The 72,089-nt window shown below is 31.5% G+C and overlaps 8 protein-coding genes across 8 annotated transcripts; 2 read left to right on the top strand and 6 right to left on the bottom strand.

Annotated features, from left to right (window-relative positions):
• Positions 1–23,458: 23,458 nt before the first annotated feature.
• On the bottom strand, positions 23,459–25,093 carry K444DRAFT_659044 (uncharacterized protein; the record flags this gene model as incomplete). The annotated part of the gene is made up of 1 exon (XM_024886326.1): positions 23,459–25,093. One exon carries the CDS (start codon positions 25,091–25,093, stop codon positions 23,459–23,461), a length of 1,635 nt encoding a protein of 544 aa, XP_024743736.1.
• Positions 25,094–26,851: 1,758 nt separating this feature from the next.
• Positions 26,852–28,815, bottom strand: K444DRAFT_649777 (putative aldehyde dehydrogenase). The gene is made up of 5 exons (XM_024885602.1): positions 28,326–28,815; positions 27,765–28,271; positions 27,681–27,713; positions 27,324–27,627; positions 26,852–27,266 (listed from the first exon to the last, which is right to left on the bottom strand). The coding sequence occupies exons 1-5, from the start codon at positions 28,695–28,697 to the stop codon at positions 26,974–26,976; spliced, it is 1,509 nt and encodes a 502-aa protein (XP_024743735.1). The 5' UTR covers positions 28,698–28,815; the 3' UTR covers positions 26,852–26,973.
• Positions 28,816–31,139: 2,324 nt separating this feature from the next.
• On the bottom strand, positions 31,140–31,749 carry K444DRAFT_607118 (uncharacterized protein). Its single transcript, XM_024879114.1, has 2 exons — positions 31,493–31,749; positions 31,140–31,459 (listed from the first exon to the last, which is right to left on the bottom strand). The coding sequence occupies exons 1-2, from the start codon at positions 31,620–31,622 to the stop codon at positions 31,329–31,331; spliced, it is 261 nt and encodes an 86-aa protein (XP_024743734.1). The 5' UTR covers positions 31,623–31,749; the 3' UTR covers positions 31,140–31,328.
• Positions 31,750–32,489: 740 nt separating this feature from the next.
• Positions 32,490–34,392, top strand: K444DRAFT_624300 (uncharacterized protein; the record flags this gene model as incomplete). Its single annotated transcript, XM_024882386.1, has 4 exons — positions 32,490–32,492; positions 32,543–33,200; positions 33,392–33,735; positions 33,787–34,392. 4 exons carry the CDS (start codon positions 32,490–32,492, stop codon positions 34,390–34,392), a joined length of 1,611 nt encoding a protein of 536 aa, XP_024743733.1.
• A 567-nt stretch (positions 34,393–34,959) lies between these two features.
• Positions 34,960–36,825, bottom strand: K444DRAFT_624299 (uncharacterized protein; the record flags this gene model as incomplete). Its single annotated transcript, XM_024882385.1, has 3 exons — positions 34,960–35,202; positions 35,416–35,689; positions 35,741–36,825. 3 exons carry the CDS (start codon positions 36,823–36,825, stop codon positions 34,960–34,962), a joined length of 1,602 nt encoding a protein of 533 aa, XP_024743732.1.
• A 2,960-nt stretch (positions 36,826–39,785) lies between these two features.
• Positions 39,786–43,193, bottom strand: K444DRAFT_580189 (uncharacterized protein). Its single transcript, XM_024877694.1, has 9 exons — positions 43,184–43,193; positions 43,042–43,126; positions 42,908–42,990; positions 42,298–42,833; positions 41,949–42,230; positions 41,626–41,898; positions 41,127–41,572; positions 40,291–41,056; positions 39,786–40,231 (listed from the first exon to the last, which is right to left on the bottom strand). Exons 4-9 carry the CDS (start codon positions 42,793–42,795, stop codon positions 39,818–39,820), a joined length of 2,679 nt encoding a protein of 892 aa, XP_024743731.1. The 5' UTR covers positions 42,796–42,833; positions 42,908–42,990; positions 43,042–43,126; positions 43,184–43,193; the 3' UTR covers positions 39,786–39,817.
• A 611-nt stretch (positions 43,194–43,804) lies between these two features.
• K444DRAFT_649775 (uncharacterized protein) lies at positions 43,805–45,577 on the top strand. Its single transcript, XM_024885601.1, has 6 exons — positions 43,805–43,925; positions 43,994–44,069; positions 44,182–44,327; positions 44,394–44,722; positions 44,785–45,084; positions 45,134–45,577. Exons 1-6 carry the CDS (start codon positions 43,814–43,816, stop codon positions 45,479–45,481), a joined length of 1,311 nt encoding a protein of 436 aa, XP_024743730.1. The 5' UTR covers positions 43,805–43,813; the 3' UTR covers positions 45,482–45,577.
• A 5,604-nt stretch (positions 45,578–51,181) lies between these two features.
• On the bottom strand, positions 51,182–51,400 carry K444DRAFT_473493 (uncharacterized protein; the record flags this gene model as incomplete). Its single annotated transcript, XM_024872908.1, has 2 exons — positions 51,182–51,290; positions 51,318–51,400. Coding segments are annotated over 2 exons (192 nt in total), but the record flags the coding sequence as incomplete, so codon positions are not given.
• Between the last annotated feature and the right edge of the window lie 20,689 nt (positions 51,401–72,089).

The raw sequence follows: 72,089 nt of genomic DNA, 5'->3' as shown, positions 1-72,089 counted from the left end.
AAGTATTTTAGGAGAGATTCTTTTAAGAAATAGGGAAAAGAAATAGCCAAATCTTAAATATTAATAATTTTAGCTATAATAAAAAAGATATATTATTTTATATAACTATTTAAATAAGATTAATATAGCCAGAAATAGGTGTATTAGAAATATATAGTAAATTTAATAATACCGGATTAGATTATAACTTCCTTAATAATAATTAGGCTTAAAGCCGGAATTTTATTATTTTAGCTAAATATAACTAAAAATTTGTAACCTTTTATAAAAATAGATTTAAGGTCTATTAAACCTATAATTTTGAGATATTTATTATAAATAATTATAGCAAAATATATTTTTTTAAATACTAGTTTTATAAATATAAGAATATTAGCTCTTATAACTTTATCTTTAATATAAAATTTTATAGAATAATTCTTATATAATTTATAAACTATATTAAGAAATAATAGATATATATATTTATATAGCCTAAAAATATTAAAATCCTAATACTAAAAGAGCTTAGTAAAAAGCTTAACTAGTATCCTAAACTAGTATTTCAAGTTTTATTCTTAACTAAAAGCAAATATAATTATTCTAAATAATAGGCTTTATATATTTATAATAATTACTAGATCTTTACTTTATTATATAATTCTAATAATATTAAATAGGAGTTTTTAATATAGTAAATTAATATTTTCCGGAAAGGAACTTTAGAAATACTTATATATTTCCGGAATAATAAATACGAAAATTTTTTAAAGATTTTTAATTCTAATAAAACTTTAGAATTTTCTAATCTTAGTAATATTAAATACTTTATTAATATAAATAATACGGTTTTATATAAACTTTTATATAATTTATTAGAGATTTAATTAGAAATATTATATTTAGACTTATAAAATATATTTTATAAATATTAAATAAGATCTAGTAAAAGCCCTATAAAAGTACTTATTTTTTTTATATCTAAAAAGAATAAAAAGTTATATTTTTATATTAATTATTATAGATTTAATTAAGTTATAATTAAGAATTAATATTTACTTTCTCTTATTAATAAAACCCTTAATTAGCTTTAAAGAGCCAAGATTTTTATAAAGTTAGATTTTAAGAATATATATTATTAAATAAAAATTCGTAGAAAATATAAATAGAAAACGGCTTTTAAAACCCGCTATAGCTGTTTTAAATATTTTATAATATTTTTGGGCTAGCTAATATATTAGCCATATTTTAAATATATATTAATATTATATTTATAAGGTTTTTAATTTAATTTATAATTATTTATTTAAATAATATCTTTATTTATTCCCGAAATAAAAATAAAAATAATAATTATATTTACTAGATATTTACTAGGCTATATAAAAATAACCTATTTTATAAACTTAGTAAATACGAGTTTAATATTAAGAAAATCGAATTCTTGGGCTTTTTTATTAAAATAAAAAGTATTTATATAGATCCTAAACAGGTTTATAATATTATTAAATAGTTAAAACCAGAATTATTCTATAATATTCAAGTATTTCTTAGATTTACTAATTTTTATTATAGGTTTATTTACTATTATTTACAGGTAATTATAGGCTTAATAGATTTTTTTAAAAAAAAATAGAAAAGGGCCGGAAATCCGATTCCTTTATATAAATAAATAAAATAACTAAAAGTTTTAAGATTTTAAAAAAAGCTTTTACTATAATATCTATAACTAGTTTATTTTGATTTTTTTAAAAAGATTTATATTAAAACTAATATATTAAAATTTATAATTACTAGTACTATTTTATAATAAGTTAATTTTAGTAATAGCCCAAATAAATACTAGTATTTAGTAGTATTCTAATTCCGGAAACTTTTCGGAGCTAAATATAATTATAATATCTATAATAAAAAATTACTTGTAATTATTAAAGCCTTTAAATATTAGTACTATTATCTTAAAAAATCCAGGTTTATAATTAAGGTTATTATAAACTATAATAATTTCTAATTTTTTATAGAAATAAAGTATTTAAATAGCTATTAAATATATTAGATAATATATCTTATAATATATAATTTTAATATTATTTACTATAAAGATATCTTAAATCTAGTAAATGAACCTAATAGAAAACCTAATTATAAAAAAGATTCTATTAATATAATTTAGTATTTGACTTTTTAAAATAAATTAAAGAAAGCTTTTATAATTATAATTTAGAGGTTTTTATAAATATTTAAAGAGTTCTCTTTTTAAAATAAATATTATTTAATACTTACTATATTTATAATAGCTAAAAATAAATATTTATTATAAAATAAATAAATAAATTATCTTATAAATTTCTTAATTATAAAATTAATTAAAAAAATAAGGTATAGGGAAATGCTTTAAAGGCTCTATTATTATAGCTAAGGTAATAGAAATATCTATAATTATATTATTTAATAGAATTAAAAACTGTTTAGTTTTTAAATTTTTGAATTAGATAATTATAAATATCTAATTTCCTATATATAGATATATATAGCTATTAAAAGAGCTATAATATTGGCTTTTTTATCTAAATTCCTTCTAGATATTATCTAAATAGCTTAAAAAACGATTTTTAATATTAAAATATCTTAAAATAAAGGCTTAGTAAAAGAGGTATTAATAAAAAAAAAATCTAAAGAAATAATTTGGGCTTAATTAAATACGATTTAAGAATTATTATATCTAATAATATTGCTTTATATTAAGAAGTTATAAAGCTTTATTATAATAATCTAATAGCCGAATATTATAAAATAAAATAAACTCTCGAGCTCTTTAGAAAGTTCTAGTATTAAAAGAATATAAAAGAAAATATTTGCAAATATTATTAAAAATATAATATTTACTAAAGAATTAAAGCTAAAAGGTATTTATTATATAGTTTATTTAGTAATTTACTATAATTTTAAAAAAATTAAAATAAGATCTCTATAAATTTTATTATAGGTTTATTATTATATAAGAACCTAATAAAAAGTTCCGATTTTAATATAATTCTTATAGTTATTAACTAGTATTCTAAAATAATAAAATATATTATATATTATAAAATAGTTAACTTTTCGGAACTTACTAATATTATATAGAAATATATTTTCTTGATTTTTAATTCCTTTAATAGAATTATTTCTAATTAAGAAATAGTATTTACTAGCTAGTTCTGATTTGCTTTTTGTTTTTATTTAATATATAAATAGTATTTAAATATAATTTATTATTTTTAGATAAATAATTAGATAAAAAAATAAAACTAGATTCTAGAATACTATCTAAGATATTATTATAATATCTAAAAAAAATAACTAGTTTAATAAATTGTTTTTTATAAAATTTATATATAATAACTCAAAATATTAGGTTTTATAAAATATATCTTTTTATATATATTATAAATATTATTCTTAACTTTTATAGAATCCTGAAAATAGAATTATAAAAAAGATACTAGCTATATATAAGAGGCTAAAAACCCTTAAAGCAAAATAAAAAAAGCTTAAAAATTTGTAGTATTATATATAAAATAACCGGGAAATTTATTATAATAGATACCAATTAGCTAAATATTATTTTAAAGAAGTTTAGATAATATTATTAATAAAAAATATTAAACTTAAAATAAAAAAGCTTAAGCCAAAATTTATAAGTTTATTTAAAATTCTTAAATATATTAGTAATTCGATATATAAGTTAGAATTATTAAATATATATAATTATTTATATCTAATTTTCTATATTTCTTTTTTTAAGAAATATATAATAAAAAAGAATTAGAAGCTATATTTATATTTTTTTAGAGAATTTCCGGAATTAGTAAATAATAATAAAGAATAAGAATAGGAAATAGAAGCTATTATTAATTACTAATAAAATAATAAAAACAAGAAATAATAGTATTTAATTAAATAAAAAGCCTGGCTCAAAAATTATAATATCTAATTACTTGCTTTTCTTAATCTTAAAAATTTTAAGAAACTTCTAAAATTATATAACTAAAACTATAGCTTAAAATCCGAAATTACCTTTTAATAATCTTTTAAAATTAAAAAGAATTTTAGATTACTAAAAAAAAAAGGCTATTTAAAAGAAAGAGAGAATTTAAATAGCTAAAAAAGAGCCCGAAATAGTAATAAAAATACTTTTTCCCTAAATTTTTTTATTTATAAAGGTTTTATAGCATTTTATTAGAGCTTATAAGAATTATATTTAAATTATTAGGGAAAAAAGTTAGAATTAAAAAAGGTTTATTATAAATAAACTAGCTATAGGTATTTTAAATAAATAAAATTCTAATTCCTATAAATTTCTAATTCCTAAAGCAAAAATCCCAAATATTGGCCCTATTTAAGATTTAGTAAAAAATCGAGTAATATTTTCCGGAATTTGCTTATTCTTTAATAAAATATAATTATACTATAATAATATTAATATTAAAGATATTAAAAAAAGCAAATAAGAAACCTATAACTATTATATATATTTTATAAAAGGCCCGAACTTCTAAAATTAAATCCCGAATAGCTATAAATATTATATTATTAGTATTTAAAATACTAATAATAGATTATATAGAAATCTCAGTAATAATTTCAGTAATAAGCTTAATGCCTTAAAGATAAACTTTATAATATTTCTTTAGGGAATTAATAAATATCTAAATATATTAGAAAAAACTCATTTTTGAGATACTAATTCAAGTAGTATTCTTTTTAGCCTTATTAAAACGAGAAATAGAATTTTGAAGCTTAATAAACTTTTTATAGTTTTTAAAAACCCAATTAATAAACTTATTATTAATAATATAATACTATTTAGAATATATTTTAAGAAATTTCTTAAAGGTTATAATAGTATTTTTCTAGAACTAGTAAGCCTCTAATAAATAGCAAGAAATCTGGAATTATATTAGCTTTAATAAATATTAAAGCTAAAGAACTTACTAAAATATAAGATTTAAAACCCTTATTATAATAATTATAATTCTTCTTATTAGATACTATAATATATAAAATAAAAGAATTAATAAGTAAATACTTAAAACATTTTAAGTATTTACTAATAATAAGAAAAAAGGCTATAAGATTACTTTTATATTTGAGATTATATTAGTAAATAGTAAAGCCAAAAAATATTACAGAATTAATTAAAAATAGTTAAAGAAAACTTGAAAAAGAATTGGAAAAGAAACTAGAAAATAATAATAAAAGAAGTTATTATATATATAGTTATTATAAAAAAAGAAAATATATAGTAATATAAAAAGATTCTTTTATAAAAATAAAAAACTACCTGAATTAATTACTAGTTTTTATACTAGTTCTAATTAAAAATCCGTATAACTAATTAATATATATTCCTAAAAGCCTATAAATAATCTCTAAAATCTCAGAAATATTTATATAGGTTTCTTATATAAATATTTTATTAAATTCTTTCTATAAAGCTATTTAGATTATTCTAATATAAGATCTAATAAATAATATTATTTTTATAAGATAATATCTTAGTATTTTAAATTAAGCTAATTAGAATATTTAGTTCCTAAATAAAATTGCAATTACCGGCTAGCCTCTATACCTGAAATATAATTACTATTCTTTTTTGCTTATTTAGCCCTAATCTAATTAGACGATTTTTATATTTATTATTTAAATTATATTAGTAAAACTATTTCCTAAAATATTAGAAGTTTACCTTAATTAAATAATTAATTAATTATTTTACTAGAATAAATTAATAAATCTTATAAATAAGATTTTTAGAAAGAAATATAATTATAATATATATAGGATTATATATAACTATATTATATATAATAAATCTCGGATATTGTGGTGGGGATTTTACTCCTATTAGTTACGTGGTTCTGTCATGTGACCTCCGGATATCCGTATAGTCCGCAGTCCGCTTATATTACCCCTCTCTCCTTCTTAGTTCTTAGAAATCAATCAACCTTCACTCTCTAATTTCACTCCTCACTCGTATACTGTAATCCCACGCTATGGAAGCCCATTCTACTATCTATATTACTCCGTGTTTTATATCCCCATTACATTGGCGACCCAGGGAAGATCACGTTCTGGAGCTCTATCCTCATATATCTCCCTCGCAGTCGTGGGATTACAAAGCTTCAATTACATCAATTCGCTTTAATTGCGTTATTCGTACGACGACGACAACCTCTCCTGTTTAGTTCAAGACTCTCTCTTATTCCTACTTTTACGACTACCTCCCAGTCTATTGCATTTTCTACTAATTCCACGGACGACGCAATCTCGTCTTCTCATCCTCTATTTCTCTATTCTCTCTTGCCAAGCATTACGATTCAGACTTCAATTACATCATTCCTACAATGCCAATGACGTCCTTGTTTGGTTCAAGACTTTCCCTTATTAGTCCTTTTATGACTACCTTCAAGCGTACCAAGCTTTAGCTAATTCTACGGACGCCGCAATCTCGTCTTCTCTGCTTCTCTGTTCTCTGCCAAGCTTTTAGCTTTAGGATTTAGCCCCAATTACATCAATTCCGTACGATTTCGATATCCTTTATTAGTTCAAGACTCTCCTCTTACGACTGAATTATGACTACTTTACAGCTCACTGCAATCTCTTCGCTCTGCTTCTCCGTTCTCCTTGCCAAGCTTTAAGCATTACGATTCAGGCTTTAATTACGTCGTTCGTACGATAGCAACGACGTCTCTATTTGGTTCAAGACTCTCTCTTTTACTTACTTTTAATTGCCTTACAACTGCTTCGCATTCGCTTCGATTTCCAATGATTCTACCGGCTATGCAGTCTTCTCTCTGCTTCCCTATTCTCTCCTGCCAAGCTTTACGATTCAGCCCCAATTACATCAATTTCGTATGATAATAACGTCCTTTATTAGTTCAAGATCCTCCTCTTACGGCTACTTTACAACTGCTTTGCACTCGCTCCGATTTCCGCTAATTCCACCGATTACGCAATAGCTACTTCTGTCGACTTCGGCTCTCCTCCTTTATTTATGAAGCTAGATACTTTACAAGTCTCTTATACTTACTTTTAGTATATTGACGAGCTCGTATAATACAGAGATCCTTCCGATACTAATGTTCAAAGCCTCCTCTCTTACTATAAAGAACTACTTTGGCAAGAGCTTAATTATATATGCCTTGGGATCGTGTCTTTTACGATTCTCTCCCCTCCTTCATATCTTTCTCCCAATTAGCCGCATAATATTAAGACCCCTTCGCCTTCGCCTTTAGCTTCTCCTGCTACGCAATTGCGAGAGTATAAGTCTCCATTCCAGGCGGACGAAGACGAAGAGATGCTAGTGTGGGTTGGTCAAGTGGTGGCATATATGGTACGCAAAGCTGGGGCTATGTGGCAGGCATAATGGGGTAATTACGATGGATCCAATTCCGTACGATTTCGACGATTTTCGACCCTCCTTTACTCCCCCTTATTCGATTCCAAGCCCAGTGGTTTCTGTGGTTACTATGGCACTTACAGAGGCTCTGGCACGCTTCACTTTACGATTCCCTCTCCGATTCCCTCTCCGATTTACGAACCGTTCTCTCCTTTGATCCCCTTTTACGTACGATTTCGGCAGTTCCCGACCCTCCTTTACCTTCTCCTTATTCGATTCCAAGTCCAGCAATTTCTGTGGTTGCGATAGCAGTTATAGTAGTTTCTGGCACACACTTTACTTTACGCTTCCCTCTTCGATTTACGGTTCCCTTCTTCCGATTTTCGAACCTCCCCCTACCTCCTCCAAGACCAGTAATGCCTGCATTACGGCGGTAATAGCAGAGGTGCTGGCACATATATTTCGTACGATTTTGGGTGCTCTTAGTGGGTGCTTTAAATAGTGCTTTGGGCACGATTCATACGATACGAAATAGTGTGTTTCCTTGAACTTTGGGTACGTTTAGTGTTAAAGAGAGTGTTTTCTTATACTTTGGGTACGTTTAGTATCAAAGAGTATCTCCTTGTACTTTGGGTACATTTAGTATTAAAGAGAGTGCTTCCTTATGCTTTGGGTACGTTTAGTGTCAAAGAGAGAGTTTCCTTGTGCTTTGGGCACGTTTTAGTATCAAAGAGAGAGCGTGTCTACTAGTGCTTTAGGTACGATTCGTACGATGCGGCAGAGAGAGTGTTTCCTTGTGCTTTGGGCACGTTTAGCGTCAAAAGAGAAAGTGTTTCCTTATACTTTGGGTACGATTTAGCGTTAAAGAGAGAGAGTGTGTGTTTCCTTGTACTTTAGGTACGTTTAGTGTCATAGAGTTTACTTGTGCTTTGGTGCGATTCGTACGATGCGGCAGAGAGAGAGAGTTTACGGGTGCGATTCGTATGATAAAATAAAGTGTTTACTAGTGCTTGGATAATGAATTAGACGGGAAATATAGGGGTTTGGAACCGGCAGTGTGCACAAGACAGAGCGTATAATATTTACGATTATTAGAGTGCTTTAGAGATGGGTTTGAAGCTCTTGTCTTGTGGTATGCTCAGGGGACGAGCACTTGTGGGTGGGGGAAGTATGTGGTGGGGATTTTACCCCTATTAGTTACGTGGTTCTGTCATATGACCTCCGGACATCCGTACAGTCCGCAGTCCGCTTATATTACCCCTCTCTCCTTCTTAGTTCTTAGAAATCAATCAACCTTCACTCTCTAATTTCACTCCTCACTCGTACACTGTGATCCCACGCTGTGGAAGCCCATTCTACTATCTATATTACTCCGTGTTTTATATCCCCATTATAATATTAATTAGAAAAATTAGTAATTCTTTTATATTACTATCTTATTACTAATTATATTATAGGCTTTAGGCCTATAGTTCTCTAATTATATATATATATATTATTAGAACTCTTTATATAATAGAGGCTTTCCTAGATCTTATAAAAAAAATAGAAATTAGTTTTATACTAAATTTAATATTATAGTTTTATAATTTACTAATTTATTCTATTATTTTATTATTTATTAATAAATATCTTATATAAACGAATTAAAACTAAAAAGCTTATTTATAGTTTTATAATTTCTAAAAATTCTTTTTATAATAAATTTAGTAAAATATATAAAGATTAGATTATAAAAGAATAATTGAAATTATAAATCTTTATATAACAAATACTTTAGCCTATTCTATAATTAGTTTTAAAAAATAGCTTTAAGATATAAAATAATAGAATTTCATTTTTTATTTAGCTTAAATATTATATTTTTAGTATTTTATATAACTTATATTATAAACTTTATTCTTTTATTCTTATTTTAAAATATTCTAAAAGTAATATTTTAATAAAATAGCTATTAGTTATTTACTAAACCTTAAAAAAGTTTAAGAATATAGAGGATTTATATAATAATAAAGGCTTTAATCTAATCTAGAATAGTAATTTAATTATATAAACTCGTTAATTCTTACTAATATAAATACTTATATTTATAATTAGTTTTATATTTCTAATCTAATTCTTGATTTTTTATAAAAATACTAATTATTTAACTAGAATTATATTCTAAAATAAATAAAGTAAATTATTATATTATATTTCTTTTTTTAGTTTTTATAATATAGGCTAATTTCCTTTTATAAAAGACTTTTTATAAATTATAATTTATTAGTAATTATATATAATAATTTAAAAATATAGAAATATTATCTTTAGAACTTATATTTGAAATAATAATAATTATTTTAAAATTTATCTTTAATTTTTATTTAGTATTACGAGTACAAGATCTAGGGCCTGGAAGGCGTAATTAGACTGTCTCTATTTTAATAATTCAAAGCTAAAGAGAGAAAAGAATCTCGAAAGAGCCTCGGATCTAAATAATTGCAAGCTATATACGGGCCTATATACTAGCTTAAGCTCGGGATTATATATAATAATTAGGTAACTATAGATACCTTATTTAAATACTAGATGCCTTTCTTAAATACCAGATACCTCTCTAGTTCTAGTCTAATTCCTACTAGTACTATATATTATAATAACCGTAATATTACTTCCTCTCTCAAAGTAAGCTCATTCCCGAGCTTTAAAAATCCCTATTAAATTTCTAAGTTGCAGGTTATATATTAAAGACTAGGGCCTTTTATATATGATTTTAAAGAATTTCCGTCTGTATTATATAGTTCCGGTAATATATTATTCTTAGTATAGTCTAACTAATAGGGAAGATTCTGGGGTGGTTCTAGCTATTCGGGGTTCTTATTATAGAAACTTTAAAGAGCTAGGGTACTATTACTTAATAAGGAAGCAAGATATTACTCCGGATCTGGGTCCTATTCTTTCTACTAGACTTAGTACTTTAGCTTCCTATAAAGTAGTTTTACTACTTATATTTCTTAAACTTTATATTCTATTTCCTTATTTTATAGTTCTAATAATAGAGGCTCCGGATTTGCTTATCTAGGGAAAGAATTATCTAGGTCTTTATATAGCTTCTTTATATAAAATACCGGATATATTCTTATTAATTCCGGAAGCTTAAGCCTAAAGAAATATCTTACTTATTCTAGGATTTTATATAGTTCTTTTATTTAGTAAGCTAGCTTGCGGCTCGGATAATTATTCTTCTAGTATTTAGTAGTAATTCATATCTTGTCTCTTACTTTAAAGTTTACTAGTTAGTAGTACTTATTAGCTTAAATAATATAATATTCTTATACTTATATTATATTCTCCTATATTTTTTATTATAATTTATAAAGCTATATTAATAGGGCCTTTGCCTTCTATTTATTTAGCTCTTTTTTTAGAGTACCTAATTATATTTGGGTTTCTTAGTTAAATAATATCTGTAATTTATAGCCCTTTTTTATAAAGAATAGGGATTGGCTTATAGTCTTATAGACTAGAGCTACCTACTAGTAATTAATTATTACTACCTATTTATCCCAATTATTCTAGTAATAATTTATATAGGAATATAACTATTAGTCAAAATACTAGTTAATAATCTTTATCTAGCTATTAGTTTAGGAATAATTAGTAATTAATAACTTGAGCTTTATACTAATATATTTATAGAACTTATTCTAGAAATCTAATATAAACTAGGGGCCTTAATTAGATATTATAGTTTCCGGAATACTAACTTAGTAAACTATATAAATAAGAAATAGGAGTACTAACTCTTTAGCTATTATTATATCTCGGACAGGAATTATAGTAAAGTACTTATCTAGGTAATTAATAAAGATTACTATTATATTATACTTATTTTTATTCTTTGGGTATTTCTTAAAATCTACTAATATATACTACTAGAGGTAATTAGGGACTAGTAATAAATATAAGAGCCCTGGCTTCTTATTTCTGGGAATATAGGATTATTAGTAGGTATAGTAATTATTCTTATACTAATTAATATTTATATCTTAGCCTGGCTAGTAATAGCGGGCCTAAAGAAGCTATTAAAGCTTGGCTTATTCTAGGTATTTTATTAGGGGCTATATATATGTCTCCTAAATAAAGATAGTATATAAAAGTATCTCGGATATTATTATATTATTAGATATAAATAGTTTGCCATATTATAAGAAGAGGCTGTTTTATAGTATCTAAGTACCTTTCTTTTTATTTCTTGCCTTATCTTATAGCTTTTCTAGCTCTAATAATTCTCGGTTCTTGCTTAATAGCTTATTTACTAGCTAGATATTATTATACTAGGTTTCTTCCTAAATCAGGCTTACTAAGGCCTTAATTAGGGCTAACTAGAGATCCCGTATAATATTATTATTAATCTTTTATTATAAGAAAAGAATTTGAGTCTAATAGGCTATTATTACTTTATTCTAGGTAATTATATTCTTATATTTCCTATTTAGGGTATTTACTTATTTATTTAACTTGCCTGCCTAATATATAAGCTTGAAATAATAGTAGAAAAGGTATTTTATCTAGTAAGCTTATCTTACTAAGAGCTTTTTTATAATTATAAAATACTCGAGAGCTTAGTAATTTAAATAAATTATAAAAAGTGCCTTTTATAGGCCTTCTAATTCCGCTTATTATTTGGTTAAGGAAAGAATAATAGTAAGTATTTTTTTATTATAGATATTATAGTTTAGTTTTACTAACTATATAGTTTTAGAGAAGAATATTACCGGATACTAGAATCCTATCTAGGGGTCTTATTATAAGAGAATACTGGCTATAACTTTATTTAATATATTTGTCTTAATTATAGTAGGAAGATTTGGGTTATAATAATATAGAATTAGTACCGAGAATATAACTTGTTTTAGCTTAGTAAAACCTTCTTAATACTAATTTATTTATTTAAATAAAATTCCCTTATATATTAAAGCTATTAGGGGCTTTACTATATGGCCGTATTCCGTAATAAAATACTAATAAAAGTTATAAAAACCTAGAAAGCCTTATATTTCTTTAATTATCTTTAGTAATTACTAGTTCTTAATAACTACTATTTTATCTGGATTTATTTTAATATCTCTAGTAGAAATAATAAAGCCTAGATACTTTATATAAGTAACCTTAAACTCTAATTTCTTAATATTTACTTAGAGGCCAGTATCTCGTAATTACTAAAGGATCTTTTATATATAATCTTTATATTTTAGGGAATTATTTAAGTAAATTAGGATATTATCTAAATAAGCTATATAAAAGATATTAAAGTAATTAAAGAGAATATTATTTATATATCTCTAATATATAATAAGGCTATTAGTTAGGCCTTTCTAAAGAACTTTATACTTATAGGCCCTATATCTTATATGAAATATCGCGAGTTCTTCTAATTCTGGGTCTATTCGGATTTAATAAAACACTTACTAAATATCTAGCTTTATATAAACCTTAGCTTAAGCTAGCTATATAAGGGTCCCATAAATAAATAAAAAAGAATAATAATTCTTTTATATTAAGTTATTTAGCTTATAATAATTAATATAGAATTAGAGAGCTCCGTTAGCCTTTTTTATAAAGAGAATTAGAAATATAAAAGGGAACTAGCTTAATTTAATAAAGCTTTATTAGAGATTCTTTTTAAGAAAATGCTTAATTTCCTATAGCTTATAGATTAATTATTAATAAAGCGGGAAATACTCTAGGCTTTCTGGGCTTTTGGGATTATTAATTTAAATCTTATAATTATATAATTAATATGAAAATAAGATATTTAATACTTTTTTTAAAAAGATATTTATAAAATCCTTAAACTTCTCTAGTAAGACTTTTATTAGCTATTATAGCTCTATTTCTTCTAGCTATTATTTGCCCGGAATAAACTTGTTCTCTTATTATAATTCTAGCTCTTTATTAATTTCGAAAAATAATATTATAAAGAAAAGGTTTTTTTTCTTTTATAGGTTTATCTAGAAAATAGCTAGTAAGATACCTGTAATATTAATTATAGGCTTTAATTAGCTTTTATGGCTTTTTTTTTAGATAATATAATTTTAATATTCTTATCTCTAGCTTAGGAGAAATCTTTGTATTCCCTAAGGCTACCTGTATTTCTTTATAGTATTAAGCTTAATTCTTTTATTATATATGGCTTTCTGAGCCCGGATTAGGAAAAGAATAAAAGAATTCCCTTTTTATAAGCTAAGATCTCTAGAACTTATTTATAGCTATAGCTTTATTTCTTTTATTTATATTTTCTTAGTACTAATTACTTTTTTTTAGGTTTTAAGTTCTTATATATAGTAGTTAGAACTTTATCCTAATTCTTTTTTCTAGGCTAATTATCTGGCCAGATTAATCTTTTATTCTTATAATTAATTAGGATATTAGTATTTATAAATTATTATTATTCCAAAATTATATTATATTTTCCTAGTTCTATAACTAGTATAGGTACTAGGACCTTTTATTTATTAATTAAGAATATAAGCTTAATATAGTAAGTAATAAATATGGCCTACTTACTATTAAATTCTTTTATATTATAGGATAATACTAATTAAATAAGCTTAATATCTAGAAATTATTTAATTATTTTTATAAACTTAGAATTAATAAAAGTATATTTATTTACTCCGGTATTAATAAGAAAAGAAGTCTTAATACCTAATCTATTATTACTAATTATATAAGGAAATATAAATACTTTATCTCTTAGTAGCTAGCTTAAATTAACTTTTACTATATTTATATAATATAGCCCTAAAGAGGAAATTTTCTTTAAGAGTTCTTATTTCTTTATTCTATATTCTTAGATAGTTTACTTATAGTAAATACTACTAGCTTAGCTACTAAGACTTGCTTTATATACTTAGTCTTAGGCTCTAGATAGCTTCTAGATATATAACTAAATCTATTATAGTTATAGTACTTAAGATCTAAAGATCCGGACTTTAGGATAATAGACTTATTTATTACTAAAGTCTTAGAAGCGGGCTTTATATAAGAGGCACTTTTTGAACTTGGCTTATTTATACTTTTATTAGCTTTCTTAAATACCTAGTCTTTTTTTTTATAATAAGCTCGGATTTACTAGTTATTTATAATATAGTATTATATGAACTTTATAGTACAAATAGCCGGGTTATTATAATATATAGCTATAGCCTCTTAAAGCTTCTAGATAAGCTTATTATTTAGATTATTCTTAAGATCCTATAGGTTAATATTTCTATTTATTATATATCTTAAGAATAGGATATAGAATTCCTGAAAAATCTGGTCCTTTTTTATAAATAGCTTCTTAAAGGCTTATTAAGTATTATATTTCTTATTTAGATTACTATATAGCTTCTCTAGATAGGTATATAGTTCTCTAATAGTCTTATATATATATTAATTATCCTGGTTCAGGTAAGGAGAAATTAATATAAGAGTATAGCTACCTATATAGCCAGAAATATAAATAATCTTAAGGTCCTCTATCTAGTAAATATTAGAGTTATTATAGAGCTTATTCTTAATCTGAACTAACTAATTATTAAAGGTAATACTATCCTTAATTATATCTTTAAAAATAAGAGAATTAGGGAATTTAATTAAATATTTACTTTCTAAAATAGGGGAACTAGTTATTTCTATAGGCTATATAATAAGCTTCTTAATAATAGCTTTATTCTTTTATAGGACTTGCTTGGTTTCTCTTAGCTAATTATAATAATTCTTGCTATAGGCAAGAATATTATATATTTTTAGAATTAGCTTAATAATTTTCTTATATAAAGCCTCTGGGCTTTGGAATAACTCTTAAAAATCCGCCTTTAATAGGATAGATTTCTTTTTTTTCTTGGCTTTCTAAAAGAGAATATCTCTCTTATTATAAGTATTAATAGGATATTCGAACTCTTTAGGAGACTTAATAAAAGGCTCTAGTTTACTTTCTAGTAGTATACTAGTAGTATCTTATACTATAGCTTCTTCTAACTTGCCTAGTTATTCTGGGACTTGCTTTCTTATAGGTCTTTATTTAGTAATAAGGTTACTAGCCTATCTGCTTACCTGGCCGGTCCAGGGCTTTCTTGTTTAGTTATTCTAGGGCTTTCTTTTATTCTAATATTAGTTAACTAGTATAGGAGTAGTTATAGTATATTATATTTATACTTATTAAAAACTAATTAGATAGGTATTATTTAAATCCTTTATAGGATTAAGAAATAGGTAAGCTTTGAATTATATTATAAGTACAAGATCTAGGGCCTGGAAGGCATAATTAGACTATCTTTATTTTAATAATTTAAAGCTAAAGAAAGAAGAGGATCTCAAAGAAGCCTCGGATCTAAATAATCGCGAGCTATATACGGGCCTATATACTAGCTTAAGCTCGGGATCATGTGTAATAATTAGGTAACTATAGATGCCTTACTTAGATATTAGATGTTTTTTTCAGATACCAGATATCTCTCTAGCTCTAGTCTAATTCCTACTAGTACCGTATATTATAATAACCGTAATATTTAGCTTACTACTAGCCTACTATAAGATTTTTCTATAAGCAGGTAATAGAGTTTAGTTTAGTAATATTATTATTATAAATATTTATAATACTATATATAATATATCTGGCTTAATCTTTTAATATCTCTATATTATTTAAAATAGTTCTAAGATATCTAAGTTTAAATTTATTTAGTAAAGAAATAAGTATTAGAAGAAATATTTATTAAAAATTAGGAAATAGCTTTTACTAGTTCTATTATATTAGAATATAAATATAGTTTTTTTTAATTTTTAGTTAGAGATATTTTTTTTTTTATTAATAATTTCTAACTTAATACTAGAGCCTTTATTATAGAATTATATAAAGAACTTCTTTATTAATTCTTTTTGGGTATTAAAGATACTAAAATAGTAATTTATATAAAATAATAAATAGAAAGTAATTAATAAAATGAATTTTATAAAGAGATTTAGAAAGTTAATTAAATAATAAGATTAAAAAAGAGAGGTATTTAGATTAAAATAAATATAAAATAGAAAGAAATTTATAGAGGGAAAAAAAGTATTTCCTTTAAGAATATCTATATTAATTTAACTTATATTATAAATAAAATATTAAGTATTTTTAGAAAGTATTTACTTTAGGTTTTTTAAGAACTTATTTGGGCTTCTTAAGTATTATTATTAAAACTTAATAAAAGTAATATAAGAGAATAGAGGTTAGATCGAGTATAATTAGTTAAAAAGCGAAAAGTTAAAATATATAATAATATAGTAAATCTTGTTTAGGGTATATAGGCCTGCTCAGGTAAGTTGCTCAGGGTACTCAGGTAAGTTGCTCAGGATACTCAGATAAGTTGCTCAGGGCTCAGGGTGCTCAGGTTGCTCGGGTGAGTTGCTCAGGTTGCTCAGGCGCTTTAACTGAGCCGAGGGTGATTAGCGCCTGAGCAAGAGCGGCAAGCTCACTAACCGAAAGCGAAGTCAGAGAGTGAGAAAATTAATCGACAATACCTCGAACTCACGTTATAGATAAATGCCTCCCGCAAAACGAAAACGAACTGAAACCCGTACAGGGGGTCTGCATACCCGTCAAGCAGGAAAACATGGCTACCCGCCAGAAGAATACAAGAACTATCTTGCTTGCCCATTTCCGAAACACGATCCTGATTTGTATATAACCGTGAACAATGTGTGCACGGGGCGGTGGGGTTCGAGAAGATTGGAGCGCTTAAGTATTTAGCCTGCCCCACATTGCTAGCTAGATGGCTCTGACAATACATCAGCGAACATATTCAGAGAGTTCATTCTCTGCGACTCGGATGCATCGACTGCAAATTAAGATTTACACAGTCGAACAAAGCTTCCATTGAAACTGCGAAGCGCAACCATTTATGTAAGCCGCGAAATTTCACAGACGAGGATCCTCAGTGGATGACAGCAGAGCAAGAATTACGCTTGGCATCGTGGAAAGAGCTGGGGAAGGCCCATGAAGGTGGAGCAACGAGTTGGGCAAAAATATATAATTGTCTCTTCCCAGGAGAAGAACCCCCGAGCCCATGTCAGCCACCATTAACTGGACACCATATATTACAGCAGGCATTCTAACACTAAGCAGATTACGACTACATGGTACCAAAGCATATCGTATCGAATTCAACATTGAAAGATTCGTATAAGCCCCATACCGAATTTCACGAAGCTGGTGCCTCACACACAAGCAAAGATTCAGACGAGTTTCGGGAGACGGAGAATTTGGGGGTAATAGAGGAACAGGATGACTTCCAGATGGGCCGCAATTTTTTAAAAGCATCCAAGCTTCCAGAATTCGACTGAGAAGTTAAACCTGCCATCGATTCGGCTTATAGCTCGGAAAATATGCCACAAGAGCTAGACGCATCCTTCTCACAGAACTTGGCTGTCACGCCTGGACAGTATCTCTTGCACCAGGAAGACATCGGAGCTTCGGTCATGTACACTGGAGGGAGTCCAGATCAGCTTAGAACAGACTACGGAGTGTTGCATGTAGAGGAGAATGAATAATCAAATGGTTTAGCAGATCCGAAAAATATAGCACATCACTGTCTTAAATACTATATTGAGTGGATCATATAATGGGGCCAGAGCTGAAAAGATTAGAAGATGTGTGTTGCATTAAATGTGTTAGTGATATATTGACAACGAGGATTTTGATTTTCCAAAACGTTGGATCCTACTACTTATAGTGCTTAAATGTGATAGAAGGAGCTATGTATTCCACTCTAGATTCTCTCGCGTACACAATGTCTAGCAATGAGGTGTGCGCAATGTCCCCGGCAACTATTTGGGGATTCTTGCTTTTCCACATCGCACTTGCGAGGTGGCTCCGCCACTGAAAAGCAGGGGCATCAGATCGCATGTGCGAGACTACTAGATCCTTTTAAAGAAACGTTATCTTCAGCGAACAGAAACATCACGGTTTGCCTGCATCATTTGCCTTACTTGCCTAACTTGTCTACCATCACCCACCCATCAACAATGGCCAGCCCCGCATCTATTTACCCTGAAAACCACGGGCAACAGCCCATAGGGTCCCTACAGGCGACTTGGAATTCAGATTCGTTGACTCTCGAGACCCAGGGGTATACCCCAAATGCCTTCATTGAATCCATTCGCGTGGTGGTGCAAAGACCAAATAAGCAATTCTTTCTTCTCCATTTGACATTGATGGCTTCGACAAGCGGCAGACATGTTATGAACGAATTGCGCACGATCAAGAGCCAAGAGCTCTCTAGAATCAAAATTTTAAGACCTGTAAGGCAGATTCTGTGGACTACTGTCATCGAAATTGCAAATCTATCAACTGTAAGTCACCAACTAAGAACATGATCAAAGAGGCTATAACTGACGAGTTCCAGTTTCGTCTGCCAGACGTCGAATCTCAGCCCAGCGAGCGTTTCCTCGAAGTCATCGTTTCCTCCCAAACTCTATCTTCCGAACTCTCAGCTGCATTCCATCGTCCTTGGTTGTTTCAGTCCTCCGCCTCATTTGCAGACCAATATCCAAATCTCCTGTCCAACTCGCCTTCGCGAACCGCACTCTTGATTGGACAACAGTTGGACAAGCGGGCAATATTTTGGGCGCTTTCGATAGCGTTGCTTCTATCCCTTATTATTGGTCTGGTTGTTGGATTCGTCTACTCTCGAGCTGATCTGGCTGTGGCAATAACTGGAGGCTTGACTGGAATGATTTCTGTATGCACTGCCTTATTAGTTTGGATGCTGAAGTAGGGGGTAGAGGTTTGGGTCTGAGAAACCAGTGAGGACCCATTGTTGTCATCAAGTGGATTGGGAGTACAGCATACTTTGATAAAACCAAGAGTTTAAATGAGCTCTTTAATATACAGAGATGTCGTCGTGCTTATTGGCTAATCTGCTGCTGCGTCCGAGTTTACGAATGTGGGAGAGTACTGTACGATGATGATTTCTCAATCCAAAGTAAATAATATCCCACTCACCCATAATTAAAAATTTTGATTCAATATTCCGGACTAATTCACTGCTCTGTACGAGTTTACGATCCTACGAATGTACGGGGGGGATTTACGATTCCCAAGTAAAAAGCGACAATGCCATAAACCCATTTAGAATCATAAATTCAAATTAAACTTCCGGCCGAGTGAATATTACTGCTGAGTGGTTTTCCACGAGGTGTGTTGTATGATATCCTGGCTCTGTCAGCTTAGCAGAGGTGGTTATAGGTTGGAGCTGAAGAAATACAGGCACGACTGAAGCACCAGTCGAATTGAGAAGAAAAATCTTGATGAAACTTGAGAATCGGACGGAAAGTGATGTAACATTGCAACCTCTAAACAAGCACATCACCGTGGAAGTCGATAACACCCCGGTACCCGATCCAGTGGGCGATAGGGAGCATGAACTCGATCTCCGCGTCGTCTAATCGCTTGGCCAGTGTCAGGCCATTCTCGAATGTGATAACCCAAAGTTACTCCACTTTTGTCACGGGCACGCCGCTGTTGCTTTTGCTGGCAAAGGTGCGCAGCAGGAATTGCCCTTCGGTAGACAAGGAGATTTTCCGTAATATGATTGCCGTTGGTGTATCAATGGCCTGGCTCTTGATCATATTCTAAAAACATCGTGTGGCTAAGAAGGAATGACTTCAAGGTCTGGAGGTTGTTCTAAAGTCGAGCTAATATTACGACTAAAATAATTTTCAAAGCCTATTATTTAGCCTCAACCTTCCGCTCACAGGGCGACAGCGTCTGCCTCAGAACTATGCCCAAGCACTCTCCATCCGCCCAAGCATGTGCCGAACAAGATGCTGGAGACATAAATGAATGTAGCACCTGCCGCTGAAGATCGAGCAATAGTTGTCCCAGAAAGGATTACTGAGCCTGAGAAGGAAAAGTAGGCCTCATATAGGAACATTAATCACAGTTACTAAAAAATAGTTCTAGGAACTCGAAAATATACACCCGATAGCTAAGAGCAAAACATCAGTTATAGAGCCTCCAATGGTCACTCCAGAAACTGTTCCCTCGCTACTTACTCGGAAAAGACCGAGATTTGAGAGCAAAGAAGACGGAGACGTGCAGTAGCAATATCGCAAGGTAAGGGAGAGGAAAGCTGTAAAAGCAATAGACGAAGATACAATTATTATTAAAATAGAGTGAGCTATAGAAGTATTAGAAAGTATTTGTTAACTTTAATATAAAGACAGCGGTTTTCTAGTACTATATACTAAATAGCGAAATCGAATTTTAGGTAATAATAACTATTTATATTTAGGAGTTACTTTAACTAGTATTTCAAAATTGATTTAGCTTTAGATTATATATAAAGGTTTACTTACTCGAGCCTTTCCTTAGTAATTCTCCCTTCTTTAAGTAAATAAATAGTTTCTGTACGCTTCTAGTATATATGCAAGCATATCCCTATAGCCCTTCCCGTGCTTTCCTCAATAATTTATAAAGGACTAAATGTGAGGCGTATAATAGCAGGGTGCTATGCAAGCAGTCAAGGTAAGGGGGGTGGAATCCAAGGTAAAGAATGGAGTGAAGCGTGGAGGTATAATTGATTCCAAGAACTAGTTCCTATTAAGAAACTAATCAATGCCCATTTCCAAAGCTCGTATGCCTCCATATATATTATCTAGCGTTCCGCTGGATGTACGGAAGCACTAGTCCCAATTAGGGAATGCGATCCCACATAAGCACTAGCCTAATTAGGCTACTAAATCCAGCCTAACGTTTGCTATTAATATACGCATTATACTAAAGTTAGCAGATTCTTAACTGCTTCCAGCCTCTTTCTAGATTACTTAACGATAATAGAAGATCTCTTCTTTATTATATAGTCTTTATATAATTGTAGTTGGCTTAGGGCTTTATAAAGTTCAGGAGCTAATAACGGATTTTATTCTTCTATTTATACTATATATTATAATAACTAGCGAATTCACTATTATATCTATATATATATATCTTGAAGGCAATTTTGTTCAAAGTTAAAGAGATACTCAAATTTAGAAAGTTCCATATTTATAGCCCATTTAAAAATCGAGATATAGAATATCCAAGTAAACGAATATATTATCTTTTATAGCTAGAGTAGAGGTTTTCTAGCTCGAGTGCATCCTATCCCTTTGTCCGGTAAGACATTGCCACATTAGCGGCCGCATATAAATAACCCTAATTCGGCCAAAAGAAAATTTGAGATTGAGGAGCGCTCACCTGGATTATCTTGTTTCGCATTGCAAGCAGTAGTAGCCAAAGAAAATGAAAACATGGTGCAACTTTTACTTAGCCGAGATCAGTATGGGAAATGAGTAGAGTAGAGTAGAGTAGAGTAGTGGGCCCTACTCATATTTTACTCAATTACTCTAGAATATTCTAGAGTAGTTAAGTGGTATGCACGTGATACCACACGTGATGTTACACGTAACACGATAGCCTAATTGGGTAAGGCTCCGGGGTAGCCCGAGTCTAGCGCTACTGCACTGCCCAATCAAGTAGTGGTAAGGCTTAGTAAGCAAAGTAGAACCTTAATATATTCTTAGGCTTCCTCGGCTATTAAGGACAAACTCTTCTCTCAAGGTGCTCTTATTATATCTAAATTATATAATAGGCTTAATAAGAGTACTATTAAGATAATATCTTGCTTCAAAAGCTGGGGGTTATTTAAAGACGAATTAGAAGAAGTAAAAAAAGATAGAAAAAAAGATTCCGAGAAGGGAAATCTGTTTTTTTGTAGAAGAAAAGTAGTATTTAAGTAGCCTTATATAACCTCTAGCTTAAATTATATAGTACTGCTTAATAGGTACCTTATTTATTGATTAATAATTAAATGAATATTGATTTACTACGCTCACGTGACTTGCACGTGACTACTCTTGAGTTACTCTAGAGTAGTACTCTACTCTACTCAAGGCTACTCTAGAGTAGCTTGAGTAGCTTGAGTATTTTTTGCCTACACTGACCGAGGTGCAGATGCCAATGCACAGGGAGGCCATTACGGAAGTACATTACAGGCGGCAACAGTTATGGGGAATTTCGAAGAATCGAGGTTGGCGCCTGGTTTGAGGACGGCGCTGATAGATTGCGCAAGTTCCAGGAGGATCCCAGGGGGTATATTACAGCAAGCAAAGGTAGCAAACGCGCCGTGAATACAGGGCGATTGCACGGAGGGGGCTGCAGAAACTGGTAAAAGTTCCTTTGTAAATCTGAGGGTAAAATCACAACTAAAAAGTTAATGAATTGCATTCATGTCGATAAAGCTTCGACAATATAGGTATTTGGCCGTTTGTGTGGACATCCGGGCGGTGTGTTAAAAGGGAGTATCCTCAAGACTTAGTGCTTGCTAGCGTGCATTAGTTAAATGTGTCCTAGCAGATTATACCGTATCTATGAAAGCCTCAAGCGCCAGCATTAAGCTGTGGCTGGAAAGGACTTTTTCCTTAGGCTAACAGGCACAATTTTGCGTGTGCCTACTGTAATTGGCAGGCGGTGATACTCTAGATTGACATTAACCGTGAGAAGCAGTTAATGACTACGCTACATGATTTCCAAACCGCACCGGTCAACATGCACATACATAGGTGTTGCAGAGAACTCTTGGAAGTCTTAAGGTCAGGTCTGACGGCAAGGAATGAGGAACCAAAAATTTTTGTACTTGCAATTGGTCAGAAGCCCTTCCAGTGTTTCTTCAGGATGGCGTCCGATTCGGCATGCCTTGATGGCTCGTACAAGACCATTGTAGAGAAGAATTCGACGGGACCAGGTTGAGCAATATCGCGGAGAAGCTCATTGGCTATGATCTGGCAGTTATTTGTCAACGGATGATATACCTCACCGTCTCGGGCTTTCATTCTTCGGATTACGTCTTCCCCTATTCAAACATAGTTAGAATTAGGTTTTTCGGGCATAGAATAAAAGCAGAAGTTTCAAATTCACCATACCTGCAATTTGAATTGCTCTATCATTGAATCTTGTCTTTCCAACGAGATATGCCTCCCAAATGACCTCTCGATCAAGATTGAGTGTTCTCGCTTATTTATGATCTTGATCCTGCCATGCAATCATCCTGTTTTTTGGTAACAAATGGTCCCATTGATATAGCCATTGAGTTCGTGTTCGAGTCCACCAACCATTACGGCCCAATGGTATGTAGGATTCGGAAATGGTTTATCTTTGTATGGGCCTGGCCTGTGCTTGGCGTCTTCGGCAACGTCCTTGAGAAATGTAAAGATATCAAAGGAAGCTTCATTTAGATGGAAAGGAAGCTTGTGTGTCCCAATGTAGACTGGACGTTCTTCGCAGTCCTTTTTCGATACCATATTCGAGGGATGAGCCATGTCTGGTGCTTTACCCACATCGTATGGATCCCAAAGAGAGTGGAAAAGGGAGTCGGTAGCAGCCCAAGGAGTTTGCAAAGATATTGGAACGACCTCTGGCTTCTCGAGGTCCACCAGCTGCTTCATGGGAGGATGACATTCAGCGGTACCAGCTAGGAGAGAACAATCGTCTGGCGATATACCCCACAACTCCATCTCTCCAACATCTCTTGAAATCAAAGCAATGCGACTGCCTTTATGAACAGAGTTTGCTGGAGCTAGCGGATTATGCACAATACCACCTGTATCAGGCTTGTTGCTCTCAACTGCCATTTGGGAACCAGTCACTGACCCGTCGGGCATCGTCCAATACACGTCGTAAAGTTTTTTGGTGCGACGCGCAGCACATATGCCGATGTTTTCGTAACTGGTTTGGCCACTGATCTTGTAAGGGTGATCTGCTCCTGGGTATAGTGGGTGTCTATGCCAGTCTATGCGAGAACATTCTTCTGATTCGATGGCTTGGCCGATGTACAAAGCTACGCTGCCTTCTGGTGTGATAACAGATACATGTGCTTTCAGCACAATTCGAGATTCTTCCTCAGCAGTATCAATGCATACTGCTGCAATAGTTCGCGGTCCAACCGCAGCTTTTGAGCCCTCGATGACCCCAGACAATCCTCTACCGAGAGTTCTGTATCGAAGATACCACAAGATGTTGCCATTGGCTCCAACATAAAACAACCATGTGACTAAATTCCCCGAATGCCAAGTCGTCGCAAGAGTAAGAGGGCTGTTCTTGTGGGCGTCGTTCAAGATGGGTGAGAGCAAATCATTGAAAAGTTCATCTGGATTCCAGTAGCAGCGTCGGATTGCATATTGGTCGGTGAAAAAGACCTCCAATCCGGCCATTGTTGTCTTATTCGAGGGTACATCTCCTTCTTTGGTAGTCATATGGCAAATTAAACCATTTCCCTGGAGAAGGTCTTTGGGCCTAAATTGACCTGTTGGCGAAAATTCAAGTGGAGACTGAAATTCAGTAACTGTCGACGTTTTTTCCGCAATTTCGCACATTGCAAGCTTTCCACTATCCTTTTGTACCCACAAGAGATCATAGTACATGGCCAACGTCGCATCTCTGGGCGCCGCTGCAAGGGGAGTCGATGGAGATGCTGAGCCTGGACCTCTGACTTCCCAACGCTTCCAGCGTCCTCCGTCGGTCCATGTTCGAAGTTGGATAGAGTCGTCGTACGCAATGAAGAAAACGCCAAGGATTTTACCACGACTGCTAAAAGTGGTCAAGAAACTGTTGGCCGCGGGCTTTGGAAGAGCTTTGAGAGGTTTACTCCCATCGTCAATTTTGAACCTTTGCCAAACCATTGTGCATTGTTGGTGAAGCTTGTAGGTAGTTCAGCAACAGAGATGTCCCAGGACGCGTGCCTTTTATGTTGCTCATTTTCTGCTCTCAACGGCTTGTTTTCAGCTTCCATGGTTCGGGTTTACCGCTCTTCAGCTGCGCTTTAGTTTGATAAGAGGGTGAAGCTGCAGGGCTCAACAAAAAGTGGGGGACTCAACCGAAAACGCAATAAAGGAATTAAAATTGTGGGCACTGAACGAAGATGGAAGTTGTTTCCTGCCATCTCTCACTCCATTGGACGAATGCCAAGACCCGTGATCATTGCATTGATTAAACTTAACGAAAACGACGATTCATGTTCAGCTCGCTCAGCTTTGCTCGTTTGGCGGCTGGAGAGGTAGCTGGCACTGCCTCTCTGGTGAGCACCTGCTGTGCATACTCTTCTCATGGCCAGAGTCGAGGAAGACGGCTTGTGCTGGTAGGTTCGAATCCTGCGGCTGCCAACCCATCATGCTCAAGATAACAGCGCGGCCAGTAGGAGGATGGATTTGGGAGTAGCGACAGCAACCTCGAAAGCGACTGCGACTCGATCTCGGATTCTCCTTAGGGCCTGACAGTTCACGCGCGGGCGGCTCCGGCCATAGTGGCAGATGGGATTGTGCTGGGGAGCGATCACGGGCGGTGATCGCATTGGCGGAAGGTGACTACAATGAAGCGTTCTTGCAAGCCGGTAGCAACTCCTCAGGCTTTTCCTACCTCAACAGGGAAAATGTAAAACGACACCCCCCGGTGTCGATTAGACAAATCAATGGATTTTAGAGTTTTAATAATGCTTAATTAGTTACTTGTACTTACTTAAGTCCTTCTCTCGAATCAGAATTCCTAATAGGTATAAGGGAAGTTTATATATAAGAGCTCTAATTTGGGGCGTGAAACAGGCAAGGCGATAATGGCGCACGAGGTAAATTAGTTCCAGGCGCTTGATCACTAAATTTTCGGGCTCTCATAGTACCCTAAAAATTCCGACTTTCCTTACCTTCTTTTTAAAAATAATAAAAAATCTACTAATTATTATATAATAAAAATCTTATATCCTATTAGTTTATAATCTGGCTTTCTATAATATAAAAAATAATTAAATTATAATAATTCTTTATATAGTAAATTAAACTTAAAGGAAAACTAGATTTTTTGGTGTTCCTCTCTACTTTAGGTTAGTCCGGCCCCCAATCGACACTCCAGGGGGGAGAGAAGGGGGGGTCTTTTTACATTTCCCCCCAAAGCTGGGCCATTCCGGCATAGCTGTCCCAACGGACGGCTGGAACCGTGTATGAACAAATCAATCAAACAATCTACTGTGCTTGTCATCGTCGCGCTCGCTTCGACCTCCCCGCTGCTGTGCTTTTCTCGCCATGCCACTCCGTAATCGTGCGCTCGTCGTTATGCCCTTGCCATAGTGATCTGGTGGCCGTTCCCACCATCGCCGTTGTCGTTAGCGTTATCAGCAGAAAGAACGGATCGACTTAAATATACAGTATTCACCAAAGGCTCAGAAGTAGACGCCAGAACGCTTAACTCGTCAGCAGCTGTCGGCTCCATCTTGCAAGGACTCTCCCCTGCAGAGTCTCGATGGAGAGAACGTGTTTAGGGGAGTCTCGCTTATTTACCCCGCCCCCAAGCATACATATATGGGAAGCGCATCTTTTGATTTCAACTTTAGATTGAACACTCTCAGGAGTTGTTTCAATTTGAATATCGAAGCCAAGGGCTTTCAATGGGAGACGAATAGTAAGTAGGGCAACGATTTCAAGACCGTAGGAGAGTGATAACTTTGAAGATATGTCATCAAAGTCCTCCCATCATGTTTTACATCAAATACCCGTACTCCCTTATAAATCCTTGCCTAGAGATTGCTCTTACGAAGATACAAAGTCTGGGAGTTGCAGTACGACTTGAGCCCCGCCAGTCCCTGTTCAACGCCAATGCCCGATTGCTTATGACCACCAAATGGGATATTTGGGTACATTTCAAAATGGCAGTTAACCCAGACAGTTCCAGCCTCGATTTGCTGTGCAATGTTATTTGTCCTCTTGATATCCTTTGACCAAACTGAAGCCCCGAGCCCATAGAACGTATTGTTAGCCTTGTCAATGGCTTCTTCGTCGTTCGCAAAGCTGAGAAGGGGAACAATGGGACCTAAATTCCAACCGTGTCAATTGAGTGTCAGATCACAAGGACCAAACATATGCTTACCGAACGGTTCTTCAAGAACAAGACGCGAGTCCTCGGCGGGTCTATCAATGATGGTTGGCGTGATGAAGTAACCTTTTCCACCGGGGTTCTTCCCACCGACTGCAACCGTCATGCCTTCTTTCTCGATGTCTGCGAAAAATCCTTTCACTTTTTCAAATTGCATTGAGTTCTGAATGGGACCTAGGAAAACGCCTTCTTCGTTGCCCTCTCCTACTTTGAGAAGTTTGGTGTGCTTGACAAGAGCATTGCGGAATTCATCGATGATCTTTTCATGAACGAGGATGCGCTTAATTGCAAAGCAAATCTAAAACTCGTCAACAAAGACATGTGATCTCCCATAAATCACAAAGCACTAACCTGCCCCGAATTTAGGAAAGCGAAAGTAGCAATCTACCTCGTAAGTTAATACATGTACTCAAGTACGGGGATTATATACTCTACCTTGGAAGCAACGTCGTCAATGTCAATATCATCGCAAATTATCGCAGGATCTTTACCACCAAGTTCAAGAGTAACACGCTTCAATGTCTTACTCGCAGACTCCATAACCTTCTTCCCAGTGGCCGTCGAACCAGTGAAGCTAATCTTTGCAGGTATAGGATGAGCCGTGAGCCAGATCCCCAAATTATCATCCCCTGACAGTGCCTGGAGCACACCAGGAGGAAAGTACCTCTGTCCCAATTCAACCAACTTCAGTCCCCCTGCGGGAGTGAAAGGCGACGGCTTGATGATGATCGGATTTCCTGTGACGACGGCGGCGGCGATCTTGCCTACTGCTAGCAGGATGGGGAAATTCCATGGTACTATACCTACTGCGACTCCGAGTGGTGTGTACCGGACAACGATCTCTTTATCACCAGCATCAGTCTTCTCAACTGGAAGTTCAAATGAGGCAGTTGCTCGTATCCATGCCACTGCAATGTCGATCTCCATGCGTGCGAATTGTATCTGTGCCCGCATTAGCGAAGATGGAAAATAAACTCAAGCGTCCTGGAGGCTTGCCGGTTTCCCCTGTTCTTGGGTCAGGAATTTAGAAAATGCTTCCTTTTCAGCTTCTAAGCCGTCAGCGAATGCTAGGACTGCTTTCTGGCGCGCAGCGTATGGTTCTGCTGCCCATGGTTTGAAAGCTTTCTGGGCAGCGGACATGGCCTTGTCGACATCGTCTTTTGATGCTATTGGGACGGAGGGATTGCTTTGCTCTGTTGCAGGGTTGATGCCGCAGCGGGTCTCTTTTGTTGTTTCTAGCTTTCCGTCGATAATGTTGGAGAAGTTTGTCCATGTTAGTGGCGCGTGCTTGAAGTCAGAACGGCCGTTATTAAGTCCCGTCGTGCCGGAGGCAGTATGTCCGTCTGAGATAACTGCTGAAGGGCTCATGGCGGCAGTGTGTGGTGTGGTGAGGGAGGATTTTTGTGATTGTGGGAATGAGTTTGAGCGAGGTATATCTGGGGTATATAAACCGTGGCTCAACTTTGATTTCGGACGCTGGCTCGAGAAGTCGGACGCGTGTCCATAACTTTGTTTGCCATTAGCCGATTGGAGCATGTGGCCTTTCAGGTGTCGTCCAATGAATTGAGGCTGACTATTAATTCAATACACCCCAGCATGTGAATGATCTAGTTAAGGTTAAGGGGCCCTAGCTGAAATTTGGAAAGGCCGAGAGTCAGGAAATAGGGATTAGGCGATTAGTTGTTTTTGCGCGTTTTCGTTTATGAATTTAAGATGCGAAACTGACTCGGAATACTTGTGTCAGCAATCTGCCCCTTTCCCCGAAAAAATAGGTGAGTAGTGAATCGCGTTTAGAAAAGACAAAGAAGGATAAAGAGGATACAGAGTGTCCAATGATGCTTTCCTGTTCAAGAGTGTAGGCACGGGATGCCTTGAGGAAACGATACACATACATAGTCTCTCCCTAGGGTGCCACAAGAAGCACTGAAAATGGCCATTTGGCCGGGGCCCCCCCAATTCTGGAACTGCGGGGTTAATTGCTAGTGGAGCTAATCGTTCGGCGGTTCCCACCTACAATTCGCCTAGTACGCCTTGTAGGTGAGGGATAGCGATACGCACAGAATAGCGATATGCAAATTTTTTACCAAAATCTACTATTATTTGCCTTAAACCCCACATATCACTCCCATAAATTATGGAAAGTATAGCATATTTGAGCCTTTATCTTCTAATAGTTCTCTGGAAATAATACCATTATCTGTCAATACTTTTTCCTCTATAGTTTGGCTAATCGGGCGTTTCGTATATTAACTACTTTGGCCTTATCCTTGTTATCTGCCGTAATATCTGCTTATCCTTAATATATATAAATTTCTTTATACTTTTGAATAATCCTTCCATTATCCCTATTATTCCTCTTCTCCCTTTCTTGCTCTATAAGGCTCAAATCATGGACTCTTTGCTTTACTAAAGTACCGGATAGTATAAATTACTCTACTATACTCTTAACCTTTTCTTATATATGCTTTATAAATAGTATAATTAGTATACCATTTATTACTACCTCTATTTGCTTTTTTATATATATAATATTCTTCTTTCATATACGAATTATTAATAGCGTAGCCCAATTAGCCTAATTCTCGGCAGGAGAAGGAATGCGGGGTGGCGGGGTAATAAATACGAGAGGAGTGGAGGGAAGAATTAGTAAAGATTATTGAATTAGAAAGATTAGAGAAGATAGTATACGAGCTTATTATCTTATTTACTTCTAAAGTTACTTATATTCCTTTATTTTTAAGAGTACTACTTCTGGTTCGAGAGGAATTAGCCCTATTTTCTTAAAGAAATTTCGTATAATTATATGGCTATTAAATACCTTATCCTAAAATCTCTGGAATATTGCAAAAAACGCCTTTTTGTCTATTATTCCTATACTTATAAAGATCTTTTAATATAATTCGACTTGGAACCAATATTTTAAAGCTTGGAAAACGGCTATATTAAGAGGTTAGAAAAGGTAAGTGGTATATATAAGAAGCTTGAATAGTTATATATAATATTTCTAATAATAGTCTAGGAATTCGCAACTAATATAAGAGCTATAGCTATCGAAAATCAAGATATAATATCTACCGGATTTAGAAAAGAAACAGAATCTATTAAAATACTTAATATAGTATATTCCAAGCCAATAATTAGTAAATCCTATAGGAGATTATATAAAAAGTATATTCTCGTTAAGTTAGTTTTTGAAATATTCCTATAAGTAATATATTTCCTTAAAAATAATTATTACTAGTATCTTGGTTCCTCTATAATTAATTATAGCTACTACTATTATAAGCTCTTAATTCTCTAGATCTATATTATATATAGCTTAGTAATTATAGGAAATATAGACTTAATTACTAGTAATTACTCTAATTTGGAATCCACTCTTATTAAAGTTAGATATATTATAATTCTCTATATTATAATTCTCTATATTATAATTCTCTATATTATAATTCTCTATATTATAATTCTCTATATTATAATTCTCTATATTATAATTCTCTATATTATAATTCTCTATATTATAATTCTCTATATTATAATTCTCTATATTATAATTCTCTATATTAATAATTCTCTATATTATAATTCTCTATATTATAATTCTCTATATTATAATTCCTCTATATTATAATTCTCTATATTATAATTCTCTATATTATAATTCTCTATATTATAATTCTCTATATTATAATTCTCTATATTATTCTCTATATTATAATTCTCTATATTATAATTCTCTATATTATAATTCTCTATATTATAATTCTCTATATTATAATTCTCTATATTATAATTCTTTATATTATAATTCTCTATATTATATTTTCTCTTATATTAATTAAATTCCTGAAAATGCCCCTTAATATTCTCTATAATATATATAGCTAATCGCTTTGCGAATAAAGGCTTCTCTTATATTAATTTGAGGAATTCGGCTTGCCGGACTATCTATACTTTGGTCTATCGAATTAATACTAACGAATTGAGATTCCTAGAGCTTCAAAAAAGGAGCCTTCCTATAGCTATACGAATCTCGTATATATTGGCCCTACGGCCGGAATATTGGAGTATAAGAATATACTTCTTTAGAGTGTTGTCTTGTAGTACGGAGAGCTTTTTGTTCTGCCCCCCTCGCAAGTGGCTGGGTGGACGCCCATATTAACGAGCCATTAGACGTTCGTATAGGGCCCTAAATTGCTTTGCAGCCTTTATATCTCTCAGGTAAGGATTATTATCTATTGCATAAGAGGCTTTAGCTATGTGCTCTTCGATTTCATATAGTTCGGGTGGCATTTTGGTAATTTTGGTGGAGTGATGTATGGAAGTGGGGTAAAAAATTTGCGTATCGCTATTCTGTGTGTATCGCTATCCCTCACCTACAAGGCGTGCTAGGCGAATTGTAGGTGGGAACCGCCGAACGATTAAGACGGACGCGATAAGTGTGGCATGGCTTAAGGTTTAACAAACTTAAGGACGCCAAGTCTTGACCCGTGGTCAGACGATCTGCTGTTTGACTATTTGGCCGTACGCTTGTACGGAATTGATGTGGCACAATTGGCGCGACTATCCGCCGATGAGTTCTGGAGATCAGGATCAAATTAGAACCTGCTGATCAGGTTTCTCCTTTGAAGATCCACTCCGAGATTGATTAAAAGTAAGATTTTGACTTGTCAAAGCGAGGTTTTAGTTACACGCGGTGGGCTGGTGTGGCAAAAAACTCACGTGACAGAAAATATCACTGTCACATGACCCGGAGAAATATTTGACCGGCCGCCGGAGGCTTAAAAGGGGAGGGGGGGAGATTGTAATATACTCTCTTAAAGAGAGAAAATCTGGCTTTTACTATTTGCATTTGCACTTGCTAATGCGGCCCCTGGTATTCTAAAGTTGGTTGATTAGTTTGCGCTATCTATCCGAGACAAGAAAGGAGGCGGCAAGCTCGAAGTGGAGCAAATTCGCTTGTCCTTCCCCTCCCCTTATCCTATATCATATGCGACACTTTAAAGGCAACACAAAAGGCTGGAGAAAGTCAAGCTTCCTGCGAGGAATAAGATATTAGATTTGAATCCAGATCCTTTGCTATTTATTCCACCAAAAGGAAATTACTTGGAGGAAAATATATAAGATCACGTGATGAATCTCACCAGTCAACATCTCACAATGGTAAAACGTCGTTTTCTTGTCTCTTCACGCAACCAAATGCAAGCAATCAGCCTCGACGCGGCCAAATAGGTCTCCTTGTGTTACACGGGCCGTCTCGTAAAGAGAAAACGGGATGGCATCTCAATTCCCCGCTTTTCGTATTCTTCGCCACCCTACGAGCATGTCGCGCTGCAACCACAACCTCAATCAGGATCCTCGAGCTCCAACCCTGCGAAGGAACAGATATTATCGCATGCCGCCTCTCCGTCCTAGAGTCTGCTGGGGCTCTACCATACGAGGCGATCTCCTACGCCTGGGGCCGAGAGACGGACACGCGGGTTATCAATTGCGAGAACCGGAAGCTGCACGTGACCGCCAACCTCCGCGACACCTTGTGGAGGATCCGAATTCCTGTGGAGGTCAAATTTCTCTGGGCAGATGCCGTGTGCATCAATCAGAACGACAATGAGGAGCATGGGTTTCAGGTCCGGCAGATGCTTTCTGTATATGCGAATGCCGTGAGGGTGCTGGTGTGGATTGACCTGCCGAGCTCAGCATTCAAGAACTTTGAGGATTTGTTTGATTCTGGTTCTGATGGGTCCGATTTGGGAAATGAGGATACGGTGCCGATTGGAAATGCAAGTCGCATTCTGAATGAGCATGTTGCGAAGTTGGAGGTTCCTAGAATAAGAATGGAAGATCTGGATCCCGACACGAGCGTGGTAGCGAGTGCGCTTTGCCAGCTTTTCGATTCCCCTTGGTCCACGCGTCTTTGGGTTGTCTAGGAAATTGGGATGGCGAAATCGATACTGGCGATGATTGGTGATGCGTCGATTGATTTCGTGGATTTGATCCGCTTCATTCTTAGGCTTGAAAGGAGGACAATGCTGATGGATCAGTTGAGGCTTTGTTCATTGCAGGGAAATCCAATGTTTATACGACGTTTCCTGCAAGATCGAAAGAGTTGAATGGAGAGGTGGACGACGACTATGATTTCCTGGAAATGCTGGAGGTCACCCGGAATAAGAAGGCCAGCGATCCACGGGATTATGTCTATGCGTTGCTGGGACATCCGAGTGCCTCGATCAATGGGGTTCCAATCATTGAGCCCGATTACAACAAGTCTCCAGAAGAGTTGTATTTCGAGGTGACGATGAAGATCTTGTCGCAGAGCAAAAGTCTCCGAATCTTATCTGCTGTTCAGCATGGCGATGGGAGTCTGGATGGAGAATCCGGCTCCTGGATACCCTCTTGGAGCCGCGGTGTCTGCGCTCTTTCTCTCGGTATATACTAAGATCATTACTTCGACGTGGAGTATGATGCATCTGCCGGCATGGCAGCGTTCTGGAATCTAGTCGAGCCAGGTCGATCACTGGATGCCCACGGCTTTTTCCTTGATGTGGCCGAAGAGTACATCGAGACAGAAGAATTGAGCCATGGTAAAAGCGTTGTTCTAAAAGAGGTGGATGAGTTGTTGTCAGATGTCTTGCGTTTCAGGACGGATAGCAATGCTTCTCCTGAGGACAAACTAGCCGCCGTAGGCCAGACACTTACCGCCGGGTTCAGAAATCAAGCTCCAGCGCAGTTTGCCGCCGAGTTCGCCGCTTTTCGGCTGTATCTAGCTGATGAGGCTGAAAAGAAAGGGAGAGAGACGAGTTATGAATTGTGTCCAGAAAGCAAGGAAGCACTCCATCGCACTGCAAATGGCAGGAGCGTAGATGACATGTACTGGGTTGCATCTAGGTTCTGCACTGGCAGGAAAGTCTTTTGTACCAAGCAAGGCACGCTTGGTCTCGGACCTGCTCTTCTGCGAGAGGGAGACTTATGCTGTGTTCTGTTTGGTGCTCGAGTTCCGTTCATCCTGCGGAGAATGAGAGATAACTATCAATTAGTGGGAGAGTCTATTTGCATGGGATTATGAAGGGAGAAGCGGTGGTGGATTGGATGATTGGGGAGAAGTACGAGAAGCAGACGTTCACGCTTGTGTGAAATGTCGAGTTGGGTATGTTGATCTTCTTTTGTTTGGAAGACTGTACGTAGCCACGAATTGTTCGAAAACTGACTTTCTTATCAGTCTACCCAGCCTCGATATCCGAAGCCAGATCCAGTTGCTACACCTTTAAAATTGCCAGCCTCAATTGACAGAATCCGCAGCCCGTCGGTTCTCAAACATCCTGATCTTGTCACCAAAGCCAAAAACCACCTCCTATGCCAAGTGCGAGGAGACAGAAATGATGGCTGCACGTTTCTCCGCAATCCTCTTCTCAATTTCCTTCAGCATCAAGCCAACGTCGTACAGATTCCATGCCTGGCTCACCTCCCAGTCTCTTATGCTTAGGCGGGTGAGCTCACCGCTTTCAACTAAACGGATTCAACGGATTCTTTTTCGGCGTGTCTCCTGGGGTCCTGGGCTTAGATTTAATTCGTACAATATCTTCAAGTCGGCAACAGGACCCAGAGAATCTCCCCAAGTAGCTGGTTTAGGTTTTTAAGGATCAATGTCTTCTGATCCAGGCACATCTTCATCATGCTCCTCCTCAGCCATGGCTCCTCTTAAAAACGTCCTGAAGGAGTCCCTGCTTCGAATGCGTCGGAGTGGCTTCAACGGACCGAATCGTTTGATTGGGATGCTTGCTTGGCGGAAGTCGTTGCTGAGCGAGATGTAGACTGGAGTTGAGAAACTATCGTTGGAAATTAGCATGATTCCAGGATCATCGCCATCCGGTAAGGTCTGGTGCAGCATGGTCGATAGCATTCGCTGATGCAATTGAACAGCCCAGTGTGCGAAAAAATTAATCTGATTAATTGATTAATTCATGAATATTCATGATTAGCTTAATTAATTCGTGAATAGAATATGTTTAATGAGAAAATTTCATGAATAGATTAGATTAATAGCCATTAATCTAATCTAATCTAATCTATTCATTTCTCACACTGGAACAGCCGAAATACATTCGCCGAAATTAGAGTCATTCTGAGCCATACGCTTAAGTTCCCCGATGAGCGTTTTTGTGAAGGATGCATCACTGGTTGTTGATTTGAAACTACATGCGGCAATGATCTCGGTTCGGCCTCCCCTATTCAGTTTTGGTTCATGGGAAAGATTTGATGCCCCAGCAGAACAGCATGCGTGCAAGAGGATCAGAACATCGGATTCCGTGCGCTCAAGTCCGACCTGCAGGGCATACCAATCAAGGGTCGGGGAATCACGAGAACTATCGGAAGGTTTTAGTCTTAATGCCACACACCACAGTCTTTGAACCCACCTTGTCGCGCACCAATGCATTCTGTTTTGCAGATCAAGATATCCGTGGCCAATGTAATAGACAATGAGTAGCCGGCTTTTAGATGAATGCGCCTCTTTGAAGTATTGTAACTTGGACTCTAAAGCCTCGTAGGGTCGATTCGAGGGTATTTTGAAGGACGAAACCAAATGGAATCCGAACTGATCTTTGAACACTTCCCGTAGTCCATTTATCGCCCAATCGAAATCAAGATCCCCATCTTCCCATCGGATTAAGAGAGCATGAACAGTGCAATATGGATAGTCTTGATCAATTTCGGTTTTCGGGATGCCGTCTACCTGATTCGCTATCGTCTTCCATGTTTTCGTTGACGCCATAGATTCCAAGTGTGTCAAGTGTACAAGGAACTCCAAGCCACGACTTTTTTCGAGAAGCAGGATTTCTTTTGAGTTCAATGCGCCATTTTGTACAAGTTGGTCGAATTTGGAACTAACATCCCGGGTCTTATTTCGGAAGTTCAGCGGTGGTGGGATGTACCCGAATGGGGAGGTGAAATCCGAGCATTTGGAGTTCGAATCGCCCCAGCGTTCTTCCTTGGCATTGCTACTTGTGTTCTCCGCTTCTCCTTCATTTGCAGCCTTTTCTTTGACAGTCTTTGATGCCCCCCTTCCATTTGCAATCCACGTCGAGTTTGGCTGCTGTCTGAAATCCTCGGCATCAGACCCGCCTTTGGGCTGCACACTCTTGCAACTTCCTTCACGAATGTGCTGGTGAAGTTTGTTGTTGCTGGGGAAAGAGTTCTTGCATCTCGTGCAGGCGACTTCCTTCTTGCCGGTATCATTTGTGTTGGGTGCGAGGTTAACTCCCCTGCCACTGCTATCGGAATTTGAAGGCTGGCGGTTCTCGAGGAGGTCCTCATCCGCTATTGTCGGTCTTGGACTCGGGCTTCTCTTCCAATGTTCCCTGGCCGCCGCCCCATACCCTGATTTCCCATCCGCCATTATTTGGCCATTCATCGCTGTCTCCCCATCCCGTGTTATTCTTGACCGTGGATATTGGCTGCTCTTTGGGCGGCCCACAACCGTTGTTCTTGGCTGCCCATCCATCGCTTTTGACAGCGGGCTTTGGCTGCTCTCCTGCGACTCCCCATCTGCTGTATCTTGTCGACATATTGTTTCAGACGAGCCGCGATTTCAGTTCCGAAATAGTCGGAAGGCAGTCTCCCGTCGTTGCGCGGAGGTTAGGATTTCGAAAAGTGAACTGTAGGGGAGTTCAACACCTGGGAAACCAGCTGTTAGCTGCAAGCCGAGGTTGACGATGGATTCCTACCTGCCACTTTGTTCCAGGCTCCACGGGTATAGAGTCGAGGGATCAGGAACGGATCTAGCTCAAAGAAAGTTGTTCGTTCGTTTGAGGTTGGGAGCGATAGCGTGAAGGTGTTTCCTAAGAAAGCACGACTGTGGAGCCATGGGTCTTCAGACCAAACTGAATTCACCTCTGCAAGATAAATGACAGGGGACCTGAGGGTGAGATCCAAGATTATAGAGATCTCATAATCTCACCTATGTGCGTGGCACCTCTGTCTGGTTATAGATGGGTTGCATCAAGGGAGATGTTCATTAATATCAGTTCTAACTTCTCATGGCACTATGTCCTCTTCACGCTGAGCCTACAAATTGGGTCCCAGAGCCCATCTGGTAGTAACTCAAGCCGATCTGCTAGACGGATGTTTGGATGGTGAATTGTTCTCAACTTGCCCTTCTACTTCATCTCCTATGATCTACTCCCTATATCCTGTGACAGGCCGCGTCGGGCCTGAGTTCAAACTCCGATCCTCGCATGTACTCAGTTCTCTCTTTTACCGCAAAGCTCCAGCACCCATTAGATCATCAGCATAGGTAGTTTCCCAACGAATGGCTATATCCTCATCCTTGTTCTGGTCGAGGTGGCTATTCTAGTCGAGCTCACCGATCGTAGATTCTTCTTCCACGGCTATGGTGTCGTTCCGCTCACCACTCGCCTCTACTGCTTCTAGTATCTCGCGGTTGACTTCTGTTCCTGGGGCTAACTTCTTCAGAGGGATGCTCGCTTGGTAACAGCATTAGCTCAGTGAGATATGCACAAGGCGTTTCTGCACTCCAGTTCGGCTCCGATAAGCTCGTGCCTGGAGATCCGGGCTCCTCAGTACGAATATCGCGGCATAAAGTTATGCGACTTCAGCCTATGTGCCCTGTAGTGCCTGTAGCTATAGCGCCACGCTGTTGGACCAGTGACTGTAGTGCTCAGACACCGGAACTTGGAGGTTTTATAGTTATAGGGACTTCTTGCGTCTGCCTCTATTATCTGAACCTGTAGTGGTGGCGGCTTTACAGGCTAGTTTTACCGGTTACGGAGTGTGATTAGTGGCTGAGACATCACGTAGTCGCATGACTTTATGCCGCAATATTCGTACTGGCTCTGGAATTCTGTCTGTCCTCGCACTGCATATTCAAAAGAAGTCTCTGATGAAATTGAGCAACCGAAAATGTTCTGCGCGCGAGCATTCTCCAGCGAAACTGTTCGATAAAAGCCCTTGTGAATTCGCCACGGGTCGTGAGGTTATAACAGCATATTGCTAGTATTTCGGTGCGGCGGCCTTCTTGAAATCCGCCTTCTATCGCATTAGGCGACCCATCCCCGTAGCAGTAGTCGAGCGCGATGAGGACGTCCGCTTCAGTTCGTTCAAGAGTGGTCTGAAGAGCGGTCCAGTTGACGGAAGGCGATTTTAATCCATGCCGCCGCCTACCATACCTTAGCAGCATATAAATTGAGAACACAGCCCTTCAACCAACCTCCTGTATGCATCCCATTTCAAGTGCTGGATACTATCAAGACTCCTATATCTATTGTGGAAAACGATCAAAAGATTGTCTGCCGTTGAGTACTTGCCGATCCATTACTGTATTTCAAAAGAAAGCGACGTAAATGGCTTCTGAGAAGGAATTTGGAATAATTTCATTGTAGTGAAATTACAATTCCCGATGAAAAGTTGTTCTAGTTCAAGAACTGATTCATCCATGCCAAGATCGTCTTCTTCCCATAACAGTAGGAGGGCATGGATTTTCTTATAAGGGTACACGTGCGCCATGGCATTGAAATATAGCTCGACTCGCGATGGTTGGATAGAATATAGGCTCGGGCAGCTGAGGCTTGAGTACCTGAGAAGCTGATGATTGAGGACAATAATCTACGCAATTAACTTGGGTCAGAAACAGGTATGCTTTGGTATTCATTGTTTCATATACGCGTCTTCGTAAAGAAGAAAGACGGAGAACAGCATGGTTGTGACTCGTTTAGTAGTTCAACTTTAATCTCACATGTTCGTTCCAAGATCAGTTAGTAAGCCTTGCCACTTCTATTCAGATACCAATCACCCTCGGCTCAGCCAGCTCACCTGAGCTGCCTGAGCATTCCCTGAGAGCAGCCTGAGCAGTAACTACTTAACTAATGAGCCTAGATATAGGCTTATCGCTTTCTTGTAGCATTTTTGCCAAGTATTGACGATTTTTCCTGGAGCCCAAAGAAGCTCCTAAGGATCCTGAACCAGATCCTTATAAAAATATATCTATGTTATCCTATAGGACATTGCCCATAGCAAAAGGAGTTTGCTACTGTCTTCTATAAATCCTCCCCCTACTACATTTCATAACCTGAACCTCCTCTAACATAACTCCAAAGGTTTCAGAGTCGCTTCAATCAGGGAATTTCCAGCCATTGGAAATATCAAAGACAAAAGGCTGCCAGTAATCTTTGAGCTGTTGATATGCCGGAGATTTTGATGGAATAGTGATGTTGCTTTATATTTCTTCGACGTGTTTAAGGAGTGGTTGCCTCCATGATAACCCTTTTAGCTACACAATGACTACGCAATGATTAGTGACAAGATGGCTGCAGTGCCTAGTTGCTAGGATAGTATGATAACTCAAGTTAGACAAAGAATTTATTCGGCTACCAAATTGCAAAATGAGCAAGCTAAAGGGAGAAGAGCAAATTAAGGAGAGAAGCTCTTGATATACATAATACATGTCTGGACTCTGTGATCCTTGAAACACTCTGAGGTTATACAACCCTGTTTCCTGCAGGGCCATCACGAATCGGCCCTAGCACTATCCCTTCCTCTCTAGGTGGAGAATAGTTGGATTCCTCATTTCGAGGCTGAGTTGTCGGCTGTGGTAGGCGTACAACAGTTATCGGTGGCGTTGGCTGTGGATGATGAACACTATTCACATTGCTTGTTCCGAAAGGATTCTTTAGTCCCAATCTGACTCTCTGTAAAGAATGCATCTTATCCACAATCTGCGAAGGAACCCGGAGAACAGTCTCACGATAGAGGGTTCCGGTCGTGATGTCGTATGAGCAGGCTAAAGCCCGCTTCATCCCGCCTTCGGATCCGCCGATGATCAAAGCCACGGGGGGGTGACGAGCCTCAAAAAGTGTTACTGTCATTGAGAATGTGTCAATAAGTGTAAATAGCTGGATTTTGATTAGCAAGAAACAAAACTATGCAGATTTTCGAGGTTGAAAATCCGAACCTTCAAACTACCATATGGACTTCTGCTCTTTTCCTCTGCTGAACTGTAACTGAAATGCTTGCACCGGGGAGTTGGCGGCGAGTTGATACAGTTATCGCATGGGGAGCACGGGTCCACAGCTTCGACGGGATAGCCGTAGACGGGATCATCAGCCCTATCCAATAATGGTTGTCCTGCTCCTGCCTCGACGTCTTGGAAGTGTTCTCGATATCGTTTTCGATACTGATGGCGTGACAGAGGAGATCCATATGGACTCCACTTGAGGCGCCCCATCTTAGCTCCGAATATCTTTTCTTCGATTTCGGGGAGAGGAAGGTACCCCTCAATGCCAAACAAGCAAGGCTCAACCGCATACAGTTTGCCTTTATACAAAAGAGGGACATAAGCAGGCGCTGCCAATAAGATAATAGATGACACAACTATTAGGAAAATAGCTGCTGCGTGAGAAGCAGCAAACACGATGGCCCCAGAGATGAGAAGTAGCGGTGAAAACATGGTGATGAGGATTAGGGTCTGCCGTTTCCAGCTCAGCCTCTTCATTGTCTGAACAGTGCTGAATGAAGACCACTGGACCATAGCACCTTTGAATCCGTCTACAAAAACTGTGTTGTTCTCTCCAATGCCACACACTTGTACATCTGGAAATATGTCCCAAAGGATAGACTTGTATTGGTCCGACATCCTATTCCACGGCTCATCTGGGTGCTCAGGCAATAGACATATCAGCCGTTCCATGAGCCGGTCGTTGTCTTGCGGCAGAGATAGTCTGTAAAGGAGCAATACATTAGACAAACTCATAAGGATGCTGATTTGTTAAGGCTGAGTGGCCGACTCACCTAGCAAACGCTTGAAATGAAGAATCACTTGTGTCAATCATTGGCCGGACCCTTAGCAATCCCATGAGAACATAACTTTTATCTCCTTCATGTTTGCTTTTCAGTTCTCGGTTGTCTAAGCACTTCATCGCCACGCTTACCAGCTCTAGACGACTAAGTGGAAGGTTAGTGAAGTGCTCCACAAGTTGTCGTGAGTAACCAGCATCCGCCCATGCGGTTTCGGCAAGGCGAACTTTAGAAATGTGCGACCGCTGGTTGAATTTGGTTGATATTGTGACAGAATCGCCTTTGCTCAGGATGACCTCGTTTAGTGTCCACGCTCTTTGGCCCCAGCCTTGAAGTGCTTTGACCTGCATACTGGGCTCATCTTCTGGTAAAGGTGTTGCATTCCGGGCAATAACGATCGAATGCTCTGCTCCCCTGATGATATCGTTCATGGTATAAACCTAATTAATTCACTAGTCAGACAATGGCTCAGAATACGGTAATAACATCTCACATCTTGATCTGTCAGGAGCTTTTTCTCGTCTTCGTCTGTGACCTCTTCCTCTCTGTCTTCCTCTTCGATGTATTTACTATAGGGCTGGCATAGACTATCCAGCCAGAATGCGTTTGGCTTTCGTGCATTGTCCTGAACAGAATTCGCATAGATGAAGGTTTCCAGAAGAGCCATAGCGTAAAGAAGCTGATAATTACCATCCTGTTCTTTTTTGTTCTCACTGTCGAACTGGATCTTTGTGTATGATATAAATACATAAGGCGTGTGATTGTTCTACTAATTGTTAATATCTTTCGATCTAAAAGCCGAGATTCATAACTCACTATTCGTACCGGTCTTACCTCAAAGCGAGGAGGCTCGACCCTATTTCCGTTTTTGTCTCGTTTTCCTTCGGTCAAATAACAGAGGAACCTAGGTCTGAATGCGCGGTATACTCCGATATTACCTGAGGCCCACGAGGGATCGTCTACACGTCCTTCCTGAATTTCTCTCCTGTTTTCCCAGAAATTTCGAGCCAGACGTGGGTATCGGTAACCATTGTACAAAAAGGGCAGATATGCTCGCGAGTCCTTTCCACTTGGCTGCCCATGAACTGGCAGAACCAACTGTTATCAAAGGCACGCTTGTTAGTCTGAAGAGTTTGCAGATATATTGTCGATGGCCAAAACTCACGAGAATGACGATCCCCAGCGATGCAGGAATCCAGCGTATAACAACGGATATCCAGTCCTCGCGAGTCCATTCTTTTATCTGGTGCCTCTTTGCAGGTGGAACGGCTTGGAGAGGGAAGTTGGCCAGACGAAAGAGCCTAGGTGCTGTGTTTCTGATGATCGTCCGATCCCAAGTGCTGTTTTCTAGTGTGCAGAAAGAATCTCTCGTTTGAACACAAAGACGTTCGAATTTTCCAGATGATGGATTGATCGTACAAGCATATGGTTGATCTCCGGGGATTTGCCTTCCCATACCATCGATGGCATTGTAGCCGTCTTGGGCATTGTACTGCAGGCTAGCTGGATAGTAAAGTCTAACAGGCCTAGACTCATCGCCCCAGCCTCTCCATGAATGTTCAGTCCTAGTCCAGGCATGGTACCATCCATGGATATCATTGAAATTAGCGATGTAGTCGGGCACAGGCTCCTCGTTGCTATTACTGGGGGCAGGCATGGGCATCTTGGAAGTTGGTAGAGTATGTCTTGCTCCGACGGAATCTGTTGGGTCCCGTAAAGGTTAGAAGGCAGAGTGCAAAAGGAATGAACACTTTACAAAGGAATAAATGACATACTGCAGTTTAAGAGCGTTGTCCAGTTTCCAATTTGGATATGCTTGAAGTGACTGTCGAGGTAGATTGAGCAGCAGGCGTGGATCCTATTGCTATTAATCAAGGAATGCACTCAGAGAACCCACTGGTGGCCGTACCACTTTTCCCTTCCTTTGAAGGGTTTGTTGGCTTCGTAGAAGTAGAGGTACTGGAATCGCCGCCCACTGTCCAGTCAAGCTCAGCCTAAGCGGAATGTCAATGAAAACCCTATACAAATCAAAATACAGTCGGGTAGCATACTAGCTTACTAGATATCTTATCTTGAATTGCGGGGACGTCTTGACTGTGTCGATCTGAGCCACTGGAAGCCTACACAGTAATTAGTGTGCTTACTAAGGGTGTACATCTCATCAGGTGATCCTACCATGTGTGTTTCGTTTCAAGTATGGCTAAGAGTCTGTTCTTTGACAAGATGTGATGTACAAGTTGGGATGTCAATTTGGTGATGAAATGATCTTGAGTGAAGGACTGTGATTTAATTTATAGCTTCATGAGGCTCCTTTGGAAAAAGATCGCCGCTCGCTCCTGCTCAGCCGCACAAAACCCTTGTTTTCCCACCCCTTTTTACTGCATTCCCGCTTTATCGAAGTTGGGCGGGATGATTAACAATCTTCGCCCGACTAGTATGAAATAGGATGCAGAGAGTTTCGTCTTCGCCCGATTGTTATCAGAGCATGACGCGACATTTACAGATTGGGTTCTTCTTCCAGGTTCTCCTGCATAGCCGCCAAGCCACAGCTGACGGACACGTCATCCCCAGAAAGGTGACACTTCATTGAAACATGAAAAACTCTTGTTTTTATGGTATTATACTCCTTAGATCTCTCTAAGGATGCAAGAGGGACGAGATATATTTTCAAGAGGATTTTGATGATGCCTAGTCTCACCAAGGACCCTCAGTCTATATCTCGCTTTGAACAGGGGTATACAAGCAGCAATGTTGAAGCTCATTCACCGTTCTGCCTGTTTCAGTGGCATCGAGGTGAGAGAGGGTCCCTGTATTTCGGGCGGAAATTTTTTCAATATCACCTGTCTAATGTGAAATTACAGGAAAACATCCAACTCGCAAAGATATACTATCTGTGGATGAGCTTAGAAATTGTGGTGGGTGGGATTTAGGTATTCTGTAAGCAGATTCCCGCTGAGTTGCGCTTCATTTCATTTCCAGGGTCAACCTTGATACTCAATTGGCTTTGTTCCGTCTCGTCAGCAATTTAAACTTTCCATAACTGTTTCAGCACGGCCCCAACTGATGAGCCTGCCTCTTTGCCTGGCCTTCTAAAATTAGTTGACTTGTTCGGCATACCGAGCGACTTCGTCGGCGAGAGATCTCATGCAGTCACCCACTCATTTGGCATCCGCAAGTTGGGAGACGAATCTGAAAGTATGTGCCCGAAGCAACTTCTCAAAGTCGATCTCCAAAGAACTTGTTAAACAAAAGAAATCATAGTTGTATGGATCCGTTTCCTCGCTCTACTGCCGTCACTGCCATTCCACGGAAAACCCCGATGGAGAAGATCGGCCGTCGTGTTGAAGTGGGTGCCAACTCCGTCCTCGAATAACAAGTCCACGTCGGCGCCATCCCGGCAAGTTACACTTATTTGTTTCCAACCCGTCGAAGGAATCTTAGTAGCTATCAATCGACTTTTTAAGTCTAGCAGGTGGGAAGACGCCCTCAGGGATCCATATTTCCTGATCAATGCATCGTTCGAGACATGGCATGAGCTCGTTGATGAAAATGCATGGAAATTGGTGGATTTATCTCGCGAAGCTGAAAGAGTGCATTGTCCTTATTCTCATTCCGTTGCAAAGAGTTCGGGTCTAATCCTAACAATGGACAGAGCATATTCGAACGTTCGGCCCAACTAGAGATCGACAGCGCCGAGCTACTCGCAATCGATTACAATAGCATCCACAACCTTGCCAAAGATGCTATACACATGGTGGAGGGGTTAGACGCCAGTCTAAGATCCCTTGAGTGTGCTTTGCGTTACCATAGCGAAATGGAGAAGCTGCAAAGGGACGATCCTGCCATCTGGGAAGCCACACACCGTTCCCTGCACTACCGCAGAGAGATGTTCCACTCGACTAGATTGCGAATGCTAAGCGTGGACCAGAGACTAAAGAATATTATCAACATGGTTGGTTATTCCAATTATTTTTCCTTTTGCCAAATTCTGAAATTTTTAGGCCTTCAACATTGGAACTATGCATGATAGCCGGGTCATGAGGCAAGATAGCTATGTCATGAAAACACTCTCGATATTGGCGATGGTGTTCCTTCCCATCTCCACAGTTAGCTCCATTTTTGGTACCCAGTTCTTCACCACAACCACATCACCGGATCCCACATCAAGCACTGGCGCTGTTAATACATCATTTGTTGTCAATAAAAAGATCTGGTGGTTGTGGACAATCTCGATCCCTGTAACCGTAGTCATGTTAGTTGGTTGGGGAGTCTGGATAAAACGGTCCCAACTAAAAGCTGAGCGACTAACGTATTGGATGAAGGATGTTGAGAAGGCTAAATCCGCTTGAGAGACGTCTATTTTCCCTAACTAGGCGGAACTGTCAAGCCGAATATTGACTGACTATGTAATAGTAGAGGACCAGAATAGACTGACAAGATCCTTCTCCAGGTTATTGCTGCTATAGGCATGTTTGGTGCAATTTGTTTCTCGCTGGTTAAGCCATTATATTCGGCAAAAATAATTCTGAGATATTACTGGGGATATATTCCTATCTGAAAATCGAATGTGTTGGCACAAATGGTATTATACTATCATTTTATGATCCCACAGGCACAAGTACCTCCTTAAGGTCGACGACAGCAATAAATGCTTCCGCATAGTGAAGATCCTTTAATTCTGCGGTATGCGCCTCAAGGACAGCAAGGATAAGATTATGTGTACTTGCTTCAAGGGCTTTGAAATTTTCAGATTGGACACAACCTGAAAGTCGATCTTGTTCCTGTGAGAACGCTGTAAGCATATTCTCTTAATGCGAACTCATCCACGTACTTCAGCTTTACGGGGATAGTCGTTTGAAAGAACACTCGAAAACAGTCGAGTCTCCCGGAAATGGCTAATACGGTTGCTTCACTTCTGATAATCTTTATCGCTTGTCGCTTGCTCTTTCTCCCAAGGAATCTTCCTCCCTTGCATTTTGAGCGCTTCCAGGGTATTGAGTAGTTCATCGGCTGTCTCGCAGTGTGTCAAATGATTAGATTAGATTTGATTAGACCCCCTACTCAAATAAAATCAAGTCAAAATCAAGCTAATTAAATCATACTTAATTATAATTAAAGATAATTAATTATATTTAATTAGATTATCACGTGACTGCACACATGACTCTGGAGCTTTGGAAGCCGAGATAAGGCTAAAATAAGGTCTGGGCTAGCCGTATTTAATATTACAAAAGGCATTCTTTACTAAACTAGACCTAGTATTAATTAGTAAGCAAAGCCAAAAGCGCTAGAACCTCCTTAATTTCTAGTAATTTCTTATTATTTTATAAATTATATTATTATAAATAAAAGAGCTATAAATAAACTCTTGTAATAATTAAGAAAGAAGAAATAAGAATAAAATAAAGAATAAAAAGAAAAAGAAAAAGAAAAAGAAAAAGAAAAAGAAAAAGAAAAAGAAAAAGAAAAAGAAAAAGAAAAAGAAAAAAGAAAAAGAAAAAGAAAAAGAAAAAGAAAAAGAAAAAGAAAAAGAAAAAGAAAAAGAAAAAGAAAAAGAGATTTTAAAAAAAGAAAGCTATTATAATAAGATAATATTATAATAGTAATAAAGAGTATAAATTAAGCTAAAGGCTATTTATTAGACTAAGAAAGTACTAGCTATATATTAAATCACGTGTAATAATATTATATAATTAGTATTATATAATAAAAACCAGTTTATTATTTTAGATTTAGATTAATTTTATATTCTTATATATACTTTATAGATTTTATTTATATTTTATTAATATAATTCTTAAAAATGCCTAAGAAAATATATTTATTATAATTTAGCTTTTAATATAATTAATTAATATAATTATTTAACTAGTATTATTTATATTTTATATTAGAAAGAAAAAATCTATTAATAATTTTTTATTTAAATATATATTTTAGTAATATATATATTAGGCTATTAGTTATTAATTAATATTATATAATTAAATTTTAATATAATTTATACTATTAGCTAGATTTATTTACTAATTAACTATTAATTATATTAAGTAATAGCCTTAAAACTAAAACTAAATTAGAATATTAGTAATTATTTTAGGTATTTCTTAAATCTTATATATACTTTTATTTAATAAATTATAATATTAAAAATTCGAGAATTATAATAATTTAATTATTTTCGAAAATTTATTTTTAGTATTATAATTATATATTTACTTAAATATAATAATATAAGAAAATAGAGAAAAAGAAAAAAAAGAAAAGAAAAAAATTAATATATAATTTTTTGAAATTTCTATTTATATATACTAAATATATATTAAATATATACTAGATATAATACTAGACTCGAAATAATATAGAACTCATTTATTATTAGTAATTAATTAGTATATTATTATGAAATTTTGAGGCTAAAATTTTGGATATATAAATTTAATACTAGTAATATTATTAATATAAGTAATAAGTTATTAATAGGTTTTTTTCCTAATATATTACTTATATTTTATTATATTTTATTACTTTTTAGTTATATAATTAAATATATAATATAGCTATATTAGTAAAGAAATATATTTAAAATATAATATATTATAATTCAGATTTTAATATTTTAATTACTTAATATAATTATTTAATAACTAGTATAAAAATATATAAAAATATTTAGAATACTAAATATTTTATAGGCTTAATATATTATAAGTATATTTTATTTTTATAGCCTTTTATATTTTAGTTTTCTTTTTTTTAGCTTTAAATTATCTTTATAAAAAATCTTTTATTTTATTTTTTAAGCCCTAAATATTATATCTATAATATATATTAGAGATATTTAAAATATTAAGCCTTTTATAAACTAATATATTATAAAATATATTATTAGTATAGCTGTTTCTTTGGAAGTCACGTGAATAGCCACGAGACTCGGAATACGGGATATAAGTAATAGAATATAAAATACGAGATATAGTTATATAATCTTATATTTTATAGATAACTCGACTAGTAACTAGTTTTTATTAGATTTAGTAGATTTAGGAATTATATATTAATATTATAATTTGTAATTTTTATTTCTAAATATTAATTACTTTACTAACTTTAATATATTTATATTTTATATATATTATATAATAGTATTATATATTACTAGTAAACTAATATTAATTAGTTTATATATATAAATTAGAGAAGATTTTAGATTAGTTCTAAAAGTATTTAGTAGCCTAAAACAAATCTAGTTTATTCTATATTAAAGACAGAAATTATTTATTAATTTTATAAAAGTATTTAATAATTTATAAAGAAAATATCTAGCTTTTACTAATTAATAAATAATTAGCTATTTAATTATCTATTTATTCAAGTTCTATTATTTTTTAAAACTAACTTTTTCTGGCTCTAAAACTACCTTTTTTTTAATAAAAAATTTATTTATATAATACTCGAATTTATAGAATTCTTTTTCCGGAATATATATTTTATATATGCCCTTAAAGCTCTTTAATTATAATTTCAATTTTATTATTAAATCGAGCTCTTTAAGCTTTAGATTCTTTTGGAATTATAATATTTCATTTCCTAAATTTCTTATTATAGACGGAATTTTTAAGAACGAAATATTTACTTTAATATTTTAATACTTTTTATTACTAAATTCTTTCTATAAACCTATTATAAATTACTTTATTTTTAAATTCCTTTTACTATAAATTATATATATATACTAGAAAGAAACTAAACTCGGTTTAGTATAAGTATTAATAAAAGAAAGAAGCTAATTAAAAATTAGAAAAATAGTATTAATTTAGTAATTATAATTATTGGTTTACTAGTAATATATGGCACTGTTATATAGGCATAGAAATACTAGTTATATTAGTTAGTAAAGTTATTATTTTTCAGAAATAGGAATTATAGTATTATAATATTAATATATAATCCTTAAATCTACTAAAACTAAAGGGGTCTAGTCTACTAGTCGAGTTACTAATAGGATACGAGATCACATAACTATATCCCGTATCCCATATCCTATTACCTATATCCTATTACCCATATCCCGTATCCCGTATCCCGTAACTATATATATAACTCTCAAAGAAATAGCTATACTAATACTAGAAACTCTCCAAAAACGCGAAAAATAGTATCTCCCTCTAATTATATACAAATTCCCTAATCCGGCCTAGTACCAGATTTCCCAAATACTCTATATATCCATATTACTTCCGAGGTTTTAGTCATATGCCAAAGGCCGCAGCCTTTTGCACGTGACTTCCCCTCCTATAATATCCTCCTATCCCATATATCTATTTCTCGCCCTATTTATACTTAACTTATTTCTCTATATCTAATTATATAGTATTCGTATTAATTAGGTACTTAAGGGCATTTATTAGCTTTGATTTCGTTATAGAATTAGCAGGATTTGATTTTCCCTTAATCTATTTAACTTCTATAATCTCTCGTTATTTATATGCCTGGCAGAAGTATATTATATTAATTATTAGACGCTTTTCTCGAATAGTTTCTAATTTAATAAGGCATTTATATAATAACTTCGAATCCGTATAAACTACTAGTAGTAGTTCCATTTCCAGTACTCTATTAATTATAGATTTAACTAAAGCACCCATATTAAAGCCATAAGCTATACTATAGAGTTCCGAAGCTAGAATACTTCTAGTAACTCTCTTGTATTTAGTAGAAAACTAGTAAATAATATTAGTATATCCAGTTCCGTTTACTAGAACTAGAATATATCTAATTTAGGAAAAGAGATCTCTATTATTTGTAAATAAAGCATTCGTAAAAATAATTAAATATAAGAACTCCTTTACTAGCTTTATAAATCTTAGTCCTCTAGTAATATTCTCAATTTGCTATTAAATATACTTATTAAGTACCTTTATATTAGTTTCCGAGAATTCAATAGCTTAAATAGTAATTAATAGGTTATATAAAGCTTCTAGTTAATAGACTAATACAATATACGCTTCTCTAGTATATTAGGTAATATATTAGTTCTTAATAGAGAGATCTTAATAAATAGTACTCCTACTACTTATAGTAGTAGTATTCTTTATAGAAATAGTTTAGAGGTTTTTATATTAGTATTTCTATATAAAAGTAATTCTAGTAATATCCATATAAATAATACCTCTATTAAACTTGAGATTATAGTTAATAGTAAGGCATTTATACTTCTTAGCTAAGAACTTAGCCTCTTAAAGCTTTAGTTACTCTATCTGTATAAAATTATTAGTTCTAATAAATAGGGTATTATTAGTTTAAAGGCTAATAATTCTAAAGAATTACTTGCTATAAAAGAAGCAAGGATTATAAGTTAACTATTCTATAGAAAGCTTATTAATATAATAGGAATAATAAGTCTTAAACTAGTAGTTCCTAGCTTCTGGTATATTATATAATAGTTTTATAATCTTTAGAACTAAATTATTATTCAGATTTAGCTCTCTAATAAGCTTATAAAATAGATTAATATAGAAATTACGGTTAAATAAGGTTATTAATTAGATATAAGCTTATAAGATATTATATAAATATAGCTTCGTAATATTTATTATTATAGTAATAATACTAAGAATAATTTTCTGGCTAATATATTAAATAGTAGGTAATTATATTAATACCATATATTTCTTACTATTATTATAAGCCTAGATAACTAGTCTCGACTTCTTAAACTCTCTTTTCGTACCCTTATTCTTAATCTTATTAATAAACCGGGAGTTAAAAATACATACTTCCTTTAGTACCTGAGATCTAGAAATAATCTTAAATATACTCTTTTCCAGGAAGCTAGTAACTTTAACTTGACAGGAGTTCTTATATAGGTTATTATCCTATAGAAATACCGTAAAATCCGGGTTCTTGCAAGGGTATTCTCTGCTATACTTTGGTAGAATAGCAAGAATAGTAGGAGGAATTATACCTGTATTATCTTTGGCCTTACTATAAAGTTCGGGAACAGGTTTAGGTTTGGGGCTATTAGTAATAACCTTAATATCCCTTATATAAAAGGGCTTTATAGAGGTTAAGTGGAAAGTAGTATTACTACATAATAGAGCTAGTATATAGTCCTCCCTATTAATAGCTATTAGCTTATATGGCCTATCCCAATTACTAAGTTAACTAGTATTTCCTTTATACTATATAAGAACATCCGAATTCAAGGGAAGTTTATAGATATTAGTAGTACTAGGACTATTTCGGGTATTTAAGGCATTTGTAATCTGGTATCTAGCTCAAAGTTTCTGAATTTCTACTATTGCTTTCTTGAGTACTACTAATTACTATAATATAGTTAGTAATAAGGTATTATATTCGGTTATTCGGGGTAAAGCGCCATAAACCAAGAGAGTTAAGATAATACTATTGGGTCTAGCGAAATTATTAATGGCCTTAAAAGCTATTTAAAATATAGTATCCTTATTAATTCTATTAATTTCGGCCGTAATAATAAAATAAGTATATTAAATCGGGCTATAGTAGTATTCTATAATTCCGACGGAACTATAAGCTTCTATAGGAACGATTTTAACCTTGGTTCCTATAGTATTTGCAAGCTAAGCAAATTCCTTACTAGTAAACTGCTTTCCGGTATCTGCTATAATCTAATTAGAAGGGCCTAAATAGGTATTAATCTAATACTACTTTATAATATCCCAAGTATATAATATACTAATATTTTAAAGCTATTAGCCGGCTTAATATCTAGTACCTTTATTAATAATATAGAGTATAGGCTTACCAGAAATATAGAAAATATTAATAATAATAAAGTAGTTAAAGCTAATATTATTTCTTAGGTTAAACTTAAATTATTCCGGTAATTATCCGAATTTCTGGTATTACTCGTAGTACTTTATAAGGTATTTAAGGGCTTCTATATTAATATTATAGCCTACTTATTCTAGTATATTTCAAAGCTTACTAATAAATAAATAATTAAAATAATAATATAAATATTATAATTTGACCTCTATAAGAAAGCAGGGGTTATAAGTAAAGAATTCGGAAATAAAGCTTTATAGAATAGTATTCTAAAGCAGGAAAAAGTATCTAAAATATTATATTATAGATATAAAGTATTTATTAGAAATAATGAGATAATTAGTAAGATTATTAAAGTAAACTCCTAGCTTATTTATATTAGCTAAGCTAAATAGAAATAAAGTCTTTATAGGCATAATATAGAATTATACTTGCCTAATTAGTATTCTTACTATTATAGATCTAATAGAAGATATAGATCTAATACTAAACTAGATATTAACTTGACCTTTAGTAGTTTTATTAAGTTTAATACTACTATTAGTCTGCTATAAAGCTTGGAATTAGTCAGAACTAGCGGTTAAGAATCTAGAGGCTCTGGTATTAATTATAACTCTATAAAAGTAGTAAGTATTATATTTTAATATACTATTAATTATAAATGTCTAGGCATTTTCTATTTATTTAATAGGTTCTAAGATATGGTTTTTGCCTATTATCTAGTATATAAGAGAAAGAAAAGTAAGATTATTTACAAGAATATTAGTTATAGAAATAATAAAAGCAGGGGCTATAGAAGCGACTAGGAAGCTCTTAATAGAAGTAAAATAGAAATCAGAGTAATATTTCTTTTCTTTATCCGTTTCTGCTAATAAGGCTTTAAAAGCATTACTTACTAGTTTGTCCTTACTACTCTTATTATTCTTTTCTTCTTCGAATTTAGTAATATACTATATATAAGTATTACTAAAGCGTTTATTAAAGTTACGGGTATTTCGGGATCTAAATTAGTAAATATTTCTATTTTTAAATCGAGCCTTCTTAGCCTCTTATTTCTCCGGTATATACTTTTATAAGTAGTATTTGGGTCTCTTATATATAAAATATGACTTTAAAATATACTTATTATAATTATAGGGCTTGAAGTAATTATTACAGGTTCTGAAGTTATAACTAGGTTCATATTAATAATTTCCGGACAAATAGTAGTTTAGAGGGTTTTAAGAATAGTATTATTAATTAGTAAAATAGGTTTTAGTAATAATTTATTACTTCTTCTTATAGGTAGTAATAGATAATTAGAGCTTATTAATAAGCTGGCCGAGATTATTAGAAGAGTTCGAGATTATATATTAGTATACTAGTAAGCCTTAATAGGAGGTAATAATCTTATTATATAGAAATTCGGTATTTTATAAGGCAGGAGCAAGGCTATATTATAATTTATATAGGTTATTAATTAGTATTTAGATAAGCTTAAATATTGTCTTTTTAGAGTTCTTTACTATTATAATTACTAAGGTAATAGTATTCTATTTATCTAAATTTTAATAATAGAAACCAGGGCCTTTAAAGAAGCTATAAATATTTATATAGGCCTTTTTATATATATGGCTCGAGAGCTAGTTATTATAGAAGTAGTCTTATACTAGTTCCTTTAATATAGTAGGAAAAGCTCTCGCTAGTACCTTTTCTGAGAGCTCTATATATTAGTAGATATTAAGGAAGATAGTAAGTTTATAATTAAAACTACTATTAGTTCCGTTATACTTCTATACTTTAAAGTATATCTTTACTACTTCTCTAATAAGCTTCCTAGCAGAAATAGTAGGTACTAATTAATAGTAGTTCGGGTTTGGTAATAATACTAGTAGTAGTAAAAGTAAAAGTAGTAAATAGCCTTAATTTGGAAGAAATAGATAAATAGCTTAATTTCTTAACTAAGATTATCTAGTTCTCTTATATCTAGTTCTATCTAGAGTAAGATAAACTAATATAATAGGTCCCTAAAGAAAATCCGTTCTAATTAGATTATTATTATTAATATTAGCTTCGTTTTATATACTCTTTATCTCTTTTTAGGCAAGGTTAATAAAGAATTATATAATAGTAAGGTTTCTATAGTTCTATTTAATATAAATACTACTATACTAAAGTTAGGCTCAAAGATTTTATATAAGTATATAATTAATTAGACTATATATTATAGTATTAAAGTTTTTAAAGTTATCCTAAAACAGATCCTATAGATTATTATTACTTTTCCTATATAAGATATACTAATATATCTTAGTAGTTATATATTCCTAAAGTTCAGCCTTTATTATAGTTACCGGGTTAATACTATCCTCTTATTTCTTAATTAGTTTCTTTCTCTTATTAGTATCTATACTAAACCGAATTCAGGTTCTTTCTAGTATATATATATAGTTCATAGCAGGAGGAATTTAAAAGTAAGGTAGTTTATAATAGGTTTATAGAAAGGATTTGGTAATAAAGGTATTTAGATACCTGATTTAGATATTAGATATTCCAGATATCTAGGGATATTATAGGTATTAAAGTAAATATTTTGCCCTTAAATATTTCGTCTATAATAAGAAATTTAGGAAGTAAAATATTATAATTCCGGGAGAGTCTAAAGCTTAAAGGACTTGATTTAATAATAAAATCAAAGTAGTAGTTAAATAGCTTTAAGGGCATATATAGGGTATATATTCTGGAGAAAGGGTCCTATAGATACAAGTATTATATAAGTAGAAAAGATAGTTTCCAAGAAAGTAATCTTGGGGCTAAAAGAAGTTAGTTTTAAAGAATAGTAGAAATTAAATAAATAAATAGTCAAATGGCTAATTGCTTATTAATTAGTAAGAGCTAAATATCTTCTCTATAGGCCACCGAATACTTTTATAAAGTTAATAAGTAGTTCCCTCCTTTAATATAGAATAGACTAGATTTGTCTTAGGCTACCGAATACTTTTAGGACTAATCTAAAATCTTCTTTAATCTATATATATAAACTAATTAGTATTAGTTTACTAGTAATACATGATATTATTATATAGGTATGAAAATACTAGTTATATTAGTTAGTAAAGTTATTGTTTTTTAGAAATAGGGATTATAATATTATAGTATTAATATGCGATTCCTAAATCTGCTAAAACTAAAGGGGTCTAGTCTACTAGTCGAGTTACTAATGGGATGCGAGGTTATATAACTATATCCCGTATCTCATATCCCATTACCTATATCCCATTGCCCATATCCCGTATCCCGTATCCCGTAACTACGCACGTGACTCCCAAAGGAATAGCTATACCAATAATAATAAAGAATAATTTTTAGAAATATCTAATTATTAAGATATATTAGTATACTTTATATAAAAAGAATAATAATAATTTATGAAATTTATTTTAGGATAATTTCAAGAACTTTAATATTATAGTATTTAATTAAATTAGCTATATACTATTATAAAGTCTTTGAATCTAACTTTAATATAATAATATTTATATTAAATAAAATTATAAAAGCTTTATTATTATATAATTATTTATTAATTATATTTAAAATAAAATAAAATACATATAAAATAAAGCTAATATTATTAAAAATAATCTAATTAGATTAGATCTTTTTTAGGAACTTATTATATTAGTTTATTTTATTATAAATAAAACTAGATATAAAGAAATTAGATATTTTTAATTAAGAAATTAAGCTATTTATTTACTTCTTTTAAATTAAAGCTATTTACTACTTTTACTTTTATTACTATTATTATTATTACCGAGTTTAAAGATTTATTAGATAATATCTATTATTATTATTAGAAAGCTTATTAGAGAAATAATAAAAATATATTTCGAAATATAAAAGTATAATAGATTTAATAATAGTTTTAATTATAAATTTATTATTTTTCTCGATATTTACTAATACATAAAGCTTTTAAAAAAGATACTAGTAAAAGCTTTTCCTATTATATTAAAGGAATTAGTATAAAAACGCTTTTATAATAACTAGCTCTTTTAATATATATATATATATATATATAAAAGCTTATATAAAATTTATAGCTTTTTTAAAGGCTCTAGTTTTTATTATTAAAATTTAAATAAATGAAATACTATTACTTTAGTAATTATAATAATTAAATATCCTAAAAAAAAAAACATTTAAACTTATTTAAATACTAATTAATAATTTATATTAATTATAATATGGCTTTACTTTTATTTTATAAAATATTAAATTCCTATATAATAAAATTAATATCTTTTATTAAGGCTTATTAGTATATTAATATATAGTTTCGAACTCTTCTAATAAACTTGGCTAGATTATTAATAAATTTTAATTATCTATTATTACTTATAAAAAAAAGTAATAAATTAATATTAAAACCTATTTTATTAATTAATAATATTATTCTCAAAATTCTTTAAGCTATTATTTATTCGGAAATTATTAATATAAATCTAGCTATAACTTTAGAATTTGTAATAATTATTTCGAGTTTTATAATTATAATAATTATATTTCGAAATCGTGTTTTATATATAAGAGATTCAAATATTACTTATAAAAGTATATATTAGAGAAATAAAAGGCTAAGAAGGCTTGATTTAAAAGTAAAAATAATTTAGATTTCGAAATTCTTATAACTTTAATAAATACTTTAGTAATACCTATATATATAATATATTACTAAAATTAAAAAAGAAAAGAATAATAAAAATAGTAAAAACGAACTAGAGAATAATACTTTTAAAGCTTTATTAGTAAAAATAAATAAAGGAAAGAAATATTATTCAGATTTTTATTTTATTTTAGTTAAAAGCTTTTTAGATATTTCTATTATTTTTGCTTTTACTATTCTTATAACTAATACCCTTATAAATAATATTATTTCCCTTTCTTTTATATACTAAATAATAGGCGAAAATCACGCCTTAAAGCTTATTAAATAAATAAAAAATATTTAAATATTTATAATTAATAATATATTAAGATATAATATTTATTACTTTTATAAAATTATAATTAATATTAAAGTCTTTAGATTTTTAATTACTAATTCTAACTAATTCTAAGCTTTATAATAAACTAATAATAATATTAAACTTAATAAAACTATTAAAAAACAAGTCAATATCTAGTTTAGTATTAAATTTATATTCTTTATTAAATCTATAATAATAAAAATACTAATTAGATAAGTATAATTTTGTATTATATTTATAAAAATTCTATTTCTATTTATTTTAGCTAATATAAATAAGCTAGGAGTTTAATTTAATAATCTTACTAATTATCTTATTACTTTTATTAAATATTATATATTTATAATATAATATTTTAGATATTTTAGAATATTATATTATAGAGCTTTATTTTCGAATTCTTTATTTATAATTCTTATTTTTTTTTATAAAAATTAAATTATAATATCTATATTACTATTTTAATTATTTAATTATTAGTAAACTCCGAAATATATTAGAATAAATAAGCTATAATATTAATATAAAGGCCTTTAAATATCTTATAAAATATTATAAATAATACTAGAAATTCAAATAATTACTGAGATAATTCAAGTTTAATCTAAAAAATAATTTTAATTTTAATTATTTTATTATTATTAATATTTTCTATATTTCTAATAAGCTTATATTTTATATTATTAATAAAGATATTTAATATTAAACCGGCTAATAGCTTTAAAATATTAGTATATTATATATTTGAAATATCCTAAGATAATATTAAATTAATACTTATTTAGGTTTATTTAATTAGATTATAATAAATACTAAAAAGTAGTTTATTAATAAAGAGTTTATTTAGCTGGCGAATATTATAGGAACTAAGATTAAAATCGTTTTTATAAAAGCTTATAATTTTATTAGAATTATAAAATATTATTATAGCCCGATTTAATATATTTACTTTATTATTATAGCTAAAATTAATAAAATTAATAAAGATATTATATTTCAAATAGCTTTTAAAACTATAAATAATTCTATAAAACCTAATAGTATTATTTTAATTCTTTTAATATATAGTATTATTTTAATTCTTTTAATATATAGTATTTTACTTTAAATAACCGAATATAATACTTTATTACTAATTATATTATAGTATTTAGTAGTATTTAAAAAAGTAATAATAGAAATTTAGAAGCTTTAAGCTAAATATTAAATTACGAATATTATAAATACCCGAAATAATTCTAGTATTATTAATATTTATAAACTTTTTCTAAATTCGAATATTTTTATAAAATATAAAAAGAATATTAATTAATTTAATAATTAGAATAGGTTATATAAGCTAGTAGCTATTAATGAAAAGAATTATATACTAGCTTTATTATATAGTAATATTACTTTTTAATTAATCTCTATAAAGTTCTTTTTTATAAAGAATATTAAAATTAATATATCTAAACCTAAATATAATCCCGAATTTTATAATAAGACTAAAAGTAATATAAATATAATTCCTTTTATTATTTCTACTATTTTACTAAAATATAATAAAGAATATTCTTACAAAAACCCGAATATTATAATATTTCTATAGAATAATAACTTATATGAGAATTCCTGTTAAGTTAGAATTACTAGTTTTTTTTAGAAAAGAGTATTTTTAAAATTACTTCTAGATCTTAGGTATTAAAAGAAATATATATTTTTAATTCTTGGTTTATTAATAAAATCAAAAATAAAGATATAAAAAAAGAACTTAAGAAATCGAAACTAGTTATTTAAGCTTATAATAATAGTAAGAAATATATAATATTAATATAATTACTTATTATTTAATATATTAACTAGAGAATTATTTTTAATATTATTATTATAATAATAAATACTATAAAATTATATTTATATAATATCTTGCAAGCTTATATTTAATTAATAACCTTAATTAATAACCTTAATTAATTATAATTTTTATATTAATTTATTTTACTATTTTATTAAAAAGCTAAATTTAATAAAAAAATTCTATTTTAAAAATTATAAAACTATTATATAATATACTAGAAGCTAGAAACTATAAGTTTAAAACTTATTATTTTTATTATATTAACGAGCTTTTTATAAAATAATTAATTTATAACTCTTACTTTCCTTATAATAAGTAATTTTTTAGAATTATTAGTTTTTAAACTAATAATACTTTATTTATTAAAAATAATAATTTTATAAAAGTAAAGTAATTAAAGCTTTAAAAAACTAAGTTTTTAGCTAAAAAGTATAAATGGCTTATTTTTAATTATAATCTCAAGTTTAATAAAAGTATTATTTATATAAATATTATTAGAATTATTCTTATATAAAAATACTAATATAAAAATTACTATTATTATAAGTAATAGAAGTACTATTTATTAAAATCTCTTTATTAAAAACTAATATATTATCTAATATACTAGAGAAATATATATTATATTAGTCTATTAACTAGAAGCTTTATATATATTACGAGTATAAGATCTAGGGCCTGGAAGGTATAGTTAGACTATCTCTATTTTAATAATTTAAAGCTAAAGAGAGAAGAGGATCTCAAAGGAGCCTCGGATCTAAATAATCGCAAGCTATATATGGGCCTATATACTAGCTTAAGCTCGGGGTTATATATAATAATCAGGTAACTATAAATGCCTCGCTCAGATACCAGATACCTCTCTAGTTCTAGTCTAACCCCTACTAGTACCGTATATTATAATAACCATAATATTCCCCCCCTTCTTAAAGTAAGCTCGTTCCCGAGCTTCAAAAGTCCCTATTAAATTTCCAAGTTACAGGTCACATATTAAAGGCCAGGGCCTTTTATATATAACTTTAAAGAATTTCTGTCCGTATTATATAGTTCCGGTAATATATTATTCTTGGTATAGTTTAACTAATAGGGAAAATTCTGGAGTAGTCCTGGCTATTTGGGATTCTTATTATAGAAGCTTTAAAAAGCTAGAGTACTATTACTTAATAAGAAAGCAGGATACTACTCCGGATCTGGGTCTTATTCTTTTTACTAAACTTAGTACTTTAGCTTCCTATAAAGCAGTTTTACTATTTATATTTCTTGAACTTTATATTCTATTTCTCTGTCTTATAGTTCTAATAGTAAAGACTCCGGGTTTACTTATCCGGAAAGAGAATTACCTAAGTCTTTATATAGCTTCTCTATATAGAATACCGGATATATTCTTATTAATTCCGGAAGCTTGAGCCTAAAGAAATATCCTATTTATTTCAGGATTTTATATAATTCTTCTATTTAGTAAGCTAGCTTATAGCTCGGATAATTATTTTTCTAGTACTTAGTAATAATCTATATCTTATCTCTTATTCTAAAATCTACTAGTTAGTAGTATTTATTAGCTTAAATAGTATAATATTCTTATACTTATATTATATTTTCCTATACTTTTTACTATAATTTATAGAGTTATATTACTAGGGCCTTTATTTCCTATCTATTTAACTCTTTCTTTAGGATACCTAATTATACTTGGGTTTCCTAGTTAAATAATATCTGTAATTTATAGTTCTTTTTTATAAGAAACGGGAATTGGCCTATAGTCTTATAGACTAGAGCTATTTACTAGTAATTAATTATTACTACTTATTTGTCCTAATTATTCTAGTAATAATTCATATAGGAATATAGTTATTAGTTAAAGTACTAGTTAATAATCTTTATCTAGCTATTAGTTTAGGGATAATTAGTAATTAATAACTTGAGCTTTATACTAATATATTTATAAAACTCGCTCTAGAAATCTAATATAAACTAGAGGCCTTAATTAGATACTATAGTCTCTGGAATACTAACTTAGTAAACTATATAGGTAAGAAATAGGGGTACTAACTCTTTAGTTATTACTATATCTCGGATAGAAATTATAATAGGGCGCTTGCCTAGGTAATTAATAAAAATTACTATTATATTATATTTATTTCTATTCTCTAGGTATTTCTTAAAATCTACTAATATATATTACTAGAAGTAATTAGGAACTAGTAATAAATACAAGAGCCCTGGCTTCTTATCTCTAGAAATATAGGATTATTAGTAAATATAGTAATTATTTCTATATTAATTAATATTTATATCTTAGCCTAACTAGTAATAGTAGGCCTAAAGAAGCTATTAAAGCTTGGCTTATTCTAGGTATCTTATTAGAGGCTATATATATACCTCCTAAATAAGAGTAATATATAAGAGTATTTCAGATATTATTATATTATTAGATATAAATAGTTTATTATATTATAAGAAAAGGCTATCTTATAATATCTAAATACTTTCTTTCTTATTTCTTGCCTTATCTTATAGCTTTTCTAGCTTTAGTAATTCTCGGTTCTTACTTAATAGCTTATTTACTAGCTAGATATTATTATACTAGGTTTCTTTCTAAGCCGGGCTTACTAAGGCCTTAATTAGGGCTAACTAGAAATCCCATATAATATTATTATTAATTTTTTATTATAAAAAGAGAATTTAGGTCTAATAGGCTACTATTACCTTATCCTGGGCAGCTATATTCTTATATTTCCTATTTAGGGCATCTATTTATTTATTTAACTTACTTATCTAATATATAAGTTTAAAGTAATAATAGGAAAAGTATTTTATCTAATAAGCTTATTTTACTAAGAGCTTCTTTATAATTATAAAGTACTCGAAAGCTTAGTAGTCTAAATAGATTATAAAAAGTGCCTCTTATAGGCCTTCTAGTTCTGTTTACTATTTAGTTAAAAAAAGAATAATAGCAAGTATCTCTTTATTATAGATATTATAGTCTAGCTCTACTAACTATATAGTTTTAGAAAAGAATACTACCGGGTACCAGAATCCTATCTAGGGGTTTTATTATAAGAGAATACTAGCTATAACTCTATTTAATATATCTGTCTTAATTATAATAGAAAGGTTTAGGTTATAGTAGTATAGAGTTAGTACTAAGAATATAGCTTGCTTTAGCTTAGTAAAACTTTCTTAATACTAGTTTATTTATTTAAATAAAACTCCCTTATATATTAGAGCTATTAGGGGCTTTACTATATAATTATATTCTATAATAAAATACTAATAAAAGTTATAAAAACCCAGAAAGCCTTATATTTCTTTAATTATCTTTAGTAATTACTAGTTCTTAATAACTATTATCTTATCTGGGTTTACTTTAATACCTTTAGTAAAGATAATAAAGCCTAAATGCTTTATATAAGTAATTTTAAACTCTAATTTCTTAATATTTGCTTAGAAGCCGGTATCTTATAATTACTAAAGAACCTTTTATATATAGCCTTTATATTTCAGGGAATTATCTAAATAAATTAGGATATTATCTAAATAAGCTATATAAAAGATATTAAGGTAATTAAAAAAAAATTTATTTATATATCTCTAATATATAATAGGGCTATTAGTTAGGTCTTCCTAAAGAACTTTATACTTATAGGCCCTATATCTTATACGAAATATTATAAGTTCTTCTAATTCTGGATCTATTTAAATCTAATAGAATACTTACTAAATATCTAGCTTTATATAAATCTTGGCTTGAGCTAGCTATATAAAGGTCTTATAAATAAGGAGAAAAAAAATAATTCTTCTATATTAAGTTATTTAGCTTATAATAATTAATATAGAATTAGAGAGTTCTATTAGCCTTTTTTATAAAAAAGATTAGGAATATAAAAGAGAACTAGCTTGGCTTAATAAAGCCCTATTAGAGGTTCTTTTTAAGGAAATACTTAATCTCCTATAGCTTATAGGTTAACTATTAATAAAGCAGGAAATATCCTAGGCTTTCTGGGCCTTTGGGATTATTAATCTAAATCTTATAATTATATAATTAATATAGAAATAAGATATTTAATACTTTCTTTAAGAAAATATCTATAAATTCCTTAAACTCCTCTAGTAAAACTCTTACTACCTATTATAGCTCCGTCTCTCCTGGCTATTATTTGCCCGGAATAAACTTGTTCTTTTATTATAATTCTAGCTCTTTATTAATCTCAAAAAATAATATTATAAAGAAAAGATTCTCTTTCTTCTATAGGTTTATCTAGAAAGTAGCTAGTAAGATACTTATAATATTAATTATAGGCCTTAACTAGCTCTTATAGCTTTCCTTTAAATAATATAGTTTTAATATTTCTATCTCTAATTTAGGAGAAATTTTTATATTTCCTAAGGCTATTTATATTTCTCTATAGTATTAAGCTTGATTTTTTTGCTATATATGGCTTTCTAAGCCCGGATTAGAAAGAGAATAAAAGGGTTTCCTTTTTATAAGCTAAGATCTCTAGGACTTATTTATAATTATAGCTTTATTTCTTTTATCTATATCTTCTTAATACTAGTCGCTTTTCCCAGGTTCCAAGTTCTTATATATAATAGTTAGAACCTTATTCTAATTCTTCTTTCTAGGCTAATTATCTGGCTAGATTAATCTTTTATTCTTATAATTAATTAGGATACTAGTATTTATAAACTACTATTATTCCAAAATTATATTATATTTTCCTAGTCTTATAACTAGTATAGATACTAGGACCTTTTATTTATTAATTAAAAGTATAAGCTTAATATAGTAAATAATAGGTATAGCCTACTTATTATTAAATTCTTTTATATTATAGGATAATACTAATTAAATAGGCTTAATATCTAGAAATTATTTAATTATTTTTATAAATTTGGAATTAATAAAAATATATCCGTTTACTCTAATATTAATAAAAGAAGAAGTCTTAATACCTAATTTATTATTAATAATTATATAAGGAAATATAAATGCTTTACTTTCTAGTAGCTAGCTCAAATTAACTTCTATTATATCTATATAATATAGCCCTAAAAAAGAGACTTCCTTTAGGGATTCTCGTTTCCCTATTCTATATCTTTAGATAGCTTATTTATAGTAAGTACTACTAGCTTGGCTACTAAGACTTGCTTTATATATTTGGTCTTAGGCTCTAGATAGCTTCTAGATATATAACTAAATCTATTATAGTTATAATACTTGAGATCTAAGAATCCGGGCTTTGGGGTAGTAGGCTTATCTATTACTAGGGTCTTAGGAGCGGGCTTTATATAAAAGGCGCCTTCTAAACTTGGCTTATTTATATCTTTATTAGCTTTCTTAAATACCTGGTTTTTCTTTTTATAATAAGCTCGGATTTACTAGTTATTTATAATATAGTATTATATAAACTCCATAATATGAATAGCCGGATTATTATAGTATATAGCTACGGCCTTTTAGAGCTTTTAGGTAAGCTTATTATTTAGGTTATTCTTAAGGTTCTATAGGTTAATATTTCTGTCTATTATATATTTCAGGAATAAGATATAGAATTCCTAAAAGATCTGGCCCTTTTTTATAAATAGTTTTTTAAAAGCTTACTAAGTATTATACTTCTTATTTAGGTTACTATATAGCTTCTTTAGGTAAGTATATAGTTCTCTAATAATCTCGTATATATATTAACTATCCTGATTTAGGTAAGAAAAGATTAGTATAAAGATATAGCTACTTATATAGCCGGAAATATAAATAATCTTAAGGTTCTTTATCTAATAAGTATTAGAGTTATTATAGAACTTATTCTTAATCTAAACTAACTAATTATTAAAGGTAATATTATTCTTAGTTATATCTTTAAAAATAAGAGAATTAGGGAATTTAACTAAGTATTTACTTTCTAAAACAGGAGAACCGGTTATTTCTATAGGCTATATAATAAGCTTCTTAATAATAGCTTTATTCTTTTATAAGACTTACTTGGTTTCTTTTAGCTAATTATAATAATTCTTATTATAGGTAAAGATATTATATATCTTTAGAATTAGTTTAATAATCTTCTTATATAAAGCCTCTAGGCTTTAGAGTAATTCTTAGAAATCCGCCTTTAATAGAGCAGGTCTTTCTTTTTTCTTGGCTTTCTAAAAAAAAGTATTTCTCTTATTATAAATATTAATAGGATATTTAAATCTTTTAGGAAACTTAATAGAAAGCTCTGGTCTATCTTCTAATAATATACTAGTAGTATCTTATATTATAGCTTCTTCTAACTTGCCTAGTTATTCTGGAACTTGCTTTCTTATAGGTCTTTATTTAATAATAAGGTTACTAGCCTATTTGCTTATTTAGCCAGTCTAGGGCTTTCTTATCTAGTTATTCTAGGGCTTTCTTTTATTCTAATATTAGTTAACTAGTATGAGAATAGCTATAGTATATTATATCTATATTTATTAAAAACTAATTAGGTAAATATTATTTAAATTCTCTATAGAATTAAAAAATAGGAGAGCTTTAAATTATATTATAAATATAAGATCTAGGGCCTAAAAAGTATAATTAGACTATTTCTATTTTAATAATTTAAAGCTAAAGAGAGAAGAGGATCTTAAAGAAGCCTCGGATCTAAATAATCGCAAGCTATATATAGGCCTATATACTAGCTTAAGCTCGGGGTTATATATAATAATTAGGTAACTATAAATGCCTTATTTAGATACTAGATACTTCTCTAGCTCTAGTCTAACCCTTACTAGTACTATATATTATAATATAATAAGTATATATAATAATATATAGATAGGTATTAGATATTATAGATCTAGTTTCCTATTTTAGATAAAGCTTATAATTAGAATTATATAGGTAATCGGAATTATATAAATTATATAAGATTATATTTCCTAGTTAAGTAAAGTGCTTTATAGGCTTAGCTAAATACTAGGGAATATATAGAAAGATACTCCTAGCTTTAGAAAGAGGTATTAATTAGTTTTTTATTAGAATTAATTCTTGAAATTAGTTATACTTATAAGTATTATTCTATAGCTTACTTACCTTAATTACTTATATATTACCCTACTATTATATATCTTATATTCTAATTAATCTAATCTTTAAAGAGTAGTTTATTATAAGGTAATTAAGCTATTAATAAATAAAAATATTAATAGCTAGAGTATTAACTAAAAGAGGTACCTCTACTATTACTAGGATAACCTAACCAGGTATTTAAAGAAATACCTAGTTAAATACTCTTTATACTACCTAATTAGGAAAAGGAAATAGAACTCAGATGCCCCTAGAACTAGTAAGTAAGATAATAATAATAGAGAAATTAGTAATGGCTTGCTATTATATTACTAAGTTAGAAATAGAGATATAATAGAGAGAAGATCTAGTAGAACTAGAAGCTCAGATTTATTATCTTAAAAATATTTGGATACCTAATATAGAACCCGTTATATTTCCGGTAGTACCCTTAGTTTAGAAGGCTTCAAAAACCCGAGAACTACCTACTTACCGGGAAAAGAATATTAAAGAAGCCCAGGACTTCTTCTATTAGATAGAGTTAAAGTAGTATAAAAATAGCGGGATTATCTGGGCTACTAATATAATAAAGGTTATATATTATACTTCCTGTTTTAAGGATATAGCCAGAGATATCTAGAAGTATAGAAAGTAATTAGTAGGTATTAATACTACAGGTTAGGAAATCTTTATTAAATTTATAAAGAATTCTATCTTAAATCCGGAAAACTATAGTAATAATACTCTTATTAAGTTTAAAGATACTAAATAATAGCTAGGCTAGAATATTTAAAGCTTTATATCTTATTTAGATAGCTTATTAAATAACTTAGGATATATAGATTTACTATAAGAGCGGAATGACTTATTTAGTAGCTTAAAATAGGAGATCCGAGATAAGATTAATTATTAAGGAAATACTTTATAAGAAAGAAAGAAGCTTATCTCTATTACTATAAGAGTTAAAAATAATTTAAACCTATTTACTTAACGGGAATATAATAATAAGCTAATAAGATAATAAAAGGAAAGAAATAAGAGAAAAGAAAAGAGAAATAATAAAGAGAAATAGAAGAGAAATATATTCCTATTACGAGGTTTATAAAACCGGAATAATAAAGATATAGTAATAGGGTCTAATATAATACCCGTATTAGGATTTATAAAACCGGGTATAATTTGCTTTACTTACTAGAAAAAGAATTACTATATTACTACTTGCTTTAATTAAGGGAAACCGACTTGCTATAATTATAATAAGTCTAGCTATAAAGTATATAAATACCTAGAACTAAAGAAGCCGGGAAACGGGTATACCCTATAGTAATTATATTTATTTATATTATAGAGAATAAGGCTTCTGAAATAAGAATAGTAATTAAGGTTATTATTAAGATAAGAAAAAATAAGTAAAGAGTTAGAATATTAGTAAACTTGGGTATAGAGGCTAATTATATAAAGAGAAGATTAGCTTTAGATATAGGTATTCTATTAATATTAAAGATAACTTTCTTATTCTTATTAGAAAGAAAAAGAATCTATTTATATAGAGATTATATTCTTGGGGTTACTATTAAGGATATATTAGAGAACTAAAGAGAGACTAATATATACTTTATATTATATAATTTTAATCTAAACTATATTAATATAATACTTGAATTCCTATAGCTTTATTAGGTTAATTCCCTGATTTTTTTTAGAGAGGTAATATAGAGATACCAGATTTAACTATAGAAGATTAAAGTTCTAAATACTAGAAAGTTTACTAAAGTAATAAAATATAAGATATATGTTTTTCTATTAATTACCTATTTTATAATAAATAGCTAAATAATTACTACTATTATTACTAATAGGATAGTTATATTTCCCAAGAAATATTAGAATCTTTTCTAAGTATTCTTTATAGAAGCTATAAATATATTACCCGACTATTATATAATAAAGTATTATATAGATCTGGAACTAGGGTCCTAATTACTATATAGTTCTATATATACTTTATTAGAAAGAAAGCTTAAAGTTTTTCGGGAATATCTTAATACTAGCCTAGAAAAGAAATAGATCTATTATTTTACTAGCCTAGCTAGTACCCTAATTATATTTATTCTAAAGAAAGAAGGCGGCCTATATCTATATATTAATTACCGGAATCTAAATAGAATTACTATTAAGAACTAAATACTATTACTATTTATTAATAAGATTATAGATAGGCTTTATAAAATAAAGATATATATGAAACTAGACTTAAAGAATACTTATTATTAGTTATAAATACGGGAAAGTAATAAATAGGAGATAATATTTTAAATACTATATTATATTCTTTAGATTATCTAATACTCTAGTAATATTCTAGGTATATATTAATTATATATTAATAGGCCTTATAAATATTATTTATATAATTTATCTAAATAATATTTTAATTTATTTAAAGAACCCAGAATAGTATATAGTAGTAGTCTAATATATACTCGAGTAATTATAATAATATTAGCTCTTTATAAACTTGGCAAAATGCGAGTTTAATATAAAGAGAATAGAATTTCTGGGATTTATAATTAGCCTAGATAATATAGAAATAAAAGCTAGTAAAATTATAGTTATTAGAGAATAGCTGGCCCTAAAGAATAATATCCGAAAAGTCTAAGTATTCTTGGGTTTTACTAACTTTTACTAGAGGTTTATTTATAAATATTTTAAAATAGTAAAAGAGTTAACTAATTTATTAAAAACTAGTAAAAACCTATAATATTATTTTTAGCTAGATAAATAAGGCAGATAGGGCTTTTAAAGAGCTATAAATTATATTTATAATAGTACTAATTCTTTATTATTTTAATCTAGCCTTAAAGATTTATATAAAAACAAATACTTTAGGATTTGTAATTATAGATATAATTTCCTAGCTTTTTAGTAAGGGAATAGAAGCCAGGTAATATCCTATTACCTTCTATTTAAAGAAAATAACTATAATTAAGAACAAATATAAGATATATAATTCTAAGCTCTTGGCTATTATTCTAGTATTTTATACTTAGTAGTATTACCTAATATATATCCGATATACTATTATTATTAAGATAAATTATAATAACTTAAAATACTTTATAACTAAGAAAAAACTAAATAGTTAATAAATAAGATAGGTAAAGAAGCTAGCTATTTTTGACTTTGTTTTAGAATACTAGCCGGGATATAGTAACCCTACTAATAGGCTATTAAAAAGGTTAGACTTTATAGTAAGTATAAATAAAAATACTTTATTACTTATATTTTATAATAAGCTATAAAATATAAAATAGAGAGCCCTATAAGTAGTAGTAATAAAATACTATACTATTCCTATAATATTATAATTTAAGGCCTAGGAAAGAGGAAATAGGCATTTCTCGATTAGTGAGATACTAAGAAATTCCGAAAGAGAAGTCTATTTTAGTAATAGAATAGTACTAGAAATACTATTACTTGAGCCTATTACTAGTATAGCTAGTTATAAATAATATATATTACGGATTCTAGCTATATGAGTAGCTAGGTCCGAAATAGTATATAAGAAAAGTAGAGAGATATTACTTGAACTACTATTATAGTACTAAAGACTCGATTTATTAATATAATACTAGTAATATAAATAGTTCTTAAAAGAAATATTTACTAGAGCTATTAAGACTTGGGAACTTAATATATCTGGGTTATTAAGATATTAGAGTACTATCTATATACTAAATAAGCCTGCTCTTAAAGAAGAATTACTATAAGTTAATTATAATAATTCTATAAATAGGTATTTTAGTACTAGTAAGATACTAAAGATTTTTTAAAGGAAGTATTTCTAGTAAAATATAAAAAAGAATATAAAAGATTATATTAGAACTTATCCTATATATTAATAAACTAAGATAAAAAGATATTTATTATATAATATATTTAGTTTATTTTCTTTCTCTTCTAAGCTATAGCAAGAAATTACTATAGACTTTATTACGGGGCTGCTTTTTTTTAGGTTTTATAATAAAGTATATAATTTTATATTTATTATTATTAATAAATATATAAAAATAGTATAATATATTCCGATTACTAAAGAAATCTCGACTCCTAAATTAGTAGAGCTATTTATATATTATATTATTAAAGACTTTAATATATTTATAGGTATAACTTCTAATAGAGAATCTGTTTTTATAAGCAAGTTCTAGTTAAGTTTATACTTTTATTTAAAGATTTAATAATAACTAAATATAATATTTCACTTATAAACTAATAGATAAATAGAGAATTTAAACTAAACTCTAGAATAGTACTTAAGATATTATACTAGCTACTAGTAGAATAACTAGATAATAAAGCTTACTTTTATAAAATTCATATATAATAACTTTATATATTTAATAATAGGAATTTTTTTATTCTATATATTATATAGATTTTATTCTAGTATTAAACTATATATTAAGAATAATGTTTTAGAAAAAGAAATACCGGTAATATAGGAAAGAATATAAAGAATTTAAATAGAATAAAAAATACTAGAGAAGTAATAGCAAGAAGTAGTAAATATATAGAAAAAGTACTATAATAAGAAATATATTAATAAGGAATTTAATATATATAATAAAGTCATATTTCGTATAAAGAATATTTAATAGCTATAACCTAATATAAAGCTAGTAAATAGATATCTCGGCCCCTTTAAAATTCTAGAAGTTATAGAAATATATAAATAGATATATTATTTGAAATTACTATTATTATATTAGATTTATAATATTTTTTATATTTCTCTTTTAGAACTATAGTACCCGTAAGCTAGTACTATAATAGAACCAGAACTAGTTAAGATTAAGAGCAAAGAAGAATTTGAAATAAAATCTATTATAGCTTATAGGAAAAGTAAAAAAGAAAAAAAATATCTCGTTTATTAGAAAAGCTATTTATTAGTAAATAATATATAGGAACTACTAAGTAATCTAAAGAATATAGCTCAAGAATTATAAGAATACTTAGAAAAGAATAATATTATAATATTATTAGCTAAATAGAGATATAAAAGATAAATGTTTTTATTAGAAAACTATTAAAAACCATATATTTATTCTTAGAAAAACTATATAAAAATTATTAAGAATTCTAAAAACTCTAATTTCTATATTCTATAAATATTCTACTTTTATAATTACTTTCTATTATTCTTATTATTATTCTTATTAGAATTCTCTCGAGAAATAAATAATAAATTAGCCTATAAAGCTATTAGCTATTAGTAAGAAACAAGAAAGAAACAAGCTTACTTAATACTAAAGAATATTAATTATATTATTAAGAGTACTTTATACTTATACTAAGCTAGTAAGAATTACTTAACCTATTTCTTGAATTATTAGAGAAATTCGTTAGTCTCGAATAATAGCTTTAATATAAGAAGTATATATTATTTAGTATAGAAGAAAAGTAATAATAGCCTTTTTTCTTTTAGGTAAAGAATAGGGAAAATACTTATATATATTAATAGCTTAAAAAAAGTAGTTTAATTATACTATATATACTTGAGGAACCTTAAATAGTATTAGAATAAGAAATAAATAAAGGAAATTATAACTTATAGGATTATATTTCTTATTCTTAAAGTAGTAATAATTATATATTAAGTAATTATTACTCTTAATATAAGTAAGGTTAGGAAACTTAGTAATATTCTTGAAATATTAAAGATAGTAAGAATAAATTAAGAATATAGGAATATTAGCCAAATAAATAATAATAGGCTAATAAGTATTAAGAGAAGTATTTATCTTAATAAATAAAGAAGTAGAAGAAGAAATTAGAAAGAAATTTAAATAAAGCTTAAATAAAGCTTAAATAAAGCTTAAATAAAGCTTAAATAAAACTTAAAAAAGCTTAAAGAAGGCTTAAAGAAGGAAGGCAAGAGATAAGGAAAAGCTAGATATAGTATTATAGTTAAGGAAAGGAAAGATTAGTTAGTAGGAAAAGAGAGGCCTTTTTATAATATTCTTTTCCCAAATAGTAATTATAAATTCGGAACCGGCTCTATACCAGAAATATTTAGAAAATTCCAAAAAAGGGATTTATAAATAAATTAGAAGATTAAATTAATTTTTCTAAGCTTTTAGGCCTATAAAATAATAATTTATTTATAAATAGAGGCTAAGTTAGGATTTATAAACTAATTAGAAGACCGGAAAAGCTTTCTATCTAATAGTATATATTATACCCGTATTACTTTTATAAGAGAAAAT

This window comes from Hyaloscypha bicolor (assembly GCF_002865645.1).
Source record: "Hyaloscypha bicolor E unplaced genomic scaffold K444scaffold_13, whole genome shotgun sequence".
Taxonomy (NCBI): Eukaryota; Fungi; Ascomycota; class Leotiomycetes; order Helotiales; family Hyaloscyphaceae; genus Hyaloscypha; species Hyaloscypha bicolor.
Note: the sequence above shows the minus strand (reverse complement) of the source record. Positions and strands in the feature narration are given on the sequence as shown.

Coding starts and splice junctions, on each gene's coding strand:
- K444DRAFT_649777 (XM_024885602.1), bottom strand. CDS start 28,697: ATGAGCCCTTCAGCAGTTATCTCAGACGGACATACTGCCTCCGGCACG. Junction 27,714..27,764: donor TTGACGACGTTGCTTCCAAG/GTAGAGTATATA, acceptor CTTACGAGGTAG/ATTGCTACTTTCGCTTTCCT. Junction 27,628..27,680: donor CTTTCCTAAATTCGGGGCAG/GTTAGTGCTTTG, acceptor GACGAGTTTTAG/ATTTGCTTTGCAATTAAGCG.
- K444DRAFT_607118 (XM_024879114.1), bottom strand. CDS start 31,622: ATGCCACCCGAACTATATGAAATCGAAGAGCACATAGCTAAAGCCTCT. Junction 31,460..31,492: donor ATACGAACGTCTAATGGCTC/GTTAATATGGGC, acceptor GCCACTTGCGAG/GGGGGCAGAACAAAAAGCTC.
- K444DRAFT_580189 (XM_024877694.1), bottom strand. CDS start 42,795: ATGCCCATGCCTGCCCCCAGTAATAGCAACGAGGAGCCTGTGCCCGAC. Junction 41,899..41,948: donor AGGTAAGACCGGTACGAATA/GTGAGTTATGAA, acceptor AACAATTAGTAG/AACAATCACACGCCTTATGT. Junction 41,573..41,625: donor AGCTCCTGACAGATCAAGAT/GTGAGATGTTAT, acceptor TGAATTAATTAG/GTTTATACCATGAACGATAT.
- K444DRAFT_649775 (XM_024885601.1), top strand. CDS start 43,814: ATGATGCCTAGTCTCACCAAGGACCCTCAGTCTATATCTCGCTTTGAA. Junction 44,723..44,784: donor TATCTCGCGAAGCTGAAAGA/GTGCATTGTCCT, acceptor AACAATGGACAG/AGCATATTCGAACGTTCGGC. Junction 45,085..45,133: donor TAAAGAATATTATCAACATG/GTTGGTTATTCC, acceptor TGAAATTTTTAG/GCCTTCAACATTGGAACTAT.